This window comes from Nicotiana tabacum, chromosome 17 (genome assembly GCF_000715075.1).
Source record: "Nicotiana tabacum cultivar K326 chromosome 17, ASM71507v2, whole genome shotgun sequence".
NCBI classification, from domain to species: Eukaryota; Viridiplantae; Streptophyta; class Magnoliopsida; order Solanales; family Solanaceae; genus Nicotiana; species Nicotiana tabacum.
The window spans coordinates 110,384,963-110,457,051 of NC_134096.1; the positions used below are offsets into that span (position 1 = coordinate 110,384,963).

At 35.8% G+C, this 72,089-nt stretch overlaps 4 protein-coding genes across 5 annotated transcripts; 3 read left to right on the plus strand and 1 right to left on the minus strand.

The window, feature by feature from the left end:
* The first annotated feature begins 12,574 nt into the window (after window positions 1–12,574).
* On the plus strand, window positions 12,575–19,082 carry LOC107771174 (uncharacterized). Its single transcript, XM_016590503.2, has 7 exons — window positions 12,575–12,810; window positions 13,676–13,735; window positions 16,335–16,453; window positions 17,684–17,823; window positions 18,193–18,343; window positions 18,435–18,591; window positions 18,667–19,082. The coding sequence occupies exons 2-7, from the start codon at window positions 13,723–13,725 to the stop codon at window positions 18,756–18,758; spliced, it is 672 nt and encodes a 223-aa protein (XP_016445989.1). The 5' UTR covers window positions 12,575–12,810; window positions 13,676–13,722; the 3' UTR covers window positions 18,759–19,082.
* A 1,110-nt stretch (window positions 19,083–20,192) lies between these two features.
* LOC107771175 (anaphase-promoting complex subunit 4) lies at window positions 20,193–43,048 on the plus strand. The gene is made up of 19 exons (XM_016590504.2): window positions 20,193–20,413; window positions 20,528–20,639; window positions 21,042–21,133; window positions 23,563–23,640; window positions 24,437–24,676; window positions 24,809–24,889; window positions 25,767–25,909; window positions 26,740–26,900; window positions 26,988–27,088; window positions 27,170–27,244; window positions 27,923–28,102; window positions 29,810–29,889; window positions 30,010–30,108; window positions 30,871–30,975; window positions 36,366–36,504; window positions 37,173–37,397; window positions 37,490–37,642; window positions 42,382–42,463; window positions 42,724–43,048. The coding sequence occupies exons 1-19, from the start codon at window positions 20,345–20,347 to the stop codon at window positions 42,816–42,818; spliced, it is 2,310 nt and encodes a 769-aa protein (XP_016445990.2). The 5' UTR covers window positions 20,193–20,344; the 3' UTR covers window positions 42,819–43,048.
* Window positions 43,049–43,621: 573 nt separating this feature from the next.
* On the minus strand, window positions 43,622–49,912 carry LOC107771176 (calmodulin-binding protein 60 B). 2 transcript variants are annotated; one of them, XM_016590507.2, is made up of 8 exons: window positions 49,522–49,912; window positions 48,233–48,308; window positions 47,347–47,405; window positions 46,625–47,118; window positions 46,373–46,533; window positions 46,070–46,273; window positions 45,528–45,765; window positions 43,622–44,702 (listed from the first exon to the last, which is right to left on the minus strand). In XM_016590507.2, the coding sequence occupies exons 1-8, from the start codon at window positions 49,608–49,610 to the stop codon at window positions 44,164–44,166; spliced, it is 1,860 nt and encodes a 619-aa protein (XP_016445993.1). In that variant the 5' UTR covers window positions 49,611–49,912; the 3' UTR covers window positions 43,622–44,163. The 2 variants fall into 2 exon arrangements, with proteins under 2 accessions (XP_016445993.1, XP_016445992.1); XM_016590506.2 differs by having other exon boundaries at window positions 47,347–47,417; window positions 49,522–49,904.
* A 7,254-nt stretch (window positions 49,913–57,166) lies between these two features.
* LOC107771177 (sphingosine kinase 1) lies at window positions 57,167–66,679 on the plus strand. Its single transcript, XM_016590508.1, has 10 exons — window positions 57,167–57,574; window positions 59,879–60,001; window positions 60,105–60,205; window positions 61,083–61,155; window positions 62,351–62,437; window positions 62,561–62,638; window positions 62,757–62,827; window positions 63,309–63,575; window positions 64,488–64,610; window positions 66,070–66,679. The coding sequence occupies exons 1-10, from the start codon at window positions 57,259–57,261 to the stop codon at window positions 66,262–66,264; spliced, it is 1,434 nt and encodes a 477-aa protein (XP_016445994.1). The 5' UTR covers window positions 57,167–57,258; the 3' UTR covers window positions 66,265–66,679.
* The last annotated feature ends 5,410 nt before the right edge of the window (window positions 66,680–72,089 follow it).

Sequence of the window (72,089 nt, forward strand, 5' to 3'; positions counted from 1 at the left end):
ACAAAGTAAGTTAAATACATAGATTATGGGTAGATTGTAACATGTAAAATATTGAACATTATTGGTTTAGATGAAAAAACTAGGTTTTGATACAAATGGGATTTAACCATGAAAATGGTTAGGGAATTAAGTGAAAATTATATATTTGAATTCGTGAGGTTATGGGTAACAACTTTCTTCGAAAATTTCCGGAATCCGGGCACGTGGGCTCGGGAATGAATTTTGGAAATCTTCTGATTTGGGTTGGGTAATCACTCTAACAGTTAAATTATGAACTTTGGAACATATATTGATTTATTTATATAACATTTGACTAGTTTCGGGTCATTTGGCAATGAGTTGAGGATTTATAGCATATTTGTGGATCGGGAGTGAGCTTGAGAACGAGGTAAGTCTCTTGTCTAACCTTGTAAGAGGGAACTCATCCCCTTAGGTGTATTTTATTGTGAATTATATGTGTGGGGAGCTACGTACGCACTAGGTGACGAGAGTTCTTGCATAGCTATATTCCATGTGATGTCCTGGTAGTCTTAGGTTTATACCATGCTTTGTTTGCTCTATTATGTTGGTCATGCATATTAAATGTATTAACTAGAGTTGAGATTAAGGATTTTAAGATTTAAAGTCTCTCATTCAAATTTCTTATGTGTGGGGAAGAATGGAAGAATTTTATAATAACTCTGAGAAATCTATGTCCACTCGCGTCGCAAGTATTTTCGTTGGCGAGGCAAATTTCCTCTACTCTCATGGGAGCGGGCCGTTAGCTTCGGCAGGTTAATAGATGCATCTATGGTTCGTGTCGTTCGATCCTAGGCAGTGCATACAGTATATACATATATTTTGGATCGGGTCGTACGACCTCGGCATAAATCGTGCGTAACAATACTTGGAGCCTAATCTTCTTGATATGATTTTATTGGCTTGAGAGGTTACAATTATTTAAATAATGGAAATTAATTTGGGATTTATTATCAGTGAAAGAAGTATTTGTTTATCGCTTGTTATGGAGATTTATGGTTGTTTACATAACTCATGCTTATTTAAAATTTTGGTATTTTATTGTTAGCCCATAATAAGTGTCGAAGTCGACCCCTCGTCACTACTTCTTCGAGGTTAGACTAGATACTTACTGGGTACATGTTGTTTAGGTACTCACGCTTCACTTCTACACTAACCATGCAGGATCTGAGGCGGGTGCATCTGGACATCATCCCAGTGCGCACTCCTGATACATCGAGACTTAGCGGTGAGCTGCCTTCCGAGCCGTTTTGCAGCACTCAAAATTTTTAGTTTGTATTTACTTTCTGTCTACTTTATTTCAGACATTAGTTTAGTGTTTTGTGTATTCTACTAGTGGCTCATACACTTGTGACACCAGGTCTTCGAATTTTGCTAGTAGATACTTAATGATTTTATAGTATTTATTTCACTACACTTGATCTTACAATTTGTTACGTTTTATTTAATTAAATTTTCTCATCTCTTACTTATGTAATAATTAAAAATCAACTATTTCAAAAATGTTAAAAGAGTAGATACACGGTTAGTTCACTGTTGGCTAGCCTAGCGGCGACGTTGGGCTCCATCACGGCCTATAGGAAATTGGGTCGTGTTAACATGGTATCAGAGCACTAGGTTCACGTAGGTCTCACAAGTTATGTGGAGGCCTAATATAGTCTTGCGGATCGGTGAGGAGATATTCGTACTTATCTTCGAAAGGCTATAGGGTGTTAGGAAACTACTCTTTCTCCATCTCCTATCGTGAAGTTGATGTTATTCTAAGTATCTCTCTCTTATTCTCTCACAGATGGTGAGAACGCGCGCAACATATGTACCCGACCCTGGAGGGGCTGCTCCCCCTATTACTAGAGGCTGAGGCTGAGGCCGAGAGAGTGCTCCAGATCGTGGTAGAGGACAAGGACGTCCCAGAGTTGCTCCAGTTATGCCACCCGTGGATCCAGTAGAGGATTCTATTATTGAGGAGCGGGGCGAGGTACCTGTAGCAGAGCCAGTCCCGGTGGATTTCATGTCTGCACCAGGATTCCAGGAGGTCATGGGCCGTATGCTACGGTTCATGGATCTATGAATGAGGCTGGTTTATTTCCAGCAGACCCAACCATATCTCAGGCGGGAGGGGGAGCACAGACCTCTACCGCTCAGGCTCCAGGGCATGCAGTTGTCGTATATCAGACCCCGGGCGCATTACCCGTGTTCAGAGCTCAGCCAGTTGCAGCAGCTATACCTGAGCCCATACCAGCTGCGACCGGCAATCCGCATAGGCTATTGGACAAATGGACCAGGATACAACCTCTTGTCTTTGGAGGTGAGCGACACGAGGACACCCAGAACTTTATTGATCGATGTAGGAACAGACTGCATAACATGAGGATATTGGAGTCACATGGGGTGGATTTAACTACCTTCCAGATGGAGGGCAGGGCCCGTAGGTGGTGAAAGTCATATCTTCTCGGCACACTAGTAGGTTCTTCTCCCATGACTTGGGACCAGTTCACACGCCTCTTCTTGGACAAATATATTCCACCCTCTCAAAGGGAAGAGTTGCGATTTCAGTTCGAGCAGCTCCAGATGTCGGTGACCGGCTATAAGGAGAGATTTTCTGAGTTGTCTCGCCATGCACTTATGATACTTTCGACCGATGCAAAGAAAGTGAGGAGGTTTGTGGCAGGTTTGAACTCTGCTAGCCAGGACACTATGGCCCGAGAGGTTGAGATGGGGACTTTTTACAAGATAGTTGTAGAGATAGCTCAGAGGATCGAGGGTGCATGTTAGCGTGGTCGGGAGCAGGCTATGAGGGATAAGCAGTTTCAGTATTCTGGAGAGTTCAGTGGTGCCCCGGTTGGGGGCAGGGGTCAGTTCGTGAGGGGTCAGTCTAGCAGGCCCACATATCCAGCGCTGCCGCCTCCTCGGAGTGCTCCCGTGCGGCCCTACTTCAGCGCCATGCCAGAGAGTTCCTACCGGTTGCCAGCTATTCAGGTCTCCTCCAGTGGGTATTCAGTCCATCAAGGTCAGACTTCAGGTCAGCAGTTCTCTGTTCCAAGGGGTTGTTACGAGTGCGGGGATCCTGGCCACATGAAAAGGTTTTATGCCAAACTTCAGGGCAAGGTAGTACAAAAGGGTCACCAGCCCATGATTACATCACCAGCTGTCGCACCAACCGTCCAGCCGCCCAGAGGCGGAGGGCAGGTGGATAGGGGTCGTCCTAGAGGTGGAGGTCAGACAGGTGGAGGACAGGCAAGTGGCGCTCCAGCTAGATTCTATGCTTTTCCGGCCAGACCAGATGCAGTGGCCTCAGATACCGTGATCATATGTATTATTTCTGTCTACGGTAGGGATGCTTTGGTACTATTTGATACAGGGTCTACCTATTCGTATGTTTTATCTCTATTTGCTCATTACCTGGGTGTTGCTCGGGAGTCCTTGGGTACTCTTATTTATGTGTCCACTACAGTGGGCAATTTTGTTGTTGTGGATCGGATCTACCGGTCCTGCAATGTTACTTTCTGTGGTTATGAAACCCGAGAAGATCTTCTGTTGCTTGATATGACTGACTTTAAGGTCATCTTGGGCATGGATTGGTTGTCTCCATATCACAACATCCTTGATTGTCATGCCAAGATTGTTACCTTGGCGATGCTAGAGTTGCCTAGATTGGAGTGGAGGGGTTCGTCCGTCAGTACATCTAGCTGGGTTATCTCCTTCCTGAAGGCTCGACACATGGTCGAGAAGGTGTGTTTGGCTTATCTCGCTTATGTTCGGGATACTACTGCAGAGACTCCGACGATTGATTCAGTGCCCATGGTCCAGGAGTTTTCCGATGTGTTTCCTTCTGTTCTTCCAGGCATGCCACCAGATCATGATATCGATTTATGTATTGATTTGGCTCCAGGTACCCAGCCTATCTCTATCCCACTGTACCGCATGGCTCCGAAAGAGTTGAAAGAACAACTTGAGGAATTTCTAGCAAAGGGGTTTGTCAGACTGAGTGTGCCACCTTGGGGTGCACCGGTGTTATTTGTGAAGAAGAAAGATGGGACTATGCGGTTGTGCATTGATTACCGCCAGTTGAACAAAGTTACCATTAAGAACAAGTACTCGTTGTCGCGTATTGATGATTTATTTGACCAGTTGCAGGGTGCTAGGGTGTTCTCTAAGATTGACTTGAGATCGGGGTACCATCAGTTGAAGATTCGGGATTCGGATGTCCCGAAGACGGCTTTATGGACTAGATATGGCTATTATGAGTTTCTAGTGATGTCCTTTGGCTTGACCAACGCCCCTACGACGTTTATGGATTTGATAAACTGGATGTTCAGACCATACATTGATTCGTTTGTCATTGTCTTCATTGATGACATTTTGATCTACTCATGTAGCATGGAGGAGCACGAGCAGCATTTGAGAGTGGTGCTTCGGACCTTGCGGGAACAGAAGCTATATACTAAGTTCTCCAAGTGTGAGTTCTAGTTAGATTCTGTGGCATTTTGGGACATGTTGTATCGGGCGAGTGTATTAAGGTAGATCCTAAGAAGATTAAGGTAGTTCAGAGTTGGCCTCGTCCTACTACAACGACTGAGATCATAAGCTTCATGGGGTTAGCAGGTTATTATCGTCGGTTTGTGGAGGGCTTCTCATCTATTGCAGCACCTTTGACTAGATTGACCCAGAAGGGTACTCCATTCCGATGGTCCAATGATTGCGAGGCGAGCTTTCAGAAGCTCAAGACCGCATTGATTTTAGCACCAGTGTTAGTGTTGCGTTCCGATTCAGGGATGTATAGTGTGTATTGCGACGCTTCACGAGTTGGTTTGGGATGTGTATTGATGCAGGAGGGGCGAGTTATTGCATATGCTTCACGTTAATTGAAGCCCCATGAGAAGAATTACTATGTACATGATTTGGAGGTGGTTACGATTGTTCATGCTCTTAAGATTTGGAGGCATTATCTTTATGGGGTGTCCTGTGAGGTTTACACCGATCATCGCAGCTTGCAAAACTTATTCAAGCAGAAGGATCTTAATTTGAGACAGTGCAGGTGGCTTGAGTTACTAAAAGATTATGACATTACCATCTTTTATCATCCGGGCAAGGCGAATGTAGTTGCGGATGCCTTGAGCAAAAAGGCAGAGAGTATGGGTAGTTTGGCCTCCATTTCAGCAGAGGAGAGGCCACTAGCTTTGGACATTCAGTCCTTGGCTAACAGACTTGTGAGGTTGGATATTTTAGAGCCCAGCCAAGTTCTCGCATGCGTTATCGCTCAGTCTTCACTATTTGAGCAAATCAAGGCTCGCCGGTTTGATGATTTGCACTTGTTAGTTCTCAGATAGACGGTACTACATGGTGGTGCCAAGGAAGTTACTATCGGTGAGGATGGTGTTCTGTGACTCCAGGGTCGAAATTATTGGGGTAAGAGTTCCTAACTCATTTTTGATTAATTTCCACTAATCTATCATTAATTTATTCATTTAGTTAAGGAATTGGGTTGAGAAATTGGGGGAAAAGGTGGAAAAATCCTTAGGCCGCATTTTGAGATTTTTATCGAGGTTTTGGTATCGGATTTGAGTAATTTTGGTATGGATGGACTCGTGGTTAAACGGGTGTTCAAATTTTATGATTTTTACTCGATTCTGAGACGTGGGTCTGATATTTTTCTTGCACTCTTGTGTGTGGCTACTCTTAGATTTATTCTTCAACCTTCAAGACTCAACTTACGGTGGTAAGATGAATTCTTTGAAGTCTTAGATCACTTCTATGTATTCAAGAAAGGTGATAAGTTTAGGCCTATTGTTGTTCCTGATATTCTAAAGGGTCGGGTTTCACAATCTATTTCTTGTTTTTAATTCTCTACCAAAGGTGATTAGTTCTTCGTTAGCTAATTATTATTGTTAGGATTCAATTTCAAGAATAGACTTCTTGAATTCAAGAAACTTTTTCTTGAATTCAATCTATTTTTAATTTCTATCTTCTTTTTTGTTTTCCTATTTTCTTTTAGTTTCTGCATGTTTCTTAACTCTCTTATTTTTCTTTAGTAATTCTCGGACCCCTAACGCGGTGCTATCAAGTGGTATCAGAGGATAGGCTAATCAAGATTTCAATCTTGATAATATTGGGAGTTCCTTGAGCCAACAGGAAATAAAACCCAAAAAAAAAAAAGTGTTGTTGCTCGTTATTAGTTTTAGAACTCAAGTATTATTTGGTTTCCAAGTCAAGAAAGAAAACAAAAAGAAGGGATCCTAGTTCTTGAAGATTAAGGTAACTTCTTTCTTTCTTCTTGTGAGTTTTGGGTTTCTTAAATTCTTTCCTTTTTTTCTACTAACCAATTCCTATTCTTTCTATGTTTGGTGTTTCACTTATTTTTTCTTTTTCTATCTTCATATTCTTATCACTAAGGGTTGTGACTAGTAAGGTTTATTAATAAATCTAAAGATTAACGATCAAGAGTTCCTAATGTTGATGGCTTGAGGGAGAAGATCCTAGAGGAGGGACACAGTTCTTGGTATTCTATTCATCCAGGTGCTACGAAGATATATCGCGACCTGAGGCAGCATTATTGGTGGTGGCGGATGAAGGACATAGTTGAGTATGTGGCGAGGTGCGTAAATTGCCAGCAGGTCAAGTGTGAGCATCAGAGGCCATGTGGCCTACTTCAGCAGATGACGATACCAGAGTGGAAATGGGAGCGCATTACTATGGACTTCGTAATTGGTTTGCCGCGGACCTTGCAGAAGTTTGATGTAGTTTGGGTCATTGTCGACAGGTTGACCAAGTCAGCACACTTCATTCCGGTTGTGACCATGTATTCTTCATAGAGGTTGGCCCAGATTTATATTTAGGAGATTGTTCAGTTGCATGGTGTGCTTGTCTTTACTATATCAGATAGAGGCCCTCAGTTTACTTCGCATTTTTTGAGAGCAGTACAGAGTGAGTTAAGGACCCGTGTAGAGCTCAACATAGTCTTTCATCCGTAGACCGATGGGTAGTCGGAGCGGACAATTCAGATTTTGAAGGATATGCTCAGAGCATGTGTGATTGACTTCGGAGGGCAATGGGATCGATTCTTGCCTTTGGCCGAGTTTGCTTACAACAGTTATCAGTCCAACATTGAGACGGCTCCATTTGAGGCTTTATATGGTCGGCGATGTCGCTCTCCCATCGGATGGTTTGAGCCCTACGAGGCTAAGTTATATGGTACTGATTTGGTGAAGGATGCCTTGAAAAAAGTAAAGTTGATTTAGGAGCGACTTCGCATAGCATAGTCCAAACAGAAGAGTTACGCGGATCAAAAGGTACGTGATTTATCTTTTATGGTGGGCAAGAAAGTTCTCTTGAAGGTCTCGCCGATGAAGGGGGTCATGAGGTTCGGAAAAGAAAGGCAAATTGATCCCAATGTTTATAGGTCCGTTCGAGGTATTTGAGACGAGTTTGAGAGGTTGCTTATGATCTTGCTTTGCCTCCCAGTCTATTGGGAGTTCATCCGATTTTTCACGTGTCTATGCTCCGTAGGTATCATGCCGATAGGACGCATATGTTGGACTACAACACGGTTCAGTTAGATGAGAGCCTGGGTTATGAGGAGGAGCCAGCTGCCATTGTTGACAGACAAGTTTGACAGTTGAGGTCCAAGAAGACTTCTGCAGTAAAGGTTCAGTGGAGGGGTCAACCAGTCGAGGCGGCGACTTGTGAGACCGAGGAGGACATGCGGAGCAGATATCTACACATATTTAGCACTCCGGATATGATTCTAGATCCGTTCGAGGACGAACGTTTGTTTAAGAGGTGGAGAATGTAACGAACCGACCGGTAATTTTGCTTTCTAGATCCATGCCCCCCTAAATAAGACTCCCATGTATGTGATTTTATTGTTTTATAACTTGCGGGGATGGTTAGTCTGGGATTTGGAAGGGTTCGGGTTGATATCGGAACATTTGGTTCCTTAAGGTTGGCTAAAAAGGGCTAAGTTTGACTTGAGTCAATGTTTTGAGTAAACGACCTCGGAATCGGGATTTGACGATTCCAATAGGTTCGTATGATGATTTTGGACTTGGGCGTATATTCGGATCGGGTTTTTGATGACCCGGGAGCGTTTTGGTGCATAATATTAATAGTTGGCACCTTGAAGGTTTTAAAGTTCTTTAAATTTAGTTTAGAGTAGGTTTTGGTGTTATCGAGGTCTGTTTGGGATTCCGAGCCCGGGAATAGTTTTGTATGATGATTTAAGACTCGCACGCAAAATTGGGAGTCATTCCGAGTAGTTTAAGCATGTTTCGGCGCGGTCGAAGTAAGTTAGAAGAACTTGAAGTTCATAAGTTGATTCAATTCGGTTTGGGATGTGAATCTTAGTTTTGGTGTTGTTTTCCGCATTCCAAGGGTTCAAGCAAGTTTGTCTCATATTTACGGACTTTTTGGTATGTTTGGGCGAGGCCTCGGGGGCCTCGGGTGCAATCCGGCGATGCACGAATTGAACTTGGACTCAAAAGGGCTGCTGGTGCACCAATTCTGGTGTGCCCGCACTTGCGAGCTTTTGGCCGTAGGTGCGAGCCTGCATGTGCGGGATTTTGGCCGCAGAAGAGGCTTGGTAACAGTTGGCCAGTGGTCTACAGAAGCGAAGGGGAGTGCATAGAAGCGGACTCGCTTCTGCGATGAGGAGCCGCATGTGCGAGAAGGACGCAAATGCGCTTCCCTGACTGCAAAAGCGTGACAGTAGATGCATGATCACGTCCGCAGAAGCGACCAGCGCTAGGCCTAGGGAATTTTGCAGAAGCGGACCTTATTCCGCATAAGCGGTACTGCGGATGCGGCCCAGTGACCGTAGGTGCGAAATCTCTGGAGGCAGAATGGTCCATTTAATGCGGGACTTTGGCTATTTTGGCTCACTTTCTTTCATCTCTTGGGCGATTTTGGAGATCTTGGAGAGGGGTTTTCACCTAGCACTTTGAGGTAAGTAATTTCTATACAAAGTGAGTTCAATACATAGGTTATGAGTGAATTTTAACCTGTAAAATATTGAGAATCATGGGTTTAGATGAAAAACCTAGGTTTTGATAAAAATGGGATTTAACCACGAAAATGGTTAGGGAATTAAGTGAAAATTATATATTTGAGTTCATGAGGTTATGGGTAACAACTTTCTTTGAAAATTTTCGGAATCCGGGCTTGTGGGCCCGTGGATGAATTTTGAGAATCTTCCAATTTGGGTTGGGTAATCACTCTAATAGTTAAATTATGAACTTTGGAACATATATTGATTTATTTATATAACATTTGACTAGTTTCGGGTCGTTTGGCAAAGAGTTGAGGATTTAAAGCATATTTGTGGATCGGGAGTGAGCTTGAGAACGAGGTAAGTCTCTTGTCTAACCTTGTAAAAGAGAACTTATCCCCTTAGGTGTATTTTTGTTGTGAATTATATGTGTGGGGAGCTATGTACGCACTAAGTGATGAGAGTCCGTGCGTAGCTATATTCCCATGTGATGTCCGGATAGTCTTAGGCTTACACCATGCTTTGTTTGCTCTATTATGTTGGTCATGCATATTAAATGTATTAACTAGAGTTGAGATTAAGGATTTTAAGATTTAAAGTCTCCCATTCAAATTTCTTATGTGTGGGGAAGAATGGAAGAATTTTATAATAACTTTGAGAAATCTATGTCCACTCGCGTCGCAAGTATCTCCGCGAGCGAGGTAAATTTCTTCTACTCTCATGGGAGCGAGTCGTTCGCCCTGGCAGGTTAATAGATGCATCTATGGTTCATACCGTTCGACCCTCGGCAGTGCACACAAAATATATATGGATCAGGCCGTACGACCTCGGCATAAATCATGCGTAAAAATACTTGGAGCCTAATCTTCTTGATATGATTTTATTGGCTTGAGAGGTTACAATAATTTAAATGATGGGAATTAATTTGGGATTTATTATCAGTGAAAGAAATATTTGTTTATCGCTTGTTATGTAGATTTATGGTTGTTTACATAACTCATGCTTATTTAGAATTTCGGTATTTTATTGTTAGCCCATAGTAAGTGTCGAAGTCGACCCCTCATCACTACTTCTTCGAGGTTAGACTAGATACTTACTGGGTACATGTTGTTTATGTACTCACGCTATACTTCTGCACTAACCATGGAGGATCTGAGGCAGGTGCATTTGAACATCATCCCGGCGTGCACTCCTGATACATCGAGACTTAGCGGTGAGCTGCCTTCCGAGCCGTTCTGCAGCACCCAAAGTCTTTCTTTTGTATTTACTTTATGTCTACTTTATTTTAGACAATAGTTTAGTATTTTGTGTATTCTACTAATGGCTCATACACTTGTGACACAGGGTCTTGGGATTTTGCTAGTAGACACTTAATGATTTTTGAGTATTTATTTTACTACACTTGATCTTACAATTTGTTATGTTTTATTTTATTAAATTTTCTCATCTCTTTCTTATGTAATAATTAAAAATCAACTATTTCAAAAATATTAAAAGAGTAGATACACGGTTAGTTCACTGTTGGCTTGCCTAGCGGCGATGTTGGGCGCCATCATGGACTATAGGAAACTGGGTCGTGACAACTTCGACTGCTATTTGTGAAATCATCCGAATGCTCTTGTGAAAAGCCAAAATCATGGTCATAGTCCGAATTTGGTTGGTGATAACTGAAAAAAATAAAAATTGTCTTGCAATGAAGAAGTTTTGGAGCGTTGGTTTGAGAATTAAAAGCTTAATACAGTTACCCAATAGTATAACACTACGGTATATAATATACTATAAGAGTATACATCTATACTGCAATAGTATACTCTAATTATATAATATACTGCAATGGTATACTGTAATAATATGTAATATACTATAATAATATATTGTAATAACATACAATATATATAATGTAACAACATGCTTCAACTATTGTTTTATCATCTGGGTGCTATTGTACAAAGCTAAAATCGTGGTTATAGTCTAAACTTGGTGGCTGATAATTGAAGAAAAACAAAACTAGTCCACCATTAAATGAGCTTTGAAGCTTTTGGTTTGGGAATTGAAAGTAATAATTGTTTGGACTTTGAATGAGGATGGATATTATTAAAACTTGTTGCAAATATTTGTAAGAATTTGAATATGAAGTTTGAGTTTATTTAAAGTTGATTTGAAGTGGATTTGGTCAAAAATTTCAAGCTAAAGAACTCCTCTAACACTTTGTCTCCAATTTAAATTTATGTAATGCATATATGAAATACAATAAGGTTTTATTTGGTTCATTTGAAATTGGTGTTGATTTCAACTTTTTTCAACTACTATAGGTATATAATGTAAATAGTTTGTGGGTAAAAATTCTTTATGGGTATAGACGGGTAATTACTTTCAGACGCATGGGTAATTGCTTAAGATCCCCTAAAAAATAAACCAATCACTTACCAAACCATAATAAGTTTGGTCTTTTTGGATTTTAGCTCGATGGTTCATCTTTATTCTTTATTTTTACTTTTAAGTCTTAATAAAGTGTTATTACTTAACTTCAATCTAACAACAAGAGAATGACTATTAAAATTTTCGAGTATCAAGGACACATCCTCTTTGATTCCCCACACGCGCTTTAAATCTAAAAATAACTGTTCCGCAATCAATACTTCCAATTTCACTGTGAGTCTCTTCAAATTTATCATAACATACTTGATAGGAATTTTCACTAGTGGAAATATCAAAAGAAGAGCTTCATGTTTCACTTCTAGCCATTGATCCTTCAATTAGATCCATCAGTAACTCATATAAAATTTGTGAAAATAGAACGGGCTAGCTAGTTTTCGGACTGGTAATTGAAAAATAGTCAGCATTTGCAAAGTCATTAAAAAATAGCCACTATTTTGCTGAAATACGGAAAGTTCCAGCATAATATACTGGAGATTGGTGTGCACATGTGTATGAACTTCTAGCATATTATGCTGGAACTCCAGCACACGGAAAGTTCGAGCATAATATACTGGAGATTGGAGTACATGTGTATGAACTTCCAGCATACTATGATGGAAAATATACTGGAACTCCAGTATATTATTCTGGAAGTTCACATGTAAAAAATCGAACTCCAGTATATTATGCTGGAATATTTTCCGGATTTTGAACAGTATTTTCGTTCAGATTTATCTTTACATGAAAAGTGGCTAAATTTCGATTACTTTTGAAATTGTGATTATTTTTCAATTATCACTTGCAAATTTAGCTATTTTTGAATTTTACGCATAAAATTCCCTTAACCTATACAAGATAGAGAATGTTAAAAAATGAACTTCACAGGTCATTCCTCACTTAACACTTGTGTTTATTCAAGATCAAAATCTTTTTATGACCACACTCAAAAATTAAAATGATTCTTCACAACTAGTTTTTCAAAATTTTGATGCAAACACCACCTAAAAATGGAACAAAAACCTAAATTTTATTTAAACCAATATTTAGGGGTCTTATTTCTCACACATTTTCCTCAATGCTACCTCTATGCCTTTAGGCCAAAAATGAGGGTACAAACTGTAAATCAGGAATAAATCAATCCCTTTCCTAACAAGACCCGGATCCGTCTAATAGAATCTGGATATTAAAACAGGAGACCAGACGCTAACCCTAACACGACCAGATTTTCTGGATTCTTCTCTTTCCTCTAGTACCTTCAATCTCCCTAGCTGCGCGCAATTAGAATTGCGGAGTCTACTAGGGTTTAGCGACCCACCGATCGGAGATTTTCTGTTCGGTCGCTTTATCCGCCGTGGAAACGCATCGTCGGCGAGACTCACCCATCCATCGTACTGGTACATGCCTTTTCCTTTAGCAATGTTGAATTCATAGCGTATCTCTATTTTATTGCTGAATTTTCACTTTAACTATTTTGGATTTTTGATAATTAAATGTGAATTTTCATTCTCTTTTCAAATTTGCTAAGTTCCTTGTCGCATCCACGATTATAGATATTATATGGGCGATTGGGCGCTCATACAAAACCGTTTTTTTTGGGTATACAACTGTACAATTATGACTCAATCCCAAACTAGTTGTATTGGCTATATAAATTTCGATTCAGTTCAAATAGCCTGCTTTATTGCACTGTTGAATTATTTGTAGAATTCTCTAAATCTCCCACATATGCCCCCAAGTATTGGTCTACTTGTAAGAATGCAATACATGATGTGTGGTTAGGCGCGGGTCTAATTTTCCTGGTATTTAAGTGGAGAAAGGTAGAGGGCAAAGTGGAGAAGGCAGAGGGGTCCCCTATTATCCATCAAGTCTTAACTGTGCTCCACCGGCCCTCAGGTATTCCTCGGTTACGGGTTATCAAAAGAAAATCTCCCACATATCCCTACACTGTCATACAATGTCCAACCTACTCCCGTCAAACAGTAGACCTAATGCATGTGTGGCAAGAACACAAATGTTAATGGACACTTTTTCTTTCATTTTTAGTGTTTTTTTTAAGTTTGCATAATGGAGAATCTTGTGGGCGATGTGATGTGCTTGATTCATCTTGGAGTTTCATATGCACAATAAAACTGTTTCAAGTTGTTAATTATGCTGTATAAATGATTTTATTAAAGATCAATATGGAATTTGAAGGTACTCATTGCTGATAATTTGATTTCTCTTGAAGGTAAACTAAGTTTTTGTCTACTTCTTTTGCAGATACTCAAATTTACAAGTTTTTGTGGACAGAAGAGAATCAAATAGAGATGGAGGATTGGGGTAATGTTGATATTTCTCGAATTTCTTATTACTACTCTTCCTGTGTAAAACTAATTCAATTACTATTGATGCTTATACGTCTTGCTTTATTTAGGAAACAATTTATTGTTCTTTTCTTTTTCATTTTTGATAAGTAGGAAGCTGTTTACTGTTCTTAATTGGAAGGCACTAAATGTAAGTCTTTGTGTACTCCATATCTTTGTGACATCTATTGTTTCATGATAGATTATTATTATTTATAGGTTTTCTGTATAACTTTGATATTGGGAGATGTGTCCCTTGCCGAAGTAGTATTATTTATAGTGGCTTGTTGAATTAGTATCTATCCCAACCTTGGTGGATAGAGTTATCTGTTGTTGGTGGGAGGTGACAAGTTTCCCGTGGAATTAGTCGAGGTGCGCGCAAGCTGGCCGGGACACCACAATTATAAAAAAAATTATTATTTATAGTTCTTACATGCAAAAGTAGTATGATCTTGTCTGGTGTTGTATATTCCTTGTAATTGATATAGTTCGACCAATGTCCTAAAGGCTATGGTTTAGGGTGTGTTTGGTATGAAGGAAAATATTTTCCGGAAAATGTTTTCCAATTTTCCCATGTTTGGTTGGCTTAAATGTTTTGGAAAACATTTTTCTCATGAACTCATTTTCTCCAATTGGAGGAAAATGTTTTCCCTATTAAGAGAAGGGAAAACATTTTTCAAAACTCTTTTTCAACCTTCCTCTCATTCCCCGTCCCCACCAACCCACACCAACCCACACCAACCCACCTCCACACCCCAACTACGCCCACCCTCGCCCCAAAATAGAAATATTATTAATAGTACTTTCTTTTCATGATATAAATAGAGTTAATTTTTTTCATTTCAACAAATGAGTATTTTCTTTCATTTCAACAAAATGATGTAGTAAAAAGTATTTTCTTTTCATGATGTAGAAAAAGTATTTTCTTTCATTTCAACAAAATGAGTTTTTTTCTTCATGATGTAGAAAAATTATTTTCTTTCATTTCAACAAAATGAGTACTTTATTTTCATGTTGTAGAAATAGTACTTTTTTTTCAACAAAAAAGAGTATTTTTTAGTTATGGAGCACAAATTTTAGCGTTGTTTTTGCGTAAAAAAGTAACGTAACACATTAGTTCTTTTGAGTTTGTGATAAAATCACTAATTTTCCATAAAAATATTTTCTAGGAAAACATTTTCCTTCTTACCAAACACACCCTTAATATACAAAATTTTCCGTGCCATTATATGTCTCCAACTAGTGGATGAAATGGAGTAATCTAATATGAAGATGCAAAATATTACTTAATGTCCAGCTTTTGTTGTAGCTACTCTTTTGCAAAATTCATGAAAGATATATGCACTACGAGCTTTCGCGATATTTATTTATTCAAGCAAATTTTGGGATGTAGCACAATAACCATGATGTTGTGGGACGCTAGGGGTTTGAGGTGTGCAATTGTTGCCTGCACTTCCTCATTGCTCTGTCAAACCTCAGTCTAACTAGGTGTGCAACGTAGAACAATTACTGTTATTATTTTTGCTTTCTTCTTGAGGGATGGTGTTAATATTAATGTAAATGGGGACATGTTGGGTAGGAATGCAGGACACATTAACTCAAAACTTTCCTTGTTCCTTCTTGATACTTTGACACCAACAATTTTGTTTTAACCTCATAATGTGCACTGCCTGTTGCTCACACCGGGGGTTTGTGGGTGCAGAAAGGAAAAGGAATAAACAATTATCTAACAATTCATTTCACTAATCAATGGTAAACTGCTTTCTTTATTAATCGTAAGAGTTTTCTACTTGATTCTGGATGTCTATGTGCTGAGGGCACTTCACTTGAACTCACTGGTCACATAGATATGATTTTGGCATAACGTTACAGATAGATGCTTGCACCAAAGAAGTAAATAACCATAGTCAAGTAGTCAAATATCTACAGTAATTGGTGTCGGGACAGCTTGCGCACCTCGGCTCTTCTACCGGGTACCTGCAACCTCCCACCAGCACAGGTACCAGGTAAATCTGTCCACCAGGCAAATGGGAACAAATCACCTTGTGTTTTTTGTCCCTCTTGGGATTTGAACGAGACCTGTATGGTTCTCCACCCACTTCATTGACCACTAGGCCACACCTTGGGTCTTGGCAATAGACTATGCACGTCAGGTCCCTATTTTTAGGAGATATTGCATGCTCAACCAAGTGTATTTAAGGGATTGAGGATTTGATTCATTTATCTTTCTGAAGTGACTTGGATTCCCTGTCCAAGATATTGCATGTTCAAACCAGTGTATTTAATGGATTGAGGATTTCATTCATCTATCTTTTTTTCTGAAAAAACTTGGATTTCCTGTCCATTTACATTGTCTATCACTCTACTGTGCATGCAGAAAAAGAGATGTAATTACCCTCAACTACCTCTGTGGTTAAAATCTGTGATACTACCAATCTTTCTGATATAATTGCCTATGTTTACTGATTGGCTGTTCACTAGTGAATTCTGAGTTTTGGTATAACTTGACAAATTTTGTAGTTCTAAACCACATCATTGTATGCAAGATTGTCTATAATTTGCACTTTTTGTTTCAGAGGATGTTCCAGTTCCGGATCTTCTTAAGAAGGAGCAACCAGGGAGTAAATGGGATGATGAAGATGCAGATGATAATGATGTAAAAGAATCTTGGGAAGATGAAGAGGAGCCTGTTCCGGTATAGTTGACTAGTTATTGGTTTCCTGCTTTTGTTTTGTGAACAGGCTTGCAGTATTCGTGAATTCCAAAAATTCATCTTAGTTAAACTGTCTTGTTCCAATAATCCACTTCTTTGCCTGCTAATGTTGTGTGTTTATCAGTATCTTGAAAAGTAGAAATTGCTCTTTTGGGTTGAGAATATCTACTTGGATTAACTTATAAAAGAATTATCCAAGTGATTTTGGTGGTGGTGTTGCTGCATCAATGGGTTGTATTTATGTGTTTTGCATGCTAACCTGGAAGTGTAATGTAATATTTTAGTCTCTTTTGGATTTTGCTGATTTCTGTTATGCGTCATATGCTTTGCATACTAGGTGAATTCCATTTATTTGAGTAGGTTGCATCATGCATGCACAAATTATTTGGTTATCATACGACTAATAGATGAAGGAAAGCTATGTTGAGTGGGATAATAGAACACAGTTCAGATGCTTCTGTATCATGTCATTGTTTGCTGCTGGTGCAGGAGACCCATGGCAAATTCCTTAGTGTTTGCATATGAGTTCATAGATTAGAAACCCTCACTTTTGTGTCTATTTCTCTGAGAATATGATATAAGCCTGATCAAGATATTAATGCAGTTGTCATCATTTAATAGAGCAGAACAGAATTTGCGATACTCATGGTGAAAAGCTATTTCAGCCATGTAATCATAGGACTGCTTAGGGTCTTAAAAAAGCTATTTTAGCTTTGTAATCATGAGACTGCTTAGAGTTGTTAAGAGCTGTTTCAGCATTGTAATTATAAAACTGCCCGTTTTCCTTCTCCATTTTAAATTTACTTCTGAGTATGTGATATTAAAGGCTTTCCCTGTATGATTGTGTTGTCACTTGTCACCGATCCATGAGGAGAATGCTTGAAAGCAATGTTATTACATAACCTGTTATATGTTTCATCAGCTGTTTATAGAAGAAAATTACTCATGCCATACAACCAATTCTAACATTAGGGTGATTCTCTTCCGTGGAATATTATTTTCTTTAAGAAATTTAATTATTGTCCTTCATGCATTCTGTAAGATTATTTTCGTATCACTGCCTATATTTTTCTATTCAACGTGCTCATGCACCATGTTACGTGCTCGGTGATTCTCATGTTCTGGTGACATGTGTCCTATGTCAAGTACTGTCTCTGCATGAAACGTCCTATGTCTTGGTCTAATCAGTTTAAGCTATGGTTGATTGATCAGGCACCTAAACCAGAACCTCCTGCTGAGAAGGCACCCAAGAAGTCTGCTGCAAAAGCTAGTGAAAAGAAAGGCAAGGAAGCTGAAATTCATACCAAGGAAGAGCCTCTAGATCCAGTAGCAGAGAAACTTCGCCAGCAAAGGTTAGAGAACTTACATATTTGTCACTAATGCCGTTCATGCCTCCAATAGAGTAGTTTTAACTGAGAAATACAGGATTAATAATTTAGCTGAATAAGAAGTTGGTGTCATGCCAAGACAATATTCTCGTATAGGTGAAATTATGTGGGAGGGTGACGGGTAAAGGAGTAATTTATCTTACAAACTGAAATAAACAAGTCAGGTCGGTTATAGTTAATAAGTTGAATTTTATTCTGGTCGGGAATTGTGTGTTGCTTTCCCTGTCTGTAATTTCTTGGGTTTCCCGGTGAACAAAATACAATTTGGTATTCGGTTCTATGACATGCACACCTCAAGTTATTCAGAATTCTTTTCGCATGTCTCTTTTACAGGCTTGTGGAAGAAGCCGATTATAAGTCCACAGCTGAATTGTTCGCCACGAAAGGTGGTGATGACAAGACCATTGATAATTTCATCCCCAAAAGTGAGAATGATTTCTTGGAATATGCTGAGTTGATTTCTCATAAGCTGCGACCATATGAGGTTTGGCAAGTTTAACCTTTTCAGTCTTTTCTGATTTCTTGATTGTTGGGGCTTAATTTTGACTCGGCATTAAATGCTTGTCTTTTTTCAGAAAAGCTACCATTATATTGGGTTGCTCAAGTCTGTTATGAGATTGTCAATGACTGCGTTGAAAGGTGCAGATGCTAAAGAAATTGCCTCTTCTGTTACTGCAATTGCAAATGAGAAGATTAAAGCAGAAAAGGAAGCCAATGCAAGTAAAAAGAAAGGTAATGATGTGCCTAATTTTGTCTATATGATAATTGCGACCTCCAATGGCTGGGCTTATGACTTTTCCCTTGCAGGTGCAAAGAAGAAGCAGATACATGTTGATAAGGCAGATGATGAAGCTGTGGTAAATGCATATGATGGTTATGATGATTATGATTTCATGTGAAAGGGAAACTTCGCAAACACATGCATGTTAGGCCGACAATATCACCTTTCTAGTTACATCAGTCCGACAATCTTTTGGATTTACAAGTGACAACTGTGAGGAAGATCCTGCAGCCTGTTCTCCCAATTCTGGAGGCTTATTGAGTGTCTTATGTTTTTTTTTTTTGGTTTACATTTTGAGGTCAGTTATTGATTGGAGATACATTGGTAAAATATTTTTCAGTTGATCTGCGTTTTCTTGTATGATGTGGATCTTAGATTTTGGACCTATAGATTTCCTGTAACTGTCTTATTCGAAACTATTTATATGGACTCTTTATTCTCATGCTTTTCTTTTGTTGCTGACTATTTGGCGATGTGTTTATATGGTAATTATTTGATAGTGTTTCTGTGGAAATCAAATGGCCCAGAGTTGAAGGGATGCAACTTTGGTTCGAATATAACCATATGAAATTCTTGTTTTAAGACTTGGATTGCCAAATTCAACATCTGCATGAGAGCATGAACCTCTGGCAATTCTGAACGCCTCAGCTCTTGTTCTTTATGTTGTTATTTCTGGAGAAGTTTACGTAATTAATGCCAAAATTGACACATTTTGATATCTTACGAGCTCATTTTGTTGACGCAAGCCATAATCTTAACAAATAAGATGTACTAGTAGCACTACGAATTGAAGTTGAGATGGTTCGTTGCCGTTTGAACGGAGAAGTGGCCTCATGTATGTCAAATTCTTGATTTGGAGTATAAAGTCAAATCATAAATATTTTAGTCCGTGTTGAAATTCATCTATGATATTTGAACACATGTTCTATGTAATTTTAGAAATTTGATCTTAAAATCCAAATTTCTGAATTGTTCTGGGAAGCGCAATTAGCAAAATTGAAGCACTTCTTGATATACTAGTTTCTCTTCAGATTAGGCTTTCAATGAGTGTTTAGTTTTCTATGTTATTTTTGAATATAGAAATGTTGATATCACTTCAATTGCCTTCAGAAAACATCATAAAATTTGACGGTGAAATTTTAGTCTGGTGGAGTGGTGGTGACGAACTCGCATAATGGTACTTGAACAAAGATGTTTTAGGTTTAATTTAGTTTGAATTTGTGTCCAACCTATATATTGATATTCCTTCTCTCTATAAATAGCTACAGTTTCAACTAGAAAAACAGCAACAGTATAAAGAATGAAATCACTACGTTTTTATTTTTTTCTTTCTCAAGATTAAAATACAAAAAGGTGTGAAAGCAAATCAGGTAGGAGTATAATTAAGTTGAAAAAACCAAATGGGAGTATAAATAATATTATTATGACTGTCCCTTTTAATTACTCCATTCGAACCAAAAAAGAATGATAGCTTCGGATTTTGAATTTTGAATTGTTATAATTATTTTTCCAAATATTCTGTCCGAATTCATGGTAAGAGTTTGACTCTGAAAATTCCAACACTTGTTTAATTTGGTGACCCAGTTCAAATTACGAAGAACAAAAACCCAAAACCCCGCCCTCAATTCTCTCACACTTGAGCAGGCGCCACTGCGCAGCGACATACAGACAGCACAAAGACGCCATCCTGATATAGTAGCAGCCATGGAAACAGAGGAAACCCAACGAGTTCTTCCATTTCAGCTTCAGTTCGACAAACCCATTGCTTCGAATGTATTCACATATACTATTTTCTTTTTTAAAATGTATACTTATATAAGGTATGTAATGTAAACCTTCTTCTATTACGATTATTTTCAATTTTCTTCTGGGGGTGTATTTTTGCAGATTAAAATAGCTGAATGGAACCCAGAAAAAGATTTACTTGCTATGGTTACCCAAGACTCTAAGCTTCTTCTTCATCGTTTCAATTGGCAAAGGCTTTGGACTGTTTCCCCCGGTACCCCCCTTTTGCTTATACCTGTAATTTTTGGTTGTAACTAGTTGCCTGATGTATTAGTCGAAGTTCGTCAAATTGACGTAGTAAAAAGATTTCTTTTATTTTGTTGAGATAACACTGATTTAGTGTGCATATTAGAAATTGTGAATTGCTGCTATATCAAGTTAATTCAATAATAGATGTTTGATGGTTTGGCTGTTAGGACAATTTTATTGTGAGGGCGTGAAGACTCTTATTTGATATTTTCCTGATAAGAAGGGCAATAAGATTAATATTGCCATCATAATATCAACAGTGATCCTATTCCGGGATCATTTTGGCATGTTTCAGTGTCCAAGGTGTTAAGTTACAACATCAATTTCCTAATCTTGATCATCCACTAATGGGATTTTTATCTTTTAGGAAAGAACATAACATCCATATGTTGGCGTCCTGATGGAAAAGCAATTGCAGCTGGGCTTGAAGATGGCACCATTTCCTTGCATGATGTAGAAGTGAGTTTGGTGATACAAAGGTTGCTTTTCTTGGTGCAAAAATTTGTTAGTTTAATTCCATGAGTACTTCAAGAATCTGTTTAATCAAATATTGTGGCTGCCGAATTGAAGATATTTTACATTAGATGATCCTTATATCTATTTTCGGTTATTTTATTTCTTATACTTGTTAAAACAAAGAAAAAATAAGTTATGCCATGAGATAGCAAATAATTATCTGAATACTGTGAAAATAAAGCCCTTCCACTTTTTTTCAAACTTCTCTTGCTCAGTTTAGGATGTTGCTTTCATTTGTGATATTTGTGTCCTGTCACTATTGACTAGATACCTACTCCTGCTGTCTTTCCTGAAAGAAGTGATACAATCTTTTGTAATTTGGGATATAAACAATAGGTTCATCTTTTTCCTTTTTCAGAACTTACTAGTCTCTATGCACGTGTGTTGCACGTATATTTTTCGCTAATTATAAAGTGAAAATTCTTAAGAAAGAAAATTGACATGTGTTTATAAATTTTGTATATTGTATTGTTGTATAGTCTCGAACTTCTTGCAGGCTCCTAAAGTTTCTCATCAAATTTATGAAATAAATTTGCTATGTCATACAAAATACAAATAAGGCGAAAGTTTCATCACAAGGAGAATGATGAACTACAAAAGGCATTACCAATCAAGAAAATTAACAAGGGCATACTAATTTTAGCAACGGAAATAAATATGAACTTCTATCACCTAAACTAACTGAAATTATAATTCTGGCAAGTATAATCTAGAAGGTAATATACATGAAAACATATTAAAGAAAAGACATACCTTCAACTCCGATGTGATAAACCCAAAGATTCGATTATTCGCACGTGTGTCATGTTTTTTTGTTTTTTTTGGATGACCGAGAAATCCGTCTGGGGCCAATCCTTTGGACCAACCGCAGCCTTCGAAACTCGGTGGATAATGGGCCCGCCCCTCTACCCTTCTCCACTTAAATACCAGGCTTTGCTTTGCATGGTGTGGGGGCTTGAACCTGTGACCTAAGACACAAATCCACCACCCTTTGCCACTTGAGCTAGGCCCTGGGGGCGTGTCATGTTCTACTTCATACGCAATAATATCTGGAAAAAATATAGCCTAACTTTGATTTATTATAAAAATACATTGTGAATGAATAGATTTAATACGTTGTGAATGAATAGATTTAATAATGATGTTAACAGTTGAAATAATCAGTTGGTGAGTCTTGTTATAACACAACAATACACGTATTGAATTTAGAGAACATTGTCCAAAAGGATCTTTGTTATTGAACGTACTGAGCATTCATAAAATCTGCAATAACAATAAAACAGAAAAATATACAGTAACATCTAGTAATTCCAACCAATGCGCTTATTAGTTGTTTATTCTGATCTCAAATCCAACACCAAAAAGCGTCAGAATTGTGCTCCCCAGAGGCTTAACTATGACCATCATCATAATGGATAAGCAACAAATTAGCAAAGAACATCCATTTAAATCAAGTTCTAAATTTTCTGCAAAATCACGGAGGAAAAAATAACTCAAAATATGTCAATGATCAAACAACAAACGTGCAGCTGTATTTGAAGTCAATACAAGAGTTGGCAAGACACGAAATCCATACTTACGGAGAGTTGAGCGATTTGGAATTTGCATACTCCTAAGCTACAATAATTAGTTTAATTAGATGCCTATTTGATGAGAAGAATCCTAATGCTTTTGAATTCTAAGACAACTTTCCTGAGTTCAATTTCGTGTCTACTAGATGTAGAATACTCCTAAAGTATCTTGAATTCTAAGACAAGACTTTTTAATACGGTTTTGTACATCAGCATAATACTATTGTGAAGAGATAATTTTATTTTAGGAGGGCATAAAAGTTGATTAATATTTCGGGGATATTTTAGTCGTTCAACATTTTAGTGTTCTAATATTCGTGCTTTTATAATAATATAGATAGATTATTTTCCCCCATAAGCCTTGTAAATAATTTTAGTAAAGGAACATCACCACAAGGGTCCATTAAACATATCTTATAAGATACTGCATCTTTCAAGGATGTCCATAAAGCTTCTTTGAGGATCACATATGTAAATTCAATGTGCATTACTTGTTTTGGATTTTGACAGAATGAATACAATACTAGTTTATCTCTTGAGGATTATATTTGCTGAAGAACCTTAATCTACATTTTTTTTAGCTGCAAATTAGAGAAAACAAACTACTATGTTGAAACTGAGTTCTTTGCTAATAAAAACGTTATTTTCAAGGGCTTGGTTGATTTCATTAGGTTTAGGTTGAGTTGCAGGAATTTCATTTCGTATACTTGAGCCTTTATTACCCCTATCAATCAGAATATAGTTGGTTCATTCTCTTCTGTTTCTGTACATACCATTTTCTCATTGGGTGTTTCCTTGCAGAATGGGAAGCTGTTGCGAAGTATAAAATCCCACTCGACTGATGTTGTGTGTCTCCATTGGGAAGAGCATGGGAAAAAGGTTGTACTTCTTTTTCTTCCATTTTTTGACAGACTGCTTTTCCTTGGGTAACGGTAGTGTAAGTCTATTCAATCTTGATGCAAGTTGTTATTTATTGTGCAAGGAACATCAACAAGTTGAGGTCTGACTTTATTTGGACTTCCATTTGTGAACTAAGCTGCATTATTCCGATTCACCTCGAGTATAGGAAAATAGTTCCTAACTCGTAAAGATATCTAAAATTACAAGGCAAGGTGCCCTCTCTTTCTTGTCTTAACAAAATTCCTTCCTACAAAAGCAGCATTTAGCATCCACCTGGATATTTGCTTTATGCTCCATGATGAAGCTCGTCTTGATTTCTTTTCATCTCTTAGTAACTCTAAGAAACTTAAGAGTGGTTAAGATTTCTTGCTGGATTGAATTTCCCCTAGTATTATCTCAAGTTCCAAGATCAAACAACTTGTCTCGACTGTGTATAGTATTTGGCTGTTGGGGAACTGTATGTTTTGATATTTGTTATTTCTGTTGAGATGTTTGACTGTGATGAAAGCTGAAAAGATGTCATAGCATATTTTACAGTGTCTACAAGGGCCAATGGCCCAAAAAGATATACCACAGCTGCTATGCATATTTGTCATTCAGATGACTTGCAGACAGTTACTTCCCTTTTGTAGAACCTGGAACTTTATGCTATTGTACTAATTAGTCCAGATGGCTTCTACATATGTTTTTGTGCTTCACTTTCTGTGCTTTCTTAAATCTTGATATTTTTCTTTTACTTTTCCTGAGCTTGTAAATCTTATCTCTTGCAATTTAGGACAAGAATAGTAACACTTCCAGTTATGAAGATCGAACTTCACGGTTTTTTCCTCCTCCCCCTAGAGTTCCTAAGATGCCTGGACTAGTACCTGGGGATAGTGGCTTCATGGATGATGGAGAAGATTCTTTCCAGGAGCTATCAAATTCTTCACATCAAAGATATAACATTTTATGCAGCGGGGACATGGATGGAAGTATCTGCTTCAATATCTTTGGCATATTTCCAATAGGGACAGTTGTAAGTTGTTTGTTATCATTGGAGATGTTGGTGGTTTTTCTTTTTAGAACAATATTTTTATTTCACCTGTCTCTTTGACTAATTATCTTATACTTCCTTTCCTCTTGTGGATTTCTCGGACTTGCTCACAAGAACATACACAACCTTGTTGTCTCTAGTTCACTCTCAAGTAGCAATGCTGCTAGCCGACTTCTGAATGCTTCCATTTGTAAGGTATGTGTTCTTCACGGTCTTATAATCTCTTAGTAGCATAGGGATTGAAATATTCATGCTTTGTTCAATGATACTTTTTCCTACTTCCTGCTTATTCACATCGATATTTTATTTTAGTTTCCATTTAAATAATTCTATTGAATGGATACCGGGGAAAGAGTACAGTCACTATAGTAACAGAACAAAGTCTCAAACACCACGAAACAATAGTGATAGTGGTAAAAGTAGTGATAGTAATTTAAAAAGAAAAGTAGTGATAGTAAAAGATGCTTATGCAGAACCAGCTTTGGTTTCTCAAAACTTGACAGTATAAAACATTCCAAAAAATGATGACGTGTTTGACGATTAGTAATTGCCACTTCGGATGCGACTTGTGAGGGGAATTCTTCGCACAAATTGTGCCTAATCGTGCCTAAACCCTATTCATCAATTTCACTATGCATTTTCATGGTACGCACATTCAACAAGGAGCACTGCAAGTCTTATTCATAATATTTCTTGAAATTGAGGTGCTAGGAAGATATTCCTAGTCCACTGATTTATAATCTGTTCAGTTATGGTAAACTTAAGAGTAGAACTTAAGCTAGCTGATGCTTCTGGGTAACGAGTTGTGCTACTTAGCTTTACCATTCAAGAAAAGTACTGATGAACAATTCCGATGATAAGTTCCTGGTTGAATTCAACACTGAGACAAGGATAACTTGATTCTCTGAAGAGAAGGTAGTAAAAATGGTCAGAAATAAACTGAGAACAGGTTATGTGTTAGCATCAACATGAACTTTGTCAACTATTTTCTATTACGAGCATAGCAGAGGAGTATGTCTGATTCTTAACCTTTTTTTGCTGATATCTGTGTTCTTTTATGATGTCATTGAAGGTGGCCTTGTCTAAAGATCTTTGCCATTTAGTAGTTTTGTGCAATGGGGAGCTAATCACAGATGAGGTTGAACAAGGTGAAGGGCAGCATGGGTTACTTGGCTTTCACTGCTTAGTCCTCAACACTTCAATATTTTCAAAAAGGTAATTGTAAAACACAATTTTATGAATTTTCATATCCTGTTTTAAGATGTGAAAACAGTCTATTGCAGCAACCATCAAATGTTCTTTCTGAGACAATTGTCATATATGAATTACGATGAATTTGACTTTTGGCTTTTTGAGGAAATAGATAAAAGGGAATTGGAATATCGGAGATAAAAGAGATTGGAAAAGTTTGTTTTAAGATTATTGAATTTTTGAAAAAAAAAGGAAAAAATTGAAAATTTGACTGGGTAGAATGTAGCATATATGTGACACATTGTGTTTCTAAGGGTACTGCATGCTTAAATTTTTCCACTGTTCTCACGGTTTGTCATTGTTGAAGAAAGAGTAGGGTTCAGTAGTAAGTTTGTACAAGGAGCAAGACAGCCAGTTTGGTGAGATATGGAAGAAAAAAATAAAAACAATTTTTAGAGAGAGAGAGAGAGAGAGAGAGAGAGAGAGAGAGAGAGAGAGAGAGAGAGAGAGAGAGGGAGAGAGAGAGGCTAAGAGAGCTCTGTCAAGAAGCGACATTGCTGGTTTCATTGGCTACTTTGATTAGGCATAGGATTGGATTTCTTAAGTGGTCGAACTTACCTATACTCTTTCTCTGTTAAGTAGGTCAAGATTGGGTGTGTAGGGCCCGCATGAGATATGCTTCTGTTTTATGGCTCATGGCTCCAAGCAGAGTGGTTTATATACGTATAATAATATGGAGATTGGAGAATGTATCCTAGGTGATTTAGCCCTTAAACGAACCTGCTTGAATTGTGATTTGCTGTTTTGTTTTTTATTCGGCATGTATTTTAACTGATGTAACCAACCAACGCCAGGAAAACTGAACTTCACCAGGTAGCCCAACAGGCTTCCAACATTGAAGATCTGAGTGAAGTCGTCCGGACATCACTCTCAGTCATGTCTAAGATATGGTCTGATGCTATGCACACATTTCACGAGAAGTTCAATACTGTATCGACATTGATCATTGACCATGGTAATGGCTCAAAATTTAAAATTCAACCCTAATTGTTTCCTTCTCTTCTTTATTGATGTTAAACTTTTGTTTTCCATTTCTCCAAAGGACTTGACTCTACTCCTCAGGATGAGTTTCTAAGCCTTTTAGGTGGTGCCAGGGCCAGTCCTCCACTTCATCAGTTTTTAGAAAATTCTCTTGGTGAAGCGGTATGGCCTCTTCCACAGGAGCATTTAAAGTAGGAGAAGTGTTACTGGTTAAATTTTTATTTATTTAACTATTATTGCCAGGGTCTCAAGCGGGTAGCAAAGGCAGTTAATGGTGCTGGGAAAGAGCTTCAGCTAATTGTTCTTGATCATTTACAGGTGTCATTGACTTTTTACTATGTTTTAAGTTTGTGAAACGAAGATTTTTCACGGTGCCAGAACTACACGAAAAATTCATTTATCCTGTCTCTGATTCCATATTATTACTTGGAATTACTTTAAGATGATACCCATTCTAAAAGTGCCTTGGAGTCTCGTAGATTATCATGGTTTAACCAGTTTACACGGTTAACCAACTTTTATTGGCCTAGTATGTTTGGTTGCCTTTCTTTTTTCTTGAGAAACAGCTCAAAATCTGAATGCAATATTGTTTTTATTATAGTTGGCGATTTTTTTAAAAATCTGTTTGTCTGCTTTTTGGAGTAAAGGGTAACCATGTTGTATTTATATGTTGTGCCTGTCCCTGATGAATCGAAAAAAAGATTACTATTATTAGTTGATTTTAATGGGTAAAGTTTAACGGTAAATAATTATGCAAGGAGATGAGGCTATTTTGCTCTAGTTCTTTTTCTTTTTCAAAGAACTGATTCTACCTGCATTTAGAGAAGCTTCTATAACTGCTCTGAACAAAATGGAATCTATCTCCATTTACTCAACTTCGTTACTAATGGTGGTTGGTGATAATATTGTAATATCAATTAAGTAATATGTGTTTCTTAGTTATATTTACTTTTGTCAATTTCTTTGATGCGTTGAGAACTGAGCTCCTGTTTCCAGCCTGCTGCAGAAATTATTGGATTCAGAATTGGAGAACTGAGAGGGCTTTCAAAATGGCATGCACGATATAAAGGTATCGGCTTGGATGAAAAGTTGATGGATAATGCTACGGAAAGGGCTGGCATGTTACTTGTACAGGTTGAACGTTTTATGAGGGTTTTAGCTTCTGTTGTACAGCAGGTAATTGTTTATTTGTTAACTACTCCTTGTTGTACTATTTTCTAGAGTAGGAGCCTGCTTGTTACTTGTATTTAGCGCTATATTTCTTGTGGTTAAAAATCAGTTCTCATTTATTCTGCCAGTAAGGGACTATAATATGTTGTCTCGAGATTTCTGATTTTGCTTTTCAAGATAACGAGGATAAAATGTAATCTTTATAGCTTGAAATGTTTGTTACCCTCTTTGAAAAAGAAAATCACCAAAGCATGAAAATATTGAATGCTAGAATTGTGCCATTCTATATTTTTCTAGTCTAGATTTCAATCCTAATGATCCCATTGTACATAAATAGCATTTTGACAGACAAGGCTTTTTTTTTTACTGATTTATAAGTAATGCTGTAAATTCCAAAGTAGATCTTGATTGCCAAAACAGCCATCTTTATGTAGCTGTATAGATGTGTCTATGTTAGAGATGAATAAGAGGAGATTATTTTATCACCACAAGGATGGGCAGGAGTAAACTGCTAGCTTCATACCGAGAAGTTATCTTTAACTAGCATTATTATCCTCAACCATAATTTTCTTTTAAAGAGTCCTCAACATTTTGTATGTGTTTGCAAAACGTTCTTATTTCAATCAGCGGCCAACTTCCTAATGTCACTGAAGGGTAGTATGGGAAGACTGAAGAGCACTGAAAATCCCAGAAAATAACAGAACTATTATATATTTTAACTATCTATCTTCTTAATGCTTCTTAGCACCACCTCCAAGGTCTACTTTCCAATGTCATGAGCTTGGGGGTAGGCAAAGCTGCTGGACATGGGCTGGAGAGAAGTGAAAGGGGGCTGTGGATGAGGGCTAATGGTGGAGAAATTATATGGGATGGGCCTTGGGGAAGAGTGTGCTCAGCTTAGCTGTGGGGAGGGGGTAACTTCAGAGGAGTGGAAGAGGGTTTACAGTGACAAGGGGAGTTGCAACTGTGGCAGTGGCACATTGACAGTGAATTACCTGAAGAAGAAAGGGGTGCGAAGATGGATATTTGTTGGCTGGATAAAATTTTTTGGTTCATCTTTTTTAATTTTTATTTTTTAACTTTTATTTGGTAAGTTTCCTATCTTTTCTCTATGTACTATGTAGCATCAGAAATGAACTTAAATGGCTGGCAGCATGAGAAGACACATAGAGCATTGAAGCAGATTTGGTGAACCATATCTTTGTGCATATTCTGGACAATTTGGCTACAGAGAAATAGAGCTTGTTTGATGGGCAGAAAAATCATATTTCTAGAATAAAAAACTAAGTGTCTGCATAATTTCTTTTTTCGGTGTAAGAGTATTCTCACTGAAAGCATTGATCAATATATGGACTTTCTGGAATTGTTAGGGAGATGCTGTAACTGACTATATGGATATTCCCAGCCTTTTTATGTAACTTTTTGTTACCATGTATCTGATACTCAGTAATAAAGTTTTACCTTATCTAAGAAAAAATGAACTTAATAATGTTATTGGTGGTGTTAGAGGACTATATATAGAACAGAAATAACAAAATTGAGTACATTTCAAAGCTTTGTTGACATTTGTTCTCTTTTTGGTTATATCCATATATATTAACTGCTGAAGGACGCTTTAGGCCTTCTTGAAAGCTTTAGCTTCTCTGAGTTTGTAATTATTTATTCCTTTTCTCTTCTGATTATTATAGCGGTTCTAATTAGTCTTGTTTCCAGTTTTCAAATTTCTTCAGCTGGCTTTTGAAATCTGTGAAGATTCTAATGGCTGAACCAAGTGATCAGCTACCTTTTAATAGGTTTAACTTTCATACCGTCTCACTTGTTTCCACCATTTTTGAATTTTATATCAACTTATAAATGGAATCACTTGGATTTAATATTGAATGGTCTTTCCCTGTGCTTCTTTGTTTTGACAGTGAACTTGTTATTATATTCTTGAAGTTCCTATATGATCAAGATCCTGTAAGGCAGTTACTGGAGATTTCTGAGGGAGATAGCAGCGTTGAAGTAGACCTGTAAGATGTATTCCCGCCAAAAAGAAGTTTGTGCACGAGAAAAGTTATTATGTTTTATTCTCCATTATGGTTATGTTTTGTTTAAGTTTTAATCTTTATGTATCATGTATCATGTTTCTTTTCTTTTTGTTTTCCTGAAAACTCGTCTGCTCCCAGCATCACTTTCCTCGAACTTTAAGACCCCAGCCCAAGCCCATGGGGGGCAGAGAAAAATAACCAAAGCCTCACTGCAAATTTTTCCTTTTTCTTAAGGTGGAGTCGTTTAAACTCAATACTATACTGTACATGCATGGTGCATATTAGATTACTTGTGTGCCTGTGGGTTGACTGTGAATAGTCTATCTTGATTGAAAAAGTAGATCTATCCTGCGTAGTTGGTTTCTTTTCCATGAACATTGACTAAAAAAGCTCAGTTAAATCAAGGCACTTTGGAAATGGAATTGCAGTTATGGTTTTGGATGAGAAATGGAAGAGCCTGGGAATAGAAGTCGGTTTTTGGGGGGGGGGGAGCCATTACTCGAAACTCTTGAAGCTCAACTTTTTAACTGTTGGGATTCGTTTGAAGATCATTGCTTGTCAATTAGCAATGTTAAACTTTATTTTTTTGTGGATGATTTAGAAGCTATTATTCTCTTTCGAACTCACTCCGGAATCAGACTAAACTAGTTTAATCTACTTGTGTTTTCACATTTTTATTGTGTTGGGCCTATTTATCTCTTGAATAATTGGTGTAATTCTAAATGTTATGTTCTTTGTGAATAGGGAAATGATGCAAAGAATTAAACAACTAGCACATTTCGGAGGGTTTTCAGATTTAGAATATTTGAAAAGAACACTAGCAGAAGAATTTCAACAAATGGAGTCTTGGTGCGCCTTACTTCTCTTTCTTTTCTCTCTCCTAGATTTTGTGCATGATCTTTGTTAGCATCATTCTTGTGGCAGTGATGGCTGTTAAAGATCCCAACTGCCTGGGGCTTGGCACATATTTTTATTATTTATTTGTTTGTTATTTTTTCATGATCAAATATAGCCAGTACAGGTGTAGGGTGTATAATTTTTTGCTGAATTTATTGATGTTCCTATAGTGCCAACAAACCAAGAAATTGAAAAAGAATTGTTGGATGCTCTTGAATATATGCATCTCAGACCTAAGTTACTCAGCCTCGGGTGTGGGTATCCGCCACGGGTACGGATCCAAAGTTCGGATCCTTCATGATCTAAATTTTAGGATTTGAGGATACAAAACTAGGTAGGGGTGCGGGTGCGGGGATTTAGCAAAAAATAAATTAAAAATCTAAAAATATAGTTATAAAGATATGCATTATTATGAGACATTCTATGGAAAACTTACATGTAACTTGTGCCTTGTAGAGTGTAGTAACTGAGTCTTTTATTTTTCAAGTCGTAGGCAGGCATGTAGACACTCTCCAAAATGGCACGATTCATCAATTTTCCAACAACTCGCACAACAAAGTATTAAAATAAGATATTATAAATTTATTGAAATATAACAAATAAAAGTTAAAAAGAGCTTTAGAGATATAAAACAAATGAAATATACCTTTAGAAGTTAGAACTTAGAACTAAATAGACTAACAGAGAATCACAAGTCAAAAGTTTTAAATAATTAACTAGTCAAATTAAGTTAGTCTGACACAAATTGCAAGTTCACAAGTTCATAGACCAAAAATAAGTACATAACATGCACATTTAAACTAAGCTAGACTTGTCACTTGAGGCATTGTACATGAGTACATTCTATTCAAAGGTCATCTTCCTCAATGTCAACTTCTTGCAAATCTTCAACTTTCTCTTCAAAGAAGACTCCTTCTAGTTGAGGTTCGTCTATTGACAATTCAACTAGATCATTGATACTTTCATCAATATTAAAATGATCTCCGCCTAAAACAACACCAAAATGAATTTAGAAGATTGTAAAAGGAACTTATCATGCTAAAATAATTACTCAAGAAATATCAAATGATGGATACATGTATATACGTAAATCCTAATATTTGCTTAGACCACTTGTATATTTTTTCTTTTTTTGAGAGAGCAAGCGAAGATTATAATGGACAAAAACTAAATCTTCGGCTCTAGAAGTAGCTAGCTTGTTTCTCTTGATGCTATGAGTCAATGAAAAAGTACTCCAATTCCTTTCTCAACAAGATGAAGAAGCCGGATGGGAAAGCAATTTGTAAGCCAAATTTTGTAAAAGTGGGGCATTTACACCATGGTTAGCCCACCAAAATAGAGACTCCTCATACCCCATAACATCAAGCACATGAGGCTTACCAAAGTAACCATTCCCACAACAAAATGCCCCATACTCCAAAGAAGCTTGCTTTAAATCATTTGGATCCTTGAAATATCTTTGAAAGCATTTGACCCTATTTTGCGAAATCTCAATATCTTTATTATGAGTAAGTCTTCTTATCCCACCTTTAAGCTACGACTCATGATATGATAGTATTTCGGAACCAATGAATGTGTGTCATACAATGCAACAGAGTATTACTCTTATTCCACCTAGCCACAAGAATTCCTTGAATTGTATCAAAAAAATTCGATTGGCCAGTAATTAGATCTTTCCTCTCATGCTCAAATACAATCGCCTTCACCTTTTCAATCATTGTATCCCATATATCGTAAATAAGGTGCAATTTTGGACAATCAAGGTCGCACTTCTAAGCATGTATACAATTGTTTCAATACACTTCAAAAAGTATTCAATAGTATCCCACCATTCATCATCCATCACAAGAGATTTTATTTCACTCGCTTTAGCTTCAATTACTTTATCTCCCTTTTAATTCTTCCATTCGTCATCCATCACCATTTTTTCCAATGACGATTTAACTTTATGAATACGAGAAGTCATAATAATATGGGAAGCAAATCTTGTTTCTACAAGTTTTAACAAAGATAACTCTGAATGCTTTTGGAAAATAGCATGCGCCATGTCGTGATTCACCACAAAATTCTTTAAGCTACTCACTTGACCAATCAACTTTAATACTCATTTGCTATTATTAAAGTGAATTGATTTTTCTGAAGGCTTATACATACTTTTCAAAGCAAGATTTAAAGAATGAACGACACATGGTGTCCAAAATATGTGCGAAAAAGTTTGCTCAACAATAGAACCGGCAAGCTTCATATTACCTGCATTATCAATAACTTGGACAACGTTTTTTGCTTCGACATCTTCTATGGCTTTAATAAATAACTTGGCAATATATTCACCATCCTTAATAATCCCGCTTGAATTGATTGATTTCAAGAATATTGGTCCGTCACTAGATGCTCCCATTATATTTATCAATGGTTGCCTTTTAATATCCGACCACCCGTCCGAACAAATCGACAATCCTTTTCTTTTCCGTGTATCTTTAATAGGTTGTAGTTTTCTATCTAGATGAGCCTTTTCTTGGGCCAAAAGAGTTGTTTTTAACCTATTAAAAGTTGGCGGAACATAACCAGGTAAAGAATTCGTTGCCAAAACTCTGTATAAGTTTTGAAGTAAGGAGAAGTTGCAAAGTTAAATGATAAACCTGATGCGTAGAACATACAAGCCACCAACTTGTCGGCAGTGTTTCTGTTACAAATATTAGAAGATTTCTCCGGTGCTCCACCATTTGAACCTTTTCTTTTTTTCGGTTGTGATAAATATGAGCCTTCCGATTAAGATACATAATCTACCTTTTTTCTTGCATTCAGTTGTGCATCTAATTTTTTCTTTTCAGCTTCTTAATTCTCCATCTTCAATGTTGCACATACTTATGAAGTATGTAAAGATTACTCATGAAGTATGTGCAACATTGATGAAGATGAAGAAGCTGAAAAGAAAAAATCAGATGCACAACTGAATGCAAGAAAAAAGGCAGATTATGTATCTCTACCGGAAGGCTCAGTTTTATCACAGCCGAAAAAAAGAAAATGTTCAAATGGTGGAGCATTGGAGAAATCTTTCAACATTTGTTACAGAAACACTGCCGACAAGTTGGCGGCTCATATGTTCTACGCATCAGGTTTATCATTTAACCTTGCAACTTCTTCTTACTTTAAAAAGTTTTTGGCAGCGAAAGTTTTACTTGGTTATGTTCCGCCAACTTTTAATAGATTAAGAACAACTCTTTGGCCCAAGAAAATGCTCATATAGATTGAAAACTACAACCTATTAAAGATACATAGAAAAGGATTATCGATTTGTTGAGATATTATAAGGCGACTATTGATAAATATAATGGGAGCATCTAGTGGCGGGTCAATATTCTTGAAATCAATTCAAGTGAGATTATTAAGGATGGTGAATACATTGCTAAGTTGTTTATTAAAGCCATAAAAGATGTCGATGCAAAAAATGTTGTCCAAGTTATCACTGATAATGCAGGTAATATGAAGCTTGCCGGTTCTATTGTTGAGAAAACTTTTCCGCACATATTTTGGACACCATGTGTCATTCATTGTTTAAATCTTGCTTTAAAAAGTATGTGTCAATCTTCAGAAAAATCAACTCACTTTAATAATTGCAAATGGATATTAAAGTTGATTGCTCAAGTGAATAGATTAAAGAATTTTGTGGTGAATCACGGCATGGCGCATGCCATTTTCCAAAACCATTCTGAGTTATCTTTGTTGAAAGTTACGGAAAGAAGATTTGCTTCCCATATTATTATGACTTCTTGTACTCATAAAGTTAAATTGTCATTGGAAAAAATGGTGATGGAAGAATTATAAGGGAGATAAAGCAATTGAAGTTAAAGCGCGTGAAATAAAATCTCTTGTGATTGAATGGTGGGATACTTTTTGAAGTGTACGGAACCAATTGTATCCACGCTTAGAAGTGCGACCTTGATTGTCCAAAATTGCACCTTATTTACGACATGTGGGATACAATAATTGAAAAGGGGACTTTATTTGAGCATGATGAGAAAGATCTTATTACCGGCCAATCAAATTTTTTTGATACAAATCTTGTGGCTAGGTGGAAGAAAAGTAATACTCCGTTGCATTGTATGACACATTCATTGGTTCCAAAATACTATCATGAGTCGTGGCTTAAAGGTGAAAGCAATAACTTGCTCCTAATGAAGATATAGAGATTTCACAAAATAGGCTCAAAGAGATTTCAAGGATCCAAATGATTTAAAGCAAATGTTTTTGGAGTATGGGGCAATTTGTTGTGGGAAAGGTTACTTTGGTGAGCCTCATGTGCTTGATGTTATGGGGTATGTGGAGCTCTATTTTGGTGGGCTAACCATGGTGTAAATGCTCCACTTTTACAAAGTTTGGCTTACAAATTGCTTTCCCAACCAGCTTCATCTTGTTGCGAAAGGAATTGGAGTACTTTTTCATTGACTCATAACATCAAGAGAAATAAGCTAGCTACTTCTAGAGCCGAAGATTTAGTTTTTGTCCATTATAATCTTCGCTTGCTCTCTCGAAGAAAGGAAAAATATACAAGTAGTCCAAGTATATATTGGGATTTAGGTATATATACATATCCATCATTTGATATTTCTTGAGTAATTGTTTTAGTATGATACGTTCCTTTCACAATCTTCTAAATTCATTTTGGTATTGTTTTAGGGGAGATCATTTTAATATTGATGAAAGTACCAATGATCTAGTTGAATTGTCAATAGACGAACCTCAACTAGAAGGAGTCTTAGAGGAAGTTGAAGATTGCAAGAAGATGACTTTTGAATAGAATGTACTCAAGCGACAAGTCTAACTTAGTTTAAATGTGCATGTTATACTTATTTTTGGTCTATGAACTTGCAATTTGTGTAAGACTTTCTTGTGGTCATTTGACTAGCTAATTATTTAAAACTTGTGATTCTCTGTTAGTCTATTTAGTTCTAACTTTTAAAGGTTTGTTTTATATCTCTTTTTAACTTTTATTTGTTATATTTCAATAAGTTTATAGTATCTTATTTTAATACTTTGTTGTGCGAGTTGTAGGAAAATTTGATATTTTGAGATTGTCTACATGCCTGCCTACGACTTAAAAAATAAAAGACTCGGTTACCACAAATTACATGTATGTTTTCCATATAATGTCTCATAATTATGTACATCTTTGTAGCTATATTTTTTGATGAATCCTAGTATTTAGATCATGAAGTACCCGTGTCGGACACCCACACATGGGTCCAAGTAACTTAGCTTGAAGGCGTTTCCTTTTGTTCAATGACTAAACGAATTTGTGTTGTTTCCTTGTTCAAATGGTTAATCTGATTTCTGAATTGCAGTTTCAAAGGTGCTTTTGAGATGCCATTTTCTACTATTTCGGGAAAACTACTTTGTGAGGATCTGCTGCCACTTTTTCCTATTGCATCCTCTTCAAAACTAAAGCCTTACAAGGTTCCTGCATCAGTATCTTACAATGAGGTACTTGTCCGGTCTTCCTAAGATCCTTATTTTTTCCTTTTCTCTATTTAGTAGGCGTTTGGACATAAGAATTGTAAAATTCCGGAAAAAGATGAAAGAAAAATTTCAAGTGAAAATGGTACTTGAAAGTTAGAGTTGTGCTTGGACATGAATACAATTTTGGATTGTTTTTGTGAGTGATTTGAAGTGAATTTTGAAAACAGCCTTTTTGAGTTTTTCAAATTTTCGAATTTTTTTTTGAAATTCATCTTCAACTGAAAATTGAAAATTTCATGGCCAAAAAATGATTTCGAAAAAAATTGTATGGCCAAACGGCCCCTTAGTGTAATTAGGTTATTTGGTATTAAAAACCAAATCTTTAAGAAAACTTCCAACTCGGAAGGGATGTTTTGGAACGAATGATTTGCTCTCAGCTCTTTGTGTAATAATAACTCATGAAAATTTGGTGGAGCTTCAAAAAGACTTCATCAAGGTTTGGATATGTCGTGGTCCAAAATGGCTAAAACAATGTTGATAAAATTATGATAATCGTTGTCTGATTCTCATTAAAGAGTTCTGAAACTTAATTTCACTGTAGGTGTATCCTAACCGTCGAATTGCTTTTGTTATACCTGATTATTCTTGGAGCTGTTGAAAGTTGGTAATTTCTCATCCCTTCCATTTGTCAGGACATTTTGCATGAGTATTCAGAGAGTGAAATACATCAACAGGCACTCACTGGGTACATATCCTTCAAATTGCCAGATGATTGTTTCTCAATCGCAAACTGCATTGGTATTGTCAGGGGCCTTACACATGATTTAGGCAAACTAGAGGGCATATCGGATCCAGTAGAAGCAGCCCTCTTATGTATTCCTGATGGATATCACTGTATTGACCTCTCACTTTATAAAGTAAGCGAAAAATTGTCACCTGGTATTAATTTTGTGGACCTACAAGTTTTCTACCCTTCAACTGCCATATAACATGTCACCATTCAAAGCAGGAGGGTCAAATTGTTTTACTGTTAGATGAAACTGCAACCACTTCTGAGAGCTCTGGAAATGCGTACATGATGATTCTACAAGCCGGTGACCTCCCATTTGTATCACTTTCAAAATCTAACACTCTCAATTCTTGGAAACTTCACGAACTTCAGGTATATGACATCATCACTCCACCACATATTTGCATAAATTTCTTGGACACTCTGTATCCTATGGCATACATTCTATTTTATGATCTTGGTTGGACTAATTTTGTCCAGTTTACACCATTGCATGGCATCACTGAATTTGAAATAGGTAAAGAAGTATCTTTACATGCTACATACTACACAGTTTGTTTATCCGAACATCAGAACTAAGTGCTCTGATGCTTTTCCCCTAATTTTGTGTTGATTTCAACGTGATGATCAGCTTTCTTAGATGCCTTATCTTTTCCCATTGATAGTTGTGATAAACAAGGTATGGAAGAATCAAAGTTGGTGTTTTATTCCATGAAGTGATACATATATATACATGTACATAGGATCTTAACTATGGAAAAAGTATAAGGAAAATCCTAAAAATCTGCTATCAAATCTCAATACTTATTCTATCTATGTATAGTACAAGTAATCTGTCTACATTCATTCTTTATGTCTACATTCATTCTTTAACACTCTCCCTCAAGGTGGAGCATAGATATTGATCATGCCCAGCTTGTTGCAAAGATGATTAACTCGAATTTCATTTAACACCTTTGTGAATAAATCAGCCAACTGCTCGTCTTCACGTAACTAGTAGAAATCAAGTTTTCCTTAATCTTCTCACGAATAAAGTGACAGTCAACTTCAATATGTTTTGTCCTTTCATGATACACCGGATTTATGAAGAGCGGCTTGATTATCACACCAAAGTTTTGCTGGTGTAGTATATTTTATCCCAATTTAAGTGAGAAGGTGATGTATCCACATAACCTCACACGTAGTCTGTGCCATAGCCCTGTATTCGGATTCTGCACTGGATCGAGATACAATATTTTGTTTCTTACTTCTTCATGATACCAGGTTTCCACCCACAAAGACACAATAGCCGGTAGTACACCTTTTATCAATTTTGGATCCAGCCCAATCCGCATCTGCGAAACACTCAATGTGAGAATGCCCACGATTGTTGTATAATATGCCAAGTCCAGGGGCTCCTTTTAAGTGACATAGAATCTGTTCCAGTGCTGCCCAATGTTTGACCGTAGGAGCGGACATAAACTGGCTAACAACACTTACAGCCACTTACAGCAAAAGCAATATCTGGACGAGTCACAGTGAGATAGTTTAATCTCCCAACCAACCTCCTGTATCTACCTGGATCATTAAATGGATCGCCATCGTCTTTCATAAGATGCAAATTAGGAACCACTGGAGTACTGCAAGGCTTGGCAGCCAACTTACCAGTTTCTGCCAGTAAGTTAAGAATATACTTTCTCTGAGATCTTCTTGCATCTATTTACTTCTACTCCCAAGAAATATTTCAGTTGTCCCAAGTCTTTCGTATGAAACTTAGTATACATGAAAGACTTGAGAGAAAGATTCCTGCATAATCATTTCCTGTAATAACAATGTCATCAACATATACAACCAGGAGAATAGATCCAGCTGTTGATTGCCGGTAGAAGACTGAATGATCACATTTGCTCTTTTTCAGCCCAAATTCTTGAACTACCTCACTAAATTTTCCAAACCAAGCCCGGGGACTCTGCTTCAAGCCATATAAGGACTTCTTCAAATGACAGACCTTCCCATACTCCCTCTCAGCAACAAAACCAGTTGATTGCTCCATATACACCTCTTCATGAAGATCACCATGAAGAAAGGCATTCTTAATGTCCAATTGATGCAAAGGCCAATTCTCAGAAGTTGCTAGAGAAATGAACAAGCGGACAGAAGTAAGTTTGGCAACCGGAGAGAAGATGTCTGAATAATCCACTCCATAAGTCTGAGCATACCCTTTGGCCACAAGTCTGGCCTTAAGTCTCGCTACAAAACCATCTGGATTAACTTTGACCGTAAAGACCCATTTGCATCCCACTCCTTTCTTTCCACTTGGTAAATTAGCTAAATCCCAAGTATGGTTTTCCTCTAAGGCATGTATTTCCTCAAGCATGGCTTCAGACCATCCAGGATGATTCAAAGCCTTTTTCACCGTTTTGGGTATAGAAATAGAGTCTAGAGACGCAATCAAAGATCTAGACGCAGGGGATAAGTGATCGTAGGAAACAAAATTAGCAATAGAATATGTGGATTTGCAAGTACGTGTACCTTTGCGTAAAGCAATGGGAAGGTCAAGGTCTTCTGGAGGATCAGGCGGAAGAGGATCAGATGACGAAGGAACTGATGCAGAACCTATATCATTTGTCTCTCGCCTCCGCGAGTAAACTTGAACAATTGGTGGTCTTGCTAACACAGTTGGAGTAGGTGATGAAGGCACAATAGTCGATAGGTGCTCGATAGAAGAGCTAGGAGATTGAGAAACATCATCTGATTGTTCAGTCAAAGTACGAATAACTTTATATACTAGCCACTCATCTTCCTCCCCCTGACTTGTAGAGACGGGAGGTGCATAGAAGAATGGTTTAGTCTCTGAAAATACTACATCAGTTGACACCAGATATTTGCCAAGTTTAGTAGAATAACACCGATATCCCTTCTGAAGGCGAGAATAACCAAGAAAAACACACTTCAATGCCTTGGGATCCAACTTGGTAACAGATGGTCGAACATTTGGAACATAACATGTGCTTCCAAACACCTTAGGTTCCACGGGAAATAATGACTTATTTGGAAAAAGAATATTGCCACCAAGCACAGTAGATGGCATGCGATTAATCAAAAAGCAAGTCGTGGAGACCGCATCAGCCCAGAAATGTTTAGGAACCTTCATTTGGAACAAAAGTGCCTGAGCTGTCTCAAGTAGATACCTATTCTTCCTCTCAGCAATTCCATTTTGAGAGGGTGTATCAACACATGAAGACTGATGTAGTACACCATGTTGTCTTATGTAGGACCGAAATAACTCTGACATGTATTCTTTAGCGTTATCACTCCTTAGAATATGCACCAAAGCATTGAATTGAGTTTTGACTTCAGCACAAAAGGCAGAAAAGTGAGTAAACACTTCAGAGCGACTCTTCATAAAATAAATCCAAGTCATCCGGGAAAAATCATCTACAAAAGTGACAAAATACTTATGCTCGATTTTAGAAACAATAGGACATGGTTCCCAAACATCAGAATGAACTAACTCAAAAGCTGACTCAGCTCGCTTATTAACCCGTGGACCTAACGAGATACGATGATGTTTTGCAAATCGACATGACTCACAATCCAATGAAGAAATATTCTGTAACTGAGGACAGAGCTTCTTCAACAAAGGCAGAGAGGGATGCCCCAATCGACAATGTGCTTCAAAAGGAGACACGATACTGGAGCATGCAATAGACTGTGGCTCCCATTCATCAAAGATATAGAGATCACCAGATAAATACCCTTTACCAATAATTTGCTTCGTCGTAAGATCAAGAAACAAACAATGATTGGGAAAGAACGGTACAGAGCAATTAAGGTCTTTAGTGATTTTACTAACAGAAATCAAATTAAAGGCCAAGTTTGGTAGACTTAATACAGATGACAGAGTAATAGAGGAAGTTGGTTTAATAGTTCCAGATCCAATACTGCTACATGTTGTTCCATCAGCTACAGTAACTGAAGAGGTTGCTTTGTGTGATCGAAAGCTAGAAAAAATATTTGGATTACCTGTCATGTGATTTGTGGCACCTGAATCAAATCGCCCATTTATTTGAAGAGGTGGTAAGACATGTCTTATCTGACCCAGCAAAAGCAGTAACTGAAGAAGATTTCTTCATTGATTTATGATATTGAAGGAACTCAAGAAACTCATCCGAGACCAAGATTGTTGGACTAGGAGTTGTAGCACTATTTCCTCCTTGCTTATTTTTTATAGTCATTCTATATTTCTAACTAATAAAACTCACGAAATATATTCAAGAATAGATTAACTAAGTTCCAAACAGATAGTCAATAAAGATATACTCCACCAGAAATATGACCAAACCAAAGAACCAATGATGCACCAACAAATCACACAAACCAGTAATATACTCCACCAGAAAATATAACCAAGAATAATGAAGTATATTCCATCACTAAAAGAATTTAGAAATACCAGATTATCTTCAGACTCCAAATAGGTAGGTAGTTGCGAAGGACCAAATCAAGATGGAAGAAACAAAGTTTAGATGGAAATCAGTAACCTGGGACTTTCGGATGAGATTGTTAATGAGCAGCACTTCTGGGAGCAAGAAAGCCTTCTCAAATCGTGGTCAGTTCGAGTAGAAACCACCAGACACGCTGAAAATAACGACGTGACCTAGGAACAGTGAACCAAGTCTCCAACCGATCTCTCACGCGCCATCGGGGCAGATTATGTCAGAATTCCTTTACCGGTGCGTCGGCTTCACAAACAATGAATCCGGCCACCGGATTCTGGAAACACGTATATCAAAAGGATTGATGGTGAGAGTTACTTCGCCAGACCAAAGGACTCTCCTAAAACCAGTCAAGTTCCAGTGAGACCGTTTATTTCTCGGCCAGATTTCAAACCGAACACCGGCTCTGATACCATGTGATAAACAAGGTATGGAAGAATCAAAGTTGGTGTTTTATTCCATGAAGTGATACATGTACATAGGATCCTAACTGTGGAAAGAAGTAAAAGGAAAATCCTAAAAATCTGCTATCAAATCTCAATACTTATTTTATCTATGTATAGTACAAGTAATCTGTCTACATTCATTCTTTAACAATAGTCATGTTGACTTTTAATCTGCATGATTATCTAGGATTCTGCTATATACCTGCAACTGGAGAGTGAAAAGGCTCGAAGTATTCCACATTCTGTGGTTCCTCCCCTGGCAGTCAGTGGTGAGTGGTTCGCTATCTTTGTACTATTCGGGTTCCAAATGTTGGTAGTATATAGGAAGTCTTTATAGAGGCTAACCCATTCATGAGAAATAGCCAATAAAAATCTGGGTTTAAAATGATTCATGCAGATACGAATGATGTTATCTTTTAACAATTCTCATACAATACGGATGACAATTGCTAGACACTAAACTCATTGCGAATTTTGTTTGGATATCCTAGTAAGTGATTTGACATTTCAATATGAATTTCTTTGTCAGCATCAAGAGGTGTAGCTTGTGTTTTTGCTGCAAGAAAGCGCGCTTTAGTTTACATCTTGGATGAAGATGAAGATGAAGTCTCTGATACAGAGTGACAGTCAGTACCTTCTGCTTACTGACTCTTCTGCCCCATCTATCGATATTGGTCAGATAAGGCAGTGTTTTTTAAGCTTAAATGTAGATTCCCTGTAGGTGTAGTTCTTGTTGTATCCCTCGTAATTGTTTTTGGATTTTTTTCTTGAGAAAATCATGATTTTGTAGGATTACAACAGAGTCACAGAGATAACTTCGGTTTAGTAAGAAAATGGATCTCAACTTACTTGGCATATTGTTTGTCATTTTGGGGCTCGACGTCTTAGGAATAACGATACACATCCATTTTTAAGCATCTCGTAATTAAACAGTTGCTATAAACAATTACATTGAAACTCCAGTTGAAAGATTGTATTAGTGATTGGACAAAGCCCTACAGGCTAAAAAGAAGAGAAATGCATGTTCAGGCGATCGATGGAAAAAATATTTCTTTCTCCTTTCTTTCTGAAGAAGCATAATTAAACCTTCACGAAACAGTGAAACAAAAAAGACACTTAATTAGCCACTTAAACGCACTTCATTAATTCCAAAATACTTTTAAGTTGTCCTATTATAAGTTGTGTCAAAATATTATTCATTTGCCTTGAATGAAATACAGTTTAGATACCACCCAAAAAAAGTTCAGATATAATTTATTTTTACTCTAAACCCTTCCACAACACAATAATCAAAATATGACACCAAATGTTTCTCAAAGAATATAAAACAATTTGTATTTTTCACCTATTCTTTTCATAGCCATGCCAGATACAAAATTGACAAATAAATTGGATCCGAGATTGTTTGATTTAACAGATCCTCACTCTTAGTAAAATGGAACACGATTATTCATTCAATATGACAAATTCTTTGAAGGTCCACAATATCGTATTTTGATATTTGTTCACAACACATTATGTTTTCTTTAATAAACTCATGGTAATAAAACAATAGAAATTACAGCATCGGTCAACATAAACATAAAAATAAATGTTGCTACAATCCTGAGTTAGCACAAGGGAAGAGAAGTCATTCCGTCCATCCCAGTAGTAGAAATCAGGTCTAAACCATGAGAATTTCCCTTCAGAGCTAGAGCCACGAAAACTGCTCTCGTCTTTGAACTTCAGATAATATGCTGAGAAAACTATCATAAGCTTTATGTTATTCTGTTAATGGAGAGAGCAAATCTCCACGGACAGGCATAACTGTACATTAAGAGAGGCTTCCAGATTCTGATCGACCCCAAACTAGCACCAGATGCATATGCATTGTCATATCAAATTCCAAGAGCGATGATATGCTTCTTAAAGGAAGCCTTTAAACATCATCACATCCACGCGGTTGCTATGGAAAGGGGAAAGATCAAATCTAGGAGTCATCCAATTCAACAATTTGTGCTCTTCTTTCAGCAGCTTTCTTCCTGATGAAGATGCCCCATCTCAAGGCAGCTTTGAGTTTGAGCCACCCGACAACGGCCTTACCTGAAGAACGTGTCCGGTCCTCATCAAAACCGAAGGTAGAAGACATGTTGGGCATGTATGATGATCCATACTGGTAATTCTCTTCTCCAACACTAGAAGAAGCATGACCTTGTCCCATGCTGAAAATACGGAGCAGATGTTGCATGTCCTCATTTTCAAGCATCTCATGACTTCTCATACGTATTTCTTCCTCTGTTAAGAAGTCTTCAGCTCCCCTATATGGATTAGGCGTGCTAGCAGCAAAATAGCTAGACATTGACGGCTGTGGTGGGCGAAGAGCCAGCATGCTCTCACTTCCATGTGGCTGAGCTTGCTGTGACGTACCTAGCAAATGGTTCTGAGGAGGAAATGAAGCACCATTTACCTGCATGTTGCCATTTAGATGAGGCTGCATGGTATATCTGCTACTGAGGCTATCATTATACCCTGTTAACAATGAAATATTCATGTTATATGAAGTCATAAATTGGTAGAACTATAAAAATCCAAGGGACAAATGAGGTCATAGTATATCTGGTCAATTAGCTTGCTTGAGGATTTATTGACACATACAATAACAGCAAGTCTTAGGAGCTGGTTAAACAGGTAATTGCAGTGCTTAAACTAGGTATCCTTCACATTCTGCAAAGCAATAAACAGTGCAGGTCGAGAGACCTCCTTCTATGTTAAACAAATTGCCAAGGTATACATTATCTACTAACAATAAAATCGAAAAAATTGGATAGTTATTGAGAAGTTGGTTTGAGCATCAAATAATGGTTCTATGGTAAATTGTTAAAAGAATTTGAGACCTTGAAGTTTGTAATGTATTAATTCAGAAGTGTATCAAACATTTTGGGATGCCTTAAAATAGGAAGTGTCATGTAAATTTGGAACAAAAGGAGTAAATATGATATGATTCAACAACCTGCTTATTCACAGGAAATCAATTGATATAAAACTTGGCATCCAATATTCGCGCTTATGTTTTTTTTTTTTCAGTTTGGAAACTTTTCTTCTTGTTAAGATACTCGTCTAGTGAGGATTTATTCTTCAATCACCGAAAAATCACACAAAGACCCTAAACAGCAACAAAAGCAGAGTGCGCAGAGTTCAACACAATTCATGAAGAACATATGGTAGGTGGTGAGGAATTATTGTTCCAATCACCCAGGAATCACACAGAGAAGCCCAAACAGCAGTAAAAGCAGAGCAGGCAGAATTTACACTTTAACAGTAACACATATCTTAGGCAATAATGCATATTAATACCTCCCATATTCAGTCCTGTATTCATAGCAGGCTGCTCCGATGAAATTGAAGCTGGAAGACTTGGTAAATTAATTTGTTGATCAAAAGAGGTCGAATGGTTCTGAGAGCCAATTGTAAGATCATTTTGAGAAGTAACTGAGGGTTTATTCTGGCCCAGGCTTAAAAGAGATTTTCCATCATACTCAACGACATGCATCCAGTTTTCATATGCCTTCTTGACTAAAGTATCCACATATACCTGCAAATATTGTTTGATGTTTGCTTAAGCACTTCCTCACACATACTTGGAAAATATAACATCCAAAAGGTCAATTAAAGCAAATCATAGCAACACTCAGAAACTCCAATCACCACTACTACTTTGCAAAGTTATGAAATGTCACAGAGAAAAAAGGAATAAGTTCAGAGCACTTTCAACTATTGTGGCAATTCAGGAGGTTGCAATTAGAGTGCCTGTTTTTTTCCTTCTTTTCTTAAGCATGTTTAGATGAATCCAAGAGACCGAATTACACAAAAGAGAGAACTGGCTACAGATTGCAAACCTTCTGATTTTCTGAAAGAGAATCAACTGAATGATACTGCCCACCAGAGATTAAACCACATAACTCGTAGATATTGTTAAAGACAACACCAACATTTCTCATATCATCAGGATAATAGACATAAAGCTTCCCACCTAGAACACAGGTTTTTGCATGCTCCACAAGAGCATCCCACATCTTATTTGACATTCCACTTCCCAGGATCTGTGATAACAAGATGAAAAACCCAAAAAAGAGGGAACATTAATATACAACTAAATTTATCATTCTATTTCTCCAACTTGTCAAGTTTAAAAATCTTACATTACGGAGCCTCTGCGAGTCTCTCACAACAAGTCGCAGGAAGTCTTCCACTTTATGTATACCAGCTTTATTTAGCCTCTTATGGAAGGATCCATCTTTCCCTATCTTTTCCAATCTCCAAACCTCATCATCTAATGCAGGTGGATAATGTTTCTTGTACACTGCAAGGAAACAGTCACATAGAGTTACTACAAACCTCAACAAACATAATTGTAGTTTCCATACAAAAAAGGGCACACTATATGGGCTTACATTCTCCTCTATGATCCTTGACAGTGAAGGCATCCGTTTTTGCCTCACGGATGCGAATTCCCTCACAACAACCTGATGCAACTTTTAAGCCTAGCCTGAACTTTCTGCTTCTGATCCAGCTGGAGTTGTCAGTAAACGTCAACTCACCAAGAGTGCCAACACCGTCCTTCAATATCACTTGCAATTCTCCAGTAAGAAGAGGCCTTTTTCCTTCGCGCTCCTTTACTATATGAGACTCAAATTTTTCTTGAGTCCAGCCATCATCATCCTCGTCATTGAAATCTCCTTCAAGCACAACAATATCTAGTTTAACTGAGGACTCTGGACCTGATGTTACAACATGGTTTGTATTTCCATCAATCAAGACAATATGTATCGCAGAACCCTGCTCTCCTTCTACTTTTCCTCCTGTGAAGAGAGGTAGTGACAGTTTGGACCGAAACTGAAGCTGCAAATTTCTCCCATCAGGTCCTTCAATTCTTTTTGGAGAAACCCTGTATGGTTATCGTAAAATTCAATCCCAAAACAGAGTGGACAGCCAATTAAAACAAAATACATTAGAAGCTCAACCAGGCTTTCAGTCATGCTAATGCTTGGAATATTAGTTCACATTTTTTGTCATCATCCAATGGAACATTCCCCATACATATAGACATCCTTGAAAAGTGTAGAAAATAAGACTTGTGCTCTGAAAGAATTAGTGAAGATATGTGAAGCCATACCTTGCATTAAGTTTAGCAGGACCAAGTTTAGCCAAAGCACGCTCAACTTCTTCACTAACCTGTGAACACAACTGGACGTTCATAAATAAGAAAACAAAAGCCAGTATAGAAGAGAGCTTGTGCAAGTACAACAAGAATGGACAAGTTTGCATAGTCTGGCCATCCCCAACAGAAAATATGAGCACTATTCTGCACCCTGTACTGTCTCAAAACAATGTAGAGACTCATGGGCTGGTTAACAAGCCCATGGAGATGCAAAGGTTTCAAGTACATGCACATAAGGCATAAATAGCTCAGCTTTTACAGCTAAAAGGGCACAACCTTGAGTTGAGGCCACGTTAACATGCATGAGTCCAACAAAAGAACTACTGAAAGAACAACTAGAGTGCAGATACACTTAAAGTATGTTATCCTATCAAATATAAGACACAGAAGTATATTTCGTGCACCCAGTAAGCATTTTATATGAAAATTTAAAGCTATTTTACTCCAGAAATTATGCAGATAAGCAGGATATAGAGACAGCTCTCGTTGATTGATCATTGAGAGAGAGAGAGAGAGAGAGAGAGACAGAGAGAGAGAGAGAGGTTCCCAGTGAAAATTCTACAATGATCAAAGCACACATATATTTAGTAGAAGTTTCAGCATATGAGATAAATGGTCTATTACTTAATAATCCAGCTCAAATATCTTTCACCGGCTTTATTCCGTGAGAAGTAAAATCTGTCGCACTGAGTCATACTGGAAATATGTATCATGCCCCAGTAGTTATATAATTAAGAATCGAACTTTCATATCTACTAATTGGTTGGTTGTCTAAGTGAAACTTCACATAAGTAATGTCCAATGAATAGGAAGAGAATTTTGAAGGGCCTAATAATCTTACAACTCTTCGAAGAATTGGTTCCAGTGATGAGCAGAGTTTCTGCAGACTGTCCACCTTTAGCGCTTCAACAATGACACTGCAGTAACCATGTACTTTTCAATAAACGGTGCTACAGTTACCATGAATAGGCACAGAAATATGAGTAAATCTATAACAGGTACTAAATTTCAGCTTTTCAAAAAAAAAATATTAGACATCCAGGTCACATGATTTCATACCAGATGACACCACAGCAAACAATCAACAGAACTAAAGACTTCTAAAATGAGAAGCTTTTACTGGTTACTTCGTAAGATAAGATGAACACAGTTGATGGACCATAACAAATAGGCCATAGTTAGAGAGGCATCTGCCACTCAGACACTCAGAGGAAACTAAAGCATTTGTAGGATTACAAACCCCAGGTGAGGACTTCCCTTGGGAAGCTCAAGTATGCCCATGGCTACAAGATATAGAGACAACTCTCCCTCTGAATGATGATTGAGAAGAATGAAAACCCTATTGACAACTAACGGTGAGGAATCCCATTTGAAAGCAGACTAGTGCACCACTCCCAGTCCTGTGGGACTGTGGCAGATGCCGTCCTTAAATATTCATTGCGAGCCATTTGTCACAAGCTCAAAACCTTTCAATTCACATCCTAGAATGACACAAATTCTTAAAATGTTGCTTATGAATTAGGCACTATGAGCCTCTTCTCATTTTGTACTCTCAGCATACAGCACTACGAACCTCTTCTATTTGTATCATAGCCCCTCACCACTACTTTAAATGGAGTGCTTGCAGTTATGAACCAAAACAAAGAACAAGCTACTTATCGAGACAGATTCAATTAAAATGTTCCTTCTCTTGCAGTCAACATCCTTATCCTCAATCTTGAGAATTAAAAACAACCAATAAAGAAAGCTCTCACTATCTTTCCATCCAAGGATCTTGATAATTATACCTCATTTTTTTATAGGTATCTTGATAATAACACCTCATACCTCAAACATATTCATTAAGATCAGATTTTTCTTATTAAAAATTACAATTTCCACCACCCCACAAAACATAACCATCATTCTCCACATCTTCACAACAATTCTCACAATACCCTACTAACTACTCTACAATTTCTTATTATCAAATTCAAAATCCCAGCAAAGTTTACATGATGACCAATTACACCAACTGTGAGCACAGTACTAAGATTTGCTAAAAAATAAAAAATAAACGAACAATTAAAGAATAACAAAAAACCCTTAACAAAAGAATTTAAAAAGCTTTTTTTTGTGTGTGTAAATTACCTAGCAAGAGCAGGTCTTTTCCTTTCAGGTTGACCTTCCTCACTACTACTTGGATCCAAAGCACGTTTGTCCACATACCTCGTTTGCATTTTCTTACTAAACACTCTTCTTCTTCAACTATATCTGTTTTCAGATCTGATCTAAAGTTTCTTTTTTTTTCTTTGTTTAATTTTTGAATTGTTTGTAGTGAGGACTTTCTTTTTTCACTGGATAAGATTCCAACGGCAAAAAGAAAGAAAGAAAAAGGAGCGAAAAAGGGGAAAGCGGGAAAAATTGAAAGAAGAAAGAAGATGAAGAGAGGTTTCTCGGAAAGTTCAAGGAAATAACATTGGACTTTCGTATGATGGCACTAGCTGTTAACTAAAGTTTCTATTTTGATGGCTGCTGGTTTTGGTTTTGGCTTGTACACTGGTATATATCTAACGCGTGGGTTTTTCCATTTGACGCGCTTATTTTGATCTGTCACTTTTGTCCTTTTCAATTTAAATTATCCCTACTTTACCTCTTATTTTTCTTCGAAAACCTAATTATATTCTAAGTTGCAATAATTCATCAAATGCGTGTAGTGTATATGATATAACGTTGATCCGATAAGTCAAAAAAGAAATTAGATCAAATGTTTAGACATTTCGTCAATAAAATATTTTTTTAAAATGTGATGATTTTCATCAAATGTCATTATATGACTATTATGTCGACCAGAGGTAATAAACGTCAAGATTTCAAACCAGTCTTTAAATTAAGATTTGAGATGTATAACTTATTATTTTATATGAAAAGTCATTTTATTAGAGCAATTTATGCATAAGTAAAGGAGTAGTCCATTGGTCCACCATTAGTGTGCTTTCCACAACAAAATTGATGACACTAGAAATAATAATTGTCAATCAATGATTATTATATTCAGCATTATTGATTACCTTAAACAAATGTTGTTGAGCGAGTAGTCAAGTAATTAGAGCTAGTGAAGTAATTTAATATTTAAAAGTGCGTGAACTTGAGGTAGGTTATTGGAAAGTGCCAATAAATGGTGATAATATTTGGTTGTTAATGGACTACGTACTCTCTAGAGTCTAGTCAATGGTCCTTTCAGTTTGTAAATTAAAAGCTTAGGATGATGCTAGAAAGGACTGAAAATGGTTAAATTATAAATAAAGAAAGGTATTTAGAAAAATAAAATCATATGGGTTTGAATTTGTATACATTCATTTGCTTCTCTTTTGTTTCTGTTTTTTTTTTTTTTTTTTGGGGGGGGGGGTTGGGGCGCAAATTAGTTTTCAGGAACCAAAAAGATTGTTGTTACAAACTTACAATGGCTTTTTTCTTTTTGGGAAGAAAAGAAACAAACACAACCTTTAGCTCCGTTTGCAATAGATTTTGTCAAGTTTTTTCCAAAAAAGATTTGGCAAAATATGCTTGTTTATAGATTTTATCCATGTTTTGGCAGTTTTTGAAAATAAATTTTCCAAATCCCAAAACTAGCTCTAGAGTCTAGAGCTTTTTTTGGCCCAAAATATTTGATTTTTTAACAATTTTAAAAATTACCCCAAACTTTTGTATTTTATAAAAAAGCTCATCATCTATTATGACCCAACTAATCCATCAACTAATTACTATCATTTTCTTTTGGACTGGTGGATTTTATAATATTATTGTGATTGACGATTATAGTGGCTAGTAATTGTGTTATTAGCAGTTGATATTAAAATATCATGTCATGATTTTAGGATAGTGTATTATGTAGTACATTATAAAAATGATAATTTTGTGCCAAACTTATGTATGTTCAGGACTATGGTTTATAATAATGATAATGAATGACATCAATGAAGGTACTGCATATACATGATTAGCAAATTTGTTTGTTTGGTATTGTTGGATATTTTTTATAGTTCTTAGAGCTTATGGGTATAAGTCACATTTCATGTTTTTTCAACAACAAAAAAAGTAAAATATATTTTGAAAAATTATTTTCAAACAGATTTACATCTTCAAACCAAACTTCACCCAAATCAGATTTTTTAAAATAAATTTGAAAATTTATGGTCAAACGCTAGCTTAATTTCATGAGAGGACATTATTTACTTTTTGTAATTTTCCCTTTTATCATTTGCTATCTTCTAACTGCTAAGTATTGTAAAAAAAATAGGCTTATAGCAGACAACAAAATTGACCCAGTTTGGTCTTCTGTGTTTCATGTTCTGTTTGAAAGAAACGTAGTCAATTAAATTGAATGTTTTACGACTTCCTTTTGTACCCAAAAAAAAAAAAGGGAGGGGGGGGGGGGGGAGAGAGTAGAGCACATGCTTAGCAGTGCTAATGTATTGGCGGGTGTAATTAATTAAGTGACTAATTGCGTATCCAGCGAATAAATAAGTAGGTGGACGGCGGTAAGGATTAATCGTGGTCGTTGGTTTAAAGACGAAGCGACAGTTAGTCATAATTGTTGGATCCCGTCCACGTGACATTAATTTTTGCATTCGATTTCGTGTCGAAGGTTGATTCCTTTTTCTGTTCCAATTGTGTCAAATAATGTGACGTGGGATATAGGGGTTCCAATTATTAGTCAGTTGCCCAGTTCGCTAGCAGCCTGGCAGAACTTAGCCCACTCCCCGTCTCATTCTAAGTTTATCCCCACGCGCAATCATTTTATTGGAACAAGCAAAACTCAGATTAATTTAAATTTATGTCGTGTGAGGCTCGTTAAAAAAAACATGCGCTCTTTGTCAATAAAAAAAATCATACTCATGACTCGAACGTAATATCCTCTTATTGTAGATAAAGTGATTCTTTTCTTCTTACTGTAAGACGGATTTAGAATTTTGCTCAAGCGGATTCAGTCAAAGACGAAGGTATCTAATAGCATAAATTGTGGTTTGGTGTCGGGTATGACAAGTAGGGTTTGATCATTTTATTATCTTTTTTGCTCTTAATACAATATCAAAATGAAATCATTTTAAAGTTGGTACTCTTTAATTTTAACAAAACTGAAAATATTTTATGAAAGTTAAAAGAAATTATTTATCTCTATTCTAAGAAATTTGTCTATTTAATTTAACAAATTTTTATTAACTCCAAGATATTTAAATAAATCTAGAGTTTTCCTTGTTACTAATAAGAAGCTATTTGCAAAGAAAAGAGAAGAGAAATAGAAGTCAAGGAAATAGTAAAATGACAAAGGAGAGAACATGAGAGTAATAAATTTGGAGGATGATGTTTAATTTGAAACAAAGATGGTCTTGGTCTTCAGTTGCACACACTTCATTTAAGTATGGATTAAAAAAAACTAATTAGGAAATGCCCCAAATTAGATTAGATCCTAGCACCTCTCTCACACTTTGAACCCACTCGGCCACCTCCACTAGGAGCATGTTTATGTTAAAGTGGGTTCAAACATTTTTTATAGTATTAATTATTCTCTGTTAAATGTAATATATCAATATACGTAATATAATTTTTCTGCGAAAATTCAACGAAGCTGGTTTAGATGACACCATGTGGGTCCGCCCCTGCTTAATGCATGGTTATACTCGATTAAGTTCAAGCTAAAACCAAGAAGGCATGAATCAAGCATAGGCCTTATTAAAAGATAGGGCATGTATGCCTCCATTTCTCTTAGCGTGTATAATGTGCTCACATATAGTTTTAGGTATGTTTTCTTTTTTAGTTCAGATTAACTTAATGAGAATAAATGAAAGTCAATCTTTTAGTAAGCCTAATCAATTGTATAGTTATAAAAGAAGAACGGTCATAGTATTAAAACAAAAGATGTGCATATTAATTTCTCACTTCATCGTCTAAGAATAAATGGAAAAAATATATGCATGCCTTCATTCGTTATGAAAAGAATGAAAAGTCTGAAGTTGAGATATAAAATTTTATTTTTGCATTGCTTCAGTAAATTTGAAGTAAACATTATAATATTTGAAATTATATTAAACGTTCTATTGATCACGAGCTTTTGGGGGAAAAAAATTATAATAGTCAAAGGAAAAAAATTAGAACTCTCATATATTATAATTTTATTCGTTTGGGAATTGAAAGAGTATCATTTTTACTTCCATCAAACCATACCAGGCAGCCAGTCCCAAATCTACTCCCTAGCAATTCGTGACAACTGTACAGTCTAAGACTACTTATACATAAATCCTAATTATCGAATTGCCTTATAATTAATATCGTGAAGCAAGAACAAACATATATAATTAAATCCACACTCGGTATGCTTGTATTTCAAAGTCTATTCAAAATTGCGTTCAACAAGCAAGAAAATATCCAAGTAAGAAGTAGAAAATGTATATAGCTCACAGTAATTTCAGAAGCTGAGCAACCTTCAATATTGTGTTAATAGGCTACATATAATGGAAACCAGTGGCGAAGTCAGGAAATTCAATAAGGGTGCTCAAAATTTGAACACCCTTTGACGGTGGACTATGCAAGGGTGTTCAAAGTCTATTTTTAATCAATAACAAGTAATATTTTACCTTATACGTAGTATAATTTTTCGGCGAAGGGTGGTCAGTTGACCACCCTTGGGCCAACATAGCTTCGCCCCTGTGTGAACCATGCACCTCGCATGAAGATGCTTACCACTCATCGAATTAGTTTTTCACATATTTTGGAGTTTCGGGAGCAAGAATGTCACCCAGTATAAGGAGTATTACATCCCCTGACGCTATTTAACGGTAAGTCGCTGAAGAAATATGCGACTGTCGATTTAAAAATTTTAACCACATTTTGTTTTTGATTGAGATTTAATTACATTATTTTTGGATTGAAGGAGTGTAATTTCTTATTTTAAATGTAGTTTTAGTTTTTAAGTTCTTTTTAAATTTTTATTTAATTGAAGTTGAGTTAAAAGAATAGATTAAAATTGGTTTAATTGGTTCATAAGAGAATGTTTCATGAAATAATTTAATTAATCCAAAACAAATTGAACGAACCGAATAAAACATTATTTGTTCTTTGGAGCTAGTGATAGGTTTGTGGTAAGCAGAGTAATATTTTGTGATCTTCAAATCTTAAATTTGCCTCACTTTGTCATGTTTTGGTCAGAGTTGGATCCAAGAATTTAAGTTTATTAACTCCTATAGCAATTTCAAGGTCGATCATCAAATATTTATTGATACTAGTCTTTATGTTCGTGTAATGCACGGATAGTTTTGGTAGTCGGAGAGCAAGGCTGAAAAAAGAGAGCTCATTAAATCTTCTTTGTTTGAAAAGTATATGTACTATAAAAATATGGCCAAAAAAATTTAAATTATACTAGTCTTAGGGTATGCACGTTGCGCGTGTTCCCCACATCATTAAGTAAATAATTTTCAAAAACTCATATAAGTATTATATTAAACAGTATCTTTGAGTTCTAATAAAAATAAAATATATAACTTTGTAAAAGTATATATATTGATCCCAAATCCAACCCAATGAAAGTACTTAAGTTTTGTAAGAATATCTTATGAAATTTTTTGTTATTTTTATGCCTTAATATCGAACAAACAAGTAAAATAATTACTTTTATCACGACGAGTTGGCCTGTAATTCCTATAAAATTTAATAAGTGAAAATTTAAGTTTTAAAATGACTATTGTTGAGTGAATAATTTACAATAATAAACTAATATATAAAAATATACGGAGTTGTCATTTGTTAGAATATTTATAAAAAGAAAAAGAAAAATAATTAACAATAAATCATTTAGAATATATTTCATCTTCTATTATTTCATCCTTATTATTTCAAGTTTGCATACGTCAATAGAAAAATATTTATTGATTATATGTTATTTTATAATTATTGAGTAAATTCTATACATTTATAGATGATGTTTGCAAGTCAAAAATTATTGAGTGTAGCTTTAAATATTATATAAAAAATTTTAAAAATAAAATTTTAATTAATTTTAAAATGCTAAATACTAAAACATTTAACATGGAATGTATTATAATTATGGTACAAACTTCAAAAAAGTAAATAATTTATTTAAAGTAAAATCTTAATTGATTCAAAATTTAAAATATTATAATTTTTTATCTAATTCAAATAAAGAGTTATTTAATAACTAAAACTTTAGTTGATTTAAAATTTTTAATATTAAATAAATAATTAAATATCGTGAATAAAATGTGTATCTAAAAATATAAAATAATTAATAAAGGAGATAAATCAATATTAAACTAACATTGAAATCCTTATCAAATGCTCATTCCTAATGTCTATATACGTTGAATAAAGGGAAAAAATTTACAAACAAATAGTTTGAATGGTATAAGTTCAACTTAATTAATTACTCGTTTAAGTAAAATGTCAAAATAAAAAAAGTGACTACTACCTTAAGTCATAATGTTAACTACACACGTTTATAAGACAAAAAAGTTTTGGTGGGATTAATCTACATAATTAAAATAAGGAAAAATTTACTAATAAGTCAAATTTTAGTTAATTTTAAAGTCCTAGATATTAGGAAGTTAATTAAATGACTATTCCTAAATAGTAGGGAATTAATTAAATGAATATTCCTAAATATAGAAAAATAATTGAACGACTATTTTGTCTAGTGTAAACTTTAATTTTGAAGGTTAAAAAAGGCGAACGACATTTCGCTAAGTGCTTTTAATATAGTATAGATATATGCTCCTAAATTTTTGGACTTGATAAAAATTATAGTGACGCAACAGGAGAATTTTAAAATATCTTATGTCAGTAAGTAATATATTTTTTCATCAATGCTTCTACCTCACAAAAGCTAAAATATACTGAACTTCAGGATCCCCAACCTAGCGCCCAACGTCCTCGAGCAAATAACATTAATCACCAAATAAGATGATCAATTAAGAGTTTATAACCAACTAAGTTTTCTTGTATGAAGGTTACATAGGTTTTCTTCTCAATTCAAAGACCTATATTCATACGTCACTAAGTGAACTCAAACATAATCTTATCCGTCACCATCAATTTTCCTTAATTTTTGAAAGTTTTGTTGTGTATAAACTCAAAAATTAAAAGAAACAACAAATAATGAATAAGAAACATAAAAATTGTTGGATTGTATCGAAGCAAAATAAAGAAAACAAACATGTAACGAAGTAACATACCAAATTAAAATTATAAGATCTCAAGTGTTAGAAAAAAACGAAAGACGAAAATAAAGAGAGAAGCGACCGATTACTTGCGTTAGTGGAACTTTTCACTTTAGCGTACAAGTTTGAAAGAGCCTTGAATGAAATTCTCTTCAGTTTAACATCTGGAGGAAAGTATGCTGATAAAGCTAAAATGCTATCACGTTCCATGTGGTAATACAAAAATATAATCTATGTGAAACTGTTTGAACGAAAATTTTGAAATATGTGGTTCTAAACAAGTTAAAATAGGTTGCAGAATATTTGTATGATTATAAAACCTTCTCATTGATGTTAAATTTGAAAGTTTAAGCCGGATTATTTTTAAATTTAAAAATAAATTATTTTTTTGGAACGGACAAAAAAAGAAATAAATTTAGAACGGAGTTAGTATTACTATTAATAAGTCAATCAAAAACTTATGCGACTTTTACGGCAATATCTGCCGTTCACATGTAAACTTGCGGGTCCCACTGAGTAGAAGATTTACGCGATTTACAATGCGAAGCTAAATTCCTCAAAATCTACATCTTATTTCATTCTACACTGAACCGGCTTTTCACCTTACAAATAAATCGCTGCGCTAAAGTGGACGAGCCTTAATTAGCAGGAGAAAACGATGGACCAGAAGGACGCCGGAGCTCCCGTACTATCGAACCGGGTTCAGATAAACGGAATTTCCGTTCCGTTGACTCTGACTGCCGGAGGACAACTCCGATGGCCTGACCGGTGTTTATCAATTGAGAAAGATGTCCTAGGGTTCATCATCGAAGGTTCTCGGATCAAAATCAACGCTGTCATTGAGAGTGGAGCTGGAATTTGCTGCGGTGGTGACGGCGGAGCTCCGTTGAGGAAGACTTTCACTTTTGAGCCATTATCTGAGGATTCTCTTCGGCTTTGGAAACAAAGACTCCACGCAGTCCTCGATTCACTCGGTAACAACTGACGACAGAACTTTTGAGGAATGCAGTAGTTTATGTGTTATTAAAACTATGGTATTAGAATTTATAAAGTTACTGAAATGTTATTTGGAACCATATGAAATTATTAATTCATGTTTCCGAATACAACAACAACAACCCGGTATAATCCCACTAGTGGGGTCTGGGGAGGGTAGTATGTACGCAGACCTTACCCTAGAGAGATTGTTTCCAATAGACACTCGGCATCTTTACCTCCAAGAACTCCAACCTTGCTCTTGGGGTGACTCGAACTCACAACCTCTTGGTTGGAAGTGGGGATGCTTAATATCAGAGCAACCCACCTTGTCTTATAATGCGTGATTATTCATTCAGAGTAACAATGAGTTTTGGTGGAATTATATCCAGGTGCGGCTTTATGTGAGGGAAAAAAATGTTCATCTGAAGAGAATGCAAGATTTATTATGCTTAAGCATCAGAAATTCAATAAGTTAATCAGCTACAAAGTTCTTTTTCCCAAATTAAAGATTTTTCTATTCATTTTGTCTTAAGTCTTGATCTGATGTGTGATAGAACATGAATATGACACTGCCTACTAGCATATAGTAGTAGTATGTAACAGAGAAGAAAAGTTAAGGCAAATGAGTGCTTACCTAATTTAAAAAAAGGAAAAGGGCCAAAACTGCCCTGAAGTATCGAAATTGGTATAAAAATGCCCCTACCGTTATTTTTTTGGCTCAACATTACCCTTATTACTAACAGAAAATTCTGGGGAAAAAAATATATTTAATTAATATCCACGTGTCACCGTTCCATTGGTCTAACTTAAACTTCAACTAAAATATAACTAAACTCACCCTTAACCCGTCCGAATATTGACCCGCTCCGATTTTAAAACACAACTCTCTCTCTCTCTCTCTCTCTATATATATATATATCCGCCCTGTTGCTATTTGGGCGGAAGACGGATCCGTCGGAAATAGCAACGTACACAGTAGCCTATCTCATTTGCAAATTATGTTATGAGTAGAAAATCCTTTTTTTACTAGACTTAACACAATAATCTAATCGAGAAAATTGAATCCATGATAACAATCAAAATAAGAAAATAAATACTTAAGAAATTATCTAAAAAAATTGTTAACTATTATTAGTACATCATATGAACCCAGCGTGTATGAAATGTGACAATTGCACAATACCCGTTACACGGAGTAGAAAAGCTTACATATTAATTGAATAAATAGTGAAATAAATAAAAAATAGAAATACACATCACATAAACAAAAAAATTGAAAAAACAAATCCTCAAATTTTCACGGAGGAATGACAAAAAATAGTGAAGAAACCTCCCCACAAATTTCAAATAAAGAAAATTATATTATAAATAATACTCATTGCATAAACAAAAAGAATCTAAACTTTTTGCATTAAGAAGAATATGACAATTCCTTCCATCTTCCATAAAAATAATTCTAATAGAGAACTCAATTTTGAGTTTGCCTCATGAATAATAGTAGACATACACTCGTAAGTAAATGCTCACTAAAATGAAATAGCGAAGAGAGAGAGAGTTATGTTTTAAAATTGGGGCGGGTCAATATCTGGGCGGGTTATGGGTTGGGGTCTATGTTAGACCAATGGGACGGTGACACGTGGATATTATTTAAATTTTCTTTTTAAATGAATTTTCTGTTAGTAATAAGGGTAATGTTGAGCCAAAAAAACAACGGTAGGGGCATTTTTATTCAAATAGGTGGATGGAGGGCAATTTTGTACCAATTCCAATACTTCAGGGGCAGTTCTGGCCCTTTTCCGTTTAAAAAATAAAAAAGGAGTGCTTCTAGCTTGCTTTTCCTTAAACCTAAGAAGCTGGCTCTTTAGTTAAGTTGGCGCTTCTGCGTTCTGGCATGCTTTGCTTTTCGTCTTGCTTAAAATGATATTCTGTTCTGTTAACTACAGATAGTTAAGGGTATTGTTATTATCATCATTATTCTGGTTGTTATTATTATTAATTCTTTTTTTTATAACCTTGGTGTCCGGAAAGCTTGCTTGCATCTCAGCTAATTCCACGGGTTACCTGCTATCTCCCACTACCACAGGTGCCGGGTAACTCTGTCCACCAAGTCTTGGACAGATGGAAAGAAATCACCTAGTGTTTTTCGCATCCACTAGGATTTGAACTTGAGACATCATGGTTCTCAACCCACTTCATTGACCACTAGGCCACACCCTTGGGTGCTTCTTCTATTTGTTGTTATTATTATTTATTTTGGTGTTTATACGTGATATAGAATACTTGATATCATGGGATTTTAGGTCGTCCTAAGAGACTTTTTGTACTTCTGAATCCATATGGAGGAAAGCGATCTGCATCAAAGATATTTCTTGATGATGTAAAGCCCCTACTTGATGATGCAAATATTCACTACACACTGCAAGGTTTGAAATATTGAATCTTCTTATCCACGTGTGGCTGGTGTTTGTTCAATGATTTTACTTGAGTCTATAATCATGACTTATACTCTTAATCTTTCACTCTCAGAAACTAAATATCGGTTACATGCAAAGGAAGTCGTTCATTCATTGGATCTTTTGAGCTACGACGGAGTTCTTTGTGTCAGTGGGGATGGAATTTTGGTTGAGGTAGGTTGGTCATGTTTTTTATTCTTTTGTTATCTTTGTCTGGCCTATTGTTGTGTGATTGTCCATCAGTCCGGCTCAAACAATTTTGCAGTATACTCTTCTTTTGACATATAGTACTTGATTATGGAATACCTAGCTTGTTTATTGAATGGAAGGTTATCCTTTCCTGTTGTAAGGCTCAAGATATTTTAGTTTATATAAAATTCTGATTTAAAAGATGTCAAAGATGAATCCACAGTGGAAAAACTGAGATGTAAATTTTACTACTTAACCAGTCAGTTCTTCCTAAGACTTCTACTCAGCTGCATTATGAGAGTGCATTAAGATCTTCAGGGTAATTATTTGTTAACTTACTGAAAGGAATTGCTAATGCCAATAAATAAACTCATAAATATCATGATTAAATGTAAAACAATCAAAGATCAATTTATGGTACTTATTTCTAAACATTAAAGAGCTTATATATAACTATATTGTTCTTATGCTTCATATGTATACATAGAAACATCGGAACTGCATATAAAAAGAGAAGCACAGATGCTTTGTACACTTACCCCCCTTCCCCAAAAAAAGAAAAGAGAGAAAATAAAAGAAAGTCAAAGAGTTATGTTGAGTCTCTAAGACACATTGCACTGAAGTAGATGAAATGTCTTAGAGGTGAGTCCTGGAACAACTTCAGAGTTGCTCCACTGTGATTTTGATGGAATCCACAACAAGATTACACGCATCTCTGTTCTCCAGTTATCCTTCGTTCTAAGAGGCTCGTGCCCTGAGGGCTGTCTTTTAAAATTTTTGGCTATTCGTTTCTGAGGTAAATGATGATAATCATCCAAGTGCTCATCATGTTCTTACGTTCTTGATTTTCGATTTTTAGTAGGTAGTGAATGGACTACTTGAAAGGGAGGATTGGAGTTCTGCAATAAAGATGCCTCTTGGAGTAATACCTGCAGGTCTGTTTCCTTCTCTTGCTGGTGTTTGTATATTTTGAATAGCTTTTATTGTGGAGCTTGATATACATGATTATGGTCTGTCGCATTAAGCTTTTTGTTTTTACATGGTTATACCTGTAGTATGCTAAACTTCTATATACCATTACTCAAAAAGAAAAAAACCTATAGTATGCTTAACTACCAGATTAACTCTTCACTCTATCTTCTGAAAGGTCGTCAGGAGCACATGGTGCTGACACACATTTCTATGACCTACATATCTAGAATAGACGTGCGGTGACACACATCAGCAAAGACAAACTGTGTCATGTCATTTTGGATTCTTCTTCTTGGGGTATGTGTAATGTGATTCCGTGTGACCTATAAGTCACGGGCTCGAGCCATGGAATCAGCCATTGATGCTTGCATAAAGGTATACTGCCTACATCACACCCCTTGCGCTGCGGCCCTTGCCCGGACCTTGCGTGAACGCGGGATGCTTCGTGCACTGGGCTGTCCTTTACTAAGAGAAGCCTACTTGGGGAAGAGAAGGGAGCCCTAACTAACAAATTATTAACAGAAATGTGTGCACTTCAAGGACACCTTAGGATGTATATAACACTTAACAACTTATTCCAGCAAATAAAATGCTTCAACTGCCAACAAACCAGATTAATAGCTGCAGATATATGCTAACAATTTTCAGCTTTAACCTTTTCATTCTTAGTAGTTAACTGATTAAGACCTATCTTGTTGTTTCGATAACACTGTATTTGGTAGAGGCAGTTGGATCAGGTTAGAAACTTCTTACCCCTAATATTCTAAACAACACACCCCGCCCCTCCCCTCGCGCGCAAGGAAATGAAATTTGCATTTACGTTCAAGAGAGAGATTTGGACATCCTTATGAATTCCCTTCACCAGAATCTTTCTCTGATCGCAAATATTCCACATAATTTCTAATCTTGGTAGATTCGTTTTCAGCTCTTTGAATTTCATTTTGGCTTTAAATGTGTAAAAACCTGAGATCCACTTGATGGTCAAGGATTTTTGTTTATGGGACTTACTGCTTCGCTCGTCGGCTGTTCATTAAAGTTTTACAATATAATGTGCATAGCCTTTTTAGTAGCTTTTGACTAAAACTTTAGCACATGGAACCAATGTTGTTTGCTTTCATCCACTGTCTTATAGTTGCATTTTTGTGTATGCAAATGCAGGCACTTCAAATGGGATGGCAAAATCTCTTCTAGATTCTGTCGGTGAATCTTGTACTGCATTTAACGCAACTCTTGCTATTATTAGAGGTAAATAATTGCTATCCTTTTAAACTAAAATGGTGATTCCCGAACTGATGTTTCAATTACATTTCTTTTTCTGTTGAATCAAAGAAGCTCTTTAATTCTCTATGTATGTTTGATCAATGGCAGGGCATACAAGATCACTAGATGTAGCTACAGTTTCACAGGGGCAGAAAAGGTTTTTCAGTGTGCTAATGCTTGCCTGGGGTATGTATATTTGACATTGGCTCTTCTGGTTTTGACACTGTTTTTGTTTCTTATCTGCTTAAGTTCTTTGCAAATTGATATATGATTAAACTATCTAACAGGACTCTTTGTTTTTCAGGTCTTGTAGCTGATATAGATATAGAGTCCGAGAAGTATAGATGGATGGGTAGTGCTCGAATGGATTTTTATGTATGTTTTGCATCTGTTTCCTCTAATATATATTTTTCTTAAATTTCGGTATCAGAAGTTAAAATTCTGGATCATTGGATTTATTTACAAATTCTCTGGCTTGCTATACAACATCATTCCTTGGTTTCTCTCCCTCCCTCTCTCTCTCTCTCTCTCTCTCTCTCTCTCTCTCTCTCTCTCTCTCTCTCTCTCTCTCTCTCTTTCTTGTTACTCCTTACTCCTTCTCTTTCCTTGGAAAGTTTGGTTTCATTATGATATTTGAGATTCACTGACCCAGAAATTTGGTCAGCTTTTTGTGTACCTGGATTGTTCTTCATGGACACCAATTCCATCCCCCTTGCATCTCTCTCTTTTCCTATGAGGAAAAAAAGAAAAGAAAAAGTAGAATGCCTCTTCAGTTGATTACGTGCTTAGTGGTTCTTGTAGCCATTAAAGCATCACAGTTTGCTTTTTAATTGCTAGTCTCATACTGTTTTTCCAGGCAATACAGCGGATATTTCGTCTTAGAAGGTATACTGGCTGTATAAAATTTTTGGCTGCACCAGGGTATGAAAATTTTGGAGAACCACTTGAACTTGAAGGTGAAATTAATGAGCTTAACTCGAATCGGGTTCAGCAAAATTGCTATTGTGGTCCGGCTTTTGACATGAAGGGTTTCAACCGCAAGATTGAGGGGCCTTTCGTCTCAATCTGGCTTCATAATGTTCCTTGGGGAGGTGAAGATGTTCTCGCAGCACCCGATGCCAAGGTTGGTTGAGTTTCTTTGGACATAATTGTGAATGTTGCCTCCATTGAACTTGTGATCTGATTCCTCTCAGTGCTACTTTTAAAATATACCAGATAGAATGGCTTCTGTAATATGTAGTTTGAATTTGGATCAGATATTTTTTTTTATGTGTCATCCACAACTTCTAGGGCTTATTTTGAATTACTTTAAATCAGGAGTTACCTTTAAAATTGATGACTTTTAACTGTGTGTCTTCATCTTTCATGCCAAACTTTTCAAAGGTAACTCCAGATTTAAAGTAATTCTTGGGGCATCTTCACTGTACTAGTTTTTTTTTGGTAAGTAATAAAGATTTTATAAATGCTTGCACTAAGCCAGTGCGACATAACATAACTACTAATAGTTTTTTTTTGGTGTAATAAGTAAGCAAAATTTTTTGTCAATCAATTAGCTTTCCACATTTTGAATATAGAGTCAAAGATAAATATTTTGACTTAGTCGGAAAAGATGAGTTTCTTTCTGTAGGCTAAAAGTAGGCTTCCTACAATACGGGTCACGATGTGGGCCTGACTTTACTGATTAAATGATTTTATGATGTTCTAGAGGTGAAGACCCTCTGCTTAGACTAGGACTCTTGCAAGTAGTAACTTGACATAGTAGTTTTCTTCTTTTACTTTCTCCTAAACATAAGTCTGCATTTTATGAGTAGAATATTCTGCAATAATGGTTTCATTATAGTGCCATTGCTGAAGGAACATGTCTAATCCCTTTCCTATAAAAGGCCCTGCACTTGCAGATGCATATATCAAGCTACTACATTTCCTCTGTTCTTTCTTTAGAAGCACTAAGCTGTGGATACTTAAATTGCGACTTTCCCACTGCATGTTTTGGCATATCTTGAACTTCCTTTTTTCTTTTTGGGCTCATGTGCAGTTTTCAGATGGTTACTTGGACTTAGTTGTGATGAAAGATTGCTCAAAGTTATCCTTGCTGACGTTGATGAGTGAGTTAAATAAAGGAGGTCATGTTAGATCACCGCATGTCTTGTACTTGAAGGTTAGATTCATCATCTTAGCTCTCTAAGTTACCTCTATTATGCAAGTTCTTGTCGCGTTTATTTTTTCTTCCTTTTCTTTTTTATATTTTGGAACAACTCTTACAATTCATTTTATTGTCGCATATTAAAATCAGTGTTTTAAAAGGCGTGGGCGTAAAGTGAGGCGTTTTACATATGCCTCAGCGGGGCGTAAGCCCCATAGATATTTAGTTTTTAATATTTTATAAAATAATATAATGACAGTAAATATTTATAAACATGTAAAATTGTATAAATATTGAAGAAAACTATATATGTGTGTGCTCCATCCCCACAAAAAATTAATCAAAACAATCTATTATACGTTACTTACAAGTACAAGTAATTTGAGTCAAAGAATAAAGTTTTCTATATGGAGGAACAAAAAGGATGATTAACCTGCAATTTGAACTTTGAATTTGTTGCTACGAAGAAGAATGTAGTTCTCTTTGTATTTGTAAAAAAAATTAAATATTCGTTGCTTTTGGGAGATATTAGCAGACTAGAGGACAAGATAAAAAATTGGAAAAACCATGAATATTAGGGCTTAAATCAATAAAAAAGGTCTTTACTTTTAAATTTAATACTTTTGAGTTCCTTTTTAAACCTTTTGAGTAATTACCAAACTGACTTTTGAGAATTTGAGTATTATATGAAAGACTAATTCAACAAATTTTGTTTTAATTTGAAAAAGTCTCTTGGGCTTACTCCTTACTAAAAAAAACGCGCCCCGAACGCCCGGGGCGTACGCCCCGAACGCCCGGGCGTACGCCTCTTGAGACTTTCGCCCCACACCATCGCCCCAGGGCGTTTTTGGTACGCCTCGCCCCGGGGCTCGCCCCGGAAACGCCTTTTAAAACAGAGATTAAAATAATAAGACCTATATTCTTTTTGTTCATTTTTCTCTGAAAGTTTTATAAAAGACATAATTAAGTAAATAAAAGTGTGCTATTTAATCAGCTTAAGCTTTTAGACGAAATGATGATACACACTTCAACATAGTACCAGAGCAGGTAGAGGTCTTGGTTTTGAGTATCATTGCCACCCATTATCAAAAAAGAATTTTTATGTGCTTGGCCCATAAAAAAGAATCAAACATGTACGCGAGCGGGCATTTAAAATTCTGATGAGATGGTTACACATTTCTACCGTTTCAAATTCTGATGTTTGTCTAGCGGTGCAATCAGAATGTAGTGTAATTCCTTGACCAAATAGGTTGGGTTTTGTAGCAGCTGAATTAAATAATGACACCCTTTGCCTGAATAATCAGCAATACAATAACCCCAACCCCCAATCTTAACCCATGCATATTCGCGTTTGATGTGCTAAAATAAGAGATAAGTTCTTTTTTGATAAGTCAACTATTTTGAAATTAGAGAGAAGTTTGTGCATTAATTAGGATTTAACCCAAGGCTTCTTATTGATTTAAAACAACCACAGGTAAAGGCTTTTGTTTTAGAGCCTGGTCCACGATCAGATGACTCAAACAAGGAAGGGATTATTGATGTAGACGGTGAGGTCCTTGCCAGAGGTAGAGGAACTTACAAGTCTGAGCAGAGGACATTGATGGCCTATGACAAGCTCCATATTGAAGTAGATCAAGGGTTGGCTACAGTATTTTCACCTGTCTGTTAATTTTTGTCTGGTTCAATTTATTCACCGAAAGAGAAATTAGTTCTAGCTGGTGGTTTCTGTATAGAATGATGGCGAAAGAGGGGTTAAATGAAGGAAGCATATGAATCTATTTTTTTCTTCTTTTTTGGGGTGTGGGGCTGTGTTGCTTCTGAACTTTGTCTTGAGCGCTTTTGGAGCTTACAAGTGGACTGATCTTCACCTATACAACAGGCCATCCCCCCTCTCCCCTACAAGAACTGAGTTCAGTGCTAATTGTGTACAGATTTTCCCAAGGTGGAGTTGGGAATGTTGCCATTTTATTCTTGTGACTCCGGCATATCCGACTGTAGACGACAAATCATTGTAGACTATTTTTGACTGTATGAATCTAATTATTTCACTCTGCCGCTGGTTGTGAAATGATATCGTTTGTGAATTGATAGCATATACACCCCCCCCCCCCCTCCTTTCTTTATTCTTCTTGTACGCTGAAAAAAATCGAGGGAGAAGCAACTGCAACTACCTGACAGATTTATCTTGGTTTTGCCTTGTAATATATAGTTCAAGAAACTCTAATATCTTGGGTTGCAGAACAGATTTTACTTCGATGAACCTCTAAAGAATGCTTAATCGAGATTCTGATCAATAGTCAATTTTGTTTAAGCTTGCGGAGAACTGAGGAAGCTATGCTCGATTATAACTGAGCAGAAATAGTTTAATGATCTGTGGTTTGCTAGTGTGTTGGCTTGTTCGCTTTATATGTCATTTTCATCCATTCATGAAAATTGATCCTTCGTCTTCTGAAACGTTGGTTCTTGTCTTCTTTGTTTTAGTGTTGCAACACATCTCTGGTCATGAGTGTCATCTTCTGGGTTGACCCATATTTATTCATATTCTAAATGGGCGGGTTGATTTCAGGTTTAATATGGCGGGGTTGGGTGGGAACCAAAGTGACATTTTGCTAATTAAAGAAAATTATGTAACTTGAAAAGACAGCCTCAGCTGAAATCAAATTAAAGACAGGAAATGGAATAGCTAGCGCTGCATTTACGTACATAGAATTCAGAACTACATATAACTTATTTGTTGCATATATGCAAAGAAATACTCTTGTAGTTACAGATAGTAGATTTTCTAGTATTTTGTTATGCAAGTTTTTGCTTGTATATCAAGCTTGTCCTAGTTTCTAGGTAAAGTTCGAATACAGACACTACAACTCCATCAATGTACTCCACCCTATGTGGACTTGATATTCACTCATTTGTTTCTTCCAAAATACCTGAATACATTGAGAATTAGACAAATCACATCTTAAATACTTTTGACTTTCGAAGGAAAAAGAAAGCTAAGAGAATTGACTTGACATATAGAACCACGCCCGAATTACTGGTTTAATGACAAAGGGTCTAATAGTAAATTCAAGGTCCAGAAGTATGATCGAATTTCACCTTTTACCCAGCAGACTAATAAATAATAGTGAAAGACAAAAGGATAAAATTTATCAATGATAACCGGATAAGTATAGAGAAGAAATTAATCATTCACACTATAAAGCTATGTGGGAACAAATCAAAGGTTTTGTCCTTATGGAATGGGGCAATGGGCATGAACAAGTCTCTGTACAAACGCATCAACTCATAATACAAACAACTAACAATATATAGCAACAACAACAACAACAACTCAGTAAAATCCCAAAAAGTAAAGTATCTGGACAGAGTAATGTGTACGGGAAAAAACATATTTAGCCAATATTTAAGAAAATTTTACAGAGTCCTAGCACTAATAAGTACTCCCTCCGTTCACTTTTACTTGGCATATATACTAAAAATAGATTTTCATTTTTACTTGTCACTTTATGCATATCAAGAAAAGACAAAAAAAATATTCTTGTCATACCCACAATATTTATTACTCATTTCAAATCATTTTTTCAAATCCAATAAAATATGTATCAATTAATATGGGTATCATGGTAAAATATGCACTTCATTTATTATTTCTTAAGGGGCGTGAAAAGTCAAAACGTGCCGAGCAAAAGTGAACGGAAGAAGTAATTAACAAATATGGCAGCTAATTAACTATATTTCTAACACAACCCTATAATGCTGAAACAATCATTGCCACAACTTTCTCTCCCTCAATTAATGCATTAGTTGCTCTCATTAACTGCTTTTAACTCTAATTGTTATACTTATAATATATTAACTTTAACAATACATTGTGTTGTATAATTATTGAATACATGATGAATAGTAATGTTATATATGAATATACTTTATATTACTAGCAGGGGCGGCCCGTCCATAAAGCAGGTAAAGCAACTGCTTTAGGCCTCATTTTTTTTTTTTTACACCTAGTAGGCTATATATAATTTTTTTTTTAAAAGTTATGTGAAGTGAAAAGGTTTGATAGATGAAGAATTTGCAACTGCTTTGATTTCTACCAAGAAAATTACATTTGAAATTAATATCGAATCCGAATTTCATAAAAAACGTGTAATATATAGGAAGAAATAATTTGAGGAGAATGTTAATAGTGAAATCTCAAAATCTCTCGAAGTGTCATTTAGAGTTAATTACTTTTTATACATACTCCCTCGTGACTTTTTAACCTTTGATGTGCCCCTTAAGAAAATACCGACTCCTAGAACAAAAATGTATTTTGACTGAATTATCCTTAATTAAAATTTATATGTTGTTAACTTGATACATTGATATATGTAAATAAGGGCAAATTTTGGAAAAATAAAGTTAATTCCTTCTCGGTTATATAAAAGGACACTTATTTTGGATCAAAATAAAAGTAAAAAAAAAACTTATTCTGGACCGGAGTGAGTAGTAGACAAGGTTATTTTTTCACTTTAAAATAGATTTGAACAATTCACTACTAGAAACACATGGTTTTCCCACGGCAAAATCAGTGGAAAATTAGTGAGAAAACTGGGTTTTCACACTGCATTCCCACTAAAACGGATCACCCGGAAAAAGGCATGGTCGGAAAAAACTTCCCAGATAAGTAGTGGGAAGTTTCCCACGGTTTTCCTAGCGTAGATTTAATAGAAAAAATAATGAAGTTTCCTACCAACAATCAGTGAGAAGTATTATTAGTAATTTTTATTATTTTAATATATTAGCAAGGGAAGTGGTGGAAAAAATGCATGTAATAAAAAAAATATATGAACTTTTTCACCGATATCAGTGGGAATCATGTAAGATCTGTAACTAAAAGGACGAACTTTCCCACAGATTCAGTGGGAAGTCTGGAAAAATTTTTTGTGCATTGTGTTGCTTTTTATATTCCATCACCTACCAAATAAAAAATACAACCACCAACAAGAAGCCTAAATACAATTAAATATTCACATACAAAATTAAGCATTGAATCTGATCCATTTCATAAACATTCAACCAAAAGAGAAAATACAATAAACCAATAATGCAACTAAACACTCAAATAAAAAATTCAACATTCAATCTTATCCAATTGAATAAACTCCTCCAACGATTGTTTGAAATTCCGCAAGTCCATATAACTCTCCTGGGATGGTTGGATCGGTTGGTTGGCTTTCAATGAACTCCTCCAACGATTGTTTGAAAGTATTATGCAAAAGTGTTACAACTATTATATCAAAGGAAAAGCTTTCAGGCTTTATAAAGCTAAATCGAATTCAAAATCTAATAATAATCCCCTAACCTTTGATTTTACATGAGTGATATGATATTACCTTTGATTTTACATGAGTGAAAGCTCTTTGGATAAGAATGGAGGATTTGCAAAGAAGAGAATGAGAGAGAATGAGAGTGAAAATGAAAAGAAAGAAGAAGGGATGTACTATAATAGGAAAGACATTCCCACTGATTCACTGGGAATATTTGTGGGAATTGTCTTATTAAATTCATTTTATTTTTGTGAAATTTTTTCGACGAAAATTCAAAATTCAAAATTTTGAATTTCCCACTACATCTGTGGGAACATTAAAATATTTTTTTATCTTTAGGAAAGACATTCTCACTGATTCATTGGGAATTGTTTTATTAAATTCATTTTTTTTGTGAAATTTTTTAACCTCGCGGGTGTTTTGGATGAAAATTCAAATTTCAAAATTTTGAATTTCCCACTACATCTGTTGGAACATTAAAATATTTTTTTATCTTTAGATTCCCACTGTTTCACTAGAAAGAGTTTAATAATTTTATATAGTAATTTTTCTAATTTATTTTCCACTGATTCGGTGAGAAACAAATTGCACACTTTTTTGCGCCAAATAATTCCCACTTATAGTCAGTGGGAACGTTTTAAAAAAAAGGTAAAAGAAAACTCTTTCATTTCCCACTGCATCTGTGAGAACATTAAAATAATTTTTTATCATTAGATTCCCACCGTTTCACTTGGAAAAATTTAATAATTTTATATAGTAATTTTTTAAATGTATTTCTCACTAATTCGATGGAAAACAAATAACACGTTTTTTTACGCCAGATAATTCCCACCTATAGTCTGTGGAAACCTTTTAAAGAAAAAGGTAAAAGAAAACTCTTCCATTTTCCACTGAGATTTTCTAAATTGCAGTGGGAACTTCCACTGATAATATATCCATGGGAAGTTTCCCTGGAAAATTTGTATTTTTCTAGTAGTGATTAGATGCATATGAAAATATTTTTTGTTTTATATTTAGCGGTAAAAACTGAGATCACTAGTTGATGGAAAATTAAAAAAATATTGCCTTCTTCTTGAATGCTCCTTAAATCATAATAATCAACCCGATATTGATAGTTTAGATTTATTTTCTGAATCAAAAATATTAAGAAAAATAGTACAATTAGAAGATAATAATTTAATTGATATACTCAATCAAATAAAAAGGTTTGATTATTTTTCAAATGCCTATATTACTTATAGAATAATGTTAATAACTCCTATTACCATTGCTTCAGCGAAAAAAAGTGTTTCAAAATTAAAATTCATAAAACCTTACCTAAGATCAACAATGTCTCAAAGATGAACTAGCTATATTGTCAATTGAAAAAGACTTATTAGGAGAAATTGATTATAAAAAAATCAAATAATAACTTTGCATCTAAAAAAAGTTAGAAAATAGATTTCAAATAAAAATAATTTTTTTATTAATAAAAAAGGCCACGAAATTGGTCCCCCCCCCCCCCCGATTACTAGTATATATTCATAGCATCTTAATGTTATATATATGATAGTAAGATATGTATATATAATTATGTATGACGTATTTATGATAATACACATACAATATAATTACAGTTATTCATAAATTTTTTCAGCCATTGTATGTATAAAATGTGTATTAATATTAATAATAGTGAATAATTAACTTTATATATATATATATATATATATATATATATATATATATATATATATATATATATATATATATATATATACACACAAATAAATATGTACATGTTATAAATATTTATATACACGATATAATGATGGTATTTAATAGTGTATAAATTACAGTGATATTCTACTATATTATATACACCGTATTATATATAACTAACAGTGGTGTTCTAGTATATTAATTTTATATTTTATCATATTAGTTCCTCTTTAACGTGCTTCAAGCCCTTCTAGACAAGTTGAAGGAAAAAAAGAGATGCAAAGATCTTCCAAAAGCCTCCATGACAAAGTAAAGAGCAGAGAGATGGTAGAGTATAAAGAAGGAAGTACAGAACGTATGAAAATAGGAAAGAAAAGGGAAAGATTGTTTTTAAATTCCGAAGATTTTTTAGGGCCTAATAGAATTGGTCAAACTTTCAAATTTAAATTCAAAATAAATCTACTAAAATGATAAAAAAGTTTGC

Bases quoted from the DNA above. Each gene is read 5' to 3' on its own strand.
- LOC107771174 (XM_016590503.2), top strand. The intron at 17,824-18,192 runs GTTAGAGAACTT...TCTCTTTTACAG, and splicing joins GAGAAACTTCGCCAGCAAAG to GCTTGTGGAAGAAGCCGATT. The intron at 18,592-18,666 runs GTAATGATGTGC...TTTCCCTTGCAG, and splicing joins CAATGCAAGTAAAAAGAAAG to GTGCAAAGAAGAAGCAGATA.
- LOC107771175 (XM_016590504.2), top strand. From the start codon at position 20,345: ATGGAAACAGAGGAAACCCAACGAGTTCTTCCATTTCAGCTTCAGTTC. The intron at 20,640-21,041 runs GTACCCCCCTTT...TTTATCTTTTAG, and splicing joins GCTTTGGACTGTTTCCCCCG to GAAAGAACATAACATCCATA. The intron at 28,103-29,809 runs GTAATTGTTTAT...TCTTGTTTCCAG, and splicing joins TAGCTTCTGTTGTACAGCAG to TTTTCAAATTTCTTCAGCTG.
- LOC107771176 (XM_016590506.2), bottom strand. From the start codon at position 49,610: ATGCAAACGAGGTATGTGGACAAACGTGCTTTGGATCCAAGTAGTAGT. The intron at 47,119-47,346 runs GTATGGCTTCAC...ATAACCATACAG, and splicing joins CCTGCTAAACTTAATGCAAG to GGTTTCTCCAAAAAGAATTG. The intron at 45,766-46,069 runs GTTTGCAATCTG...CAATATTTGCAG, and splicing joins CTCTTTCAGAAAATCAGAAG to GTATATGTGGATACTTTAGT.
- LOC107771177 (XM_016590508.1), top strand. From the start codon at position 57,259: ATGGACCAGAAGGACGCCGGAGCTCCCGTACTATCGAACCGGGTTCAG. The intron at 62,438-62,560 runs GTAAATAATTGC...GATCAATGGCAG, and splicing joins AACTCTTGCTATTATTAGAG to GGCATACAAGATCACTAGAT. The intron at 62,639-62,756 runs GTATGTATATTT...TTTGTTTTTCAG, and splicing joins TGTGCTAATGCTTGCCTGGG to GTCTTGTAGCTGATATAGAT.